Below are 72089 nucleotides of genomic sequence, written 5' to 3'. Positions count from 1 at the left end.
TAATAGATGGTTCAAGTTCTTAAAGCCTGTGAATCCCTTTGATGGTTGGTGAGTCACTTAATTTCAATTAACGTGAGAGAGAGAAATGGGAATTTAGAATGTGACCACAGTTAGGAATCAGCCCACATAAATAATGACATTGTTTTGCTCAACGTATTTTTTACCCTGTGTGTCTGAGTCTTGGCCATTACAATCATAGACACAAACAAGTTTTTTACTTTTCAGCATTAGATTATCAGTTAAATGACCTTAAACACGTAGTTGGGTGGTGTTCTAGCTCATGCAACATCAGCAAAATTTTGACTATGCTACTTGGCTGCCAAGAGAAAGGCAATGGAGAGGGTAAGAAAAAAGTTGCAATCTTTGAATGGTAATTAAACCCTCCAGGGTGTCCTCAATGACCCTGTCTTTCATTCCACCATTTTTATTTTCTAAAAAAAAAATGACATCGCACACACACATGCAACACACACACACACACACAATGTCTCAATGCACTTCCAATTTCACATACAGAATTACATATTCATGTTTTACAGTATCATGTTTCCTACACCTGGTGTGCTTCTCTCTATATAGTCTACCTCTCAGAACCTTATTCAAGTTTCAGCTCAAAAGTTAGATCTTAGTAAGACCTCTGATCTCCCCAGCTGCAGATGAAATTACTTCAGATTCTCTTCTCCCCTGCTCTAGGGTGCTGGAGCAGATGGGATGCTGCCCCAGATAATACATCTTATGGTTCAGACCAAAAGTACAGACATTGCCAATTATCCAGGACCATACTGACTTCCATTTAGAGTATGTGTTCACTAGACAGTGACAGAACAGCTTTGATTAGAAGCACCACACCAAATTAATCCACATACTGACTGATTCAGCCCCAGGTCATCAAGAATCTACAGTGTTTCACTATCTCTGACTGGGCTTTCACAAATTCAAAGCCACAATTTTAAGCCCAGAAGCAACCTTAGCGTGGGACCCAACACTCTCACACAAATGGCAGTCTCTGTCTGCTTCCAAGCTTTGCCACCCTCTACCAGCTCCGGGGTAGGTGCTAAGCATGTTCATTCTTGTTCTTTAGTCTCTCATGTATCTGCCATTGCTTTTGTAAGTTTCTGGTAGGGAGGACTTGTACTACTGATTCCAAAGTTTTCTTAATTTTGAATCCCATGGCTACAGCCACATCATCTGATAAAGCAGGGCCATAAATTTCACTAGTCTGGGTAGTACCAGCACTCATCTTCTCATGACTTCAAAGAACCTCAATCTTTTAAGAACCTGGTCACCAGAAGATGTTGGGTAAAACTAATTTTAGTTTAGTTTCCAGTTATGGAATGAATAAGTCATGGGGATGAAAGATACAGCATAAGGAATATGGTCAGTAGTGTTGTAATAGTGTTGAATGGTGACAGATGGTAGCTACACTTGTGGTGAACACAGCATGACATATAGACTCATGTTGTACTACCTGAAACTAATGTATCATTGTGTATCTACTATACTTTGATTTGAAAAACACTAATTTTAGTTAACCAGTTCTCAAAAGGGTTGTCAAACAGCATTGTCATATGAAACTCACATAGCATTGCAAAAGTTTGTCTTTCTACTATTCTACACATTCACATTCTACTATTAATTGTGACAACTCTCTAGTTCTTCAGGCTTATTCCAATAACCATCAGAGATTGGGCTTGATTGACCCTTCTGTTTCCACATTCTGTATGTCATGGAGAAAACAGACTCTTAGCTTATATCTAGGACAATAAGTTCAATCCAGGTTCTAGAGAGTAGCTCTCAGTATAACTTTATACGTAGCCATGCTATCTGCACCAAGTCTCAAATCAATGGCACAGTCAGAAAAATGCATTTTATTGCTTCCCAAGTAACTTTTTAATTATCCAAACTCTCAATTTTTATTATAGAGGGTATACAAGGGCCACTGCCACAGCATCCCCATCTCTCTCCCACGATATCCCGGCAGGTGTCTTTATCCTCCCTATCACTTGTGGAATACCCCATGTCATTTACTATATTTGGTGATTAATTCATATTCTAGTCTGTCTTTCATGACAAAGTACTGGTGGAGGTGAACTTATCCAGAAACTTCCTAAAGCTAGAACTGCAAGAAAATTTGGTAAGTTCTTTGCTTCTGACCTTAATGCATCTTGGCTTCACATCTCTTGAAGAGCTGCCTTTACTTCAGTTTTTTCTCATTGATAAATCAGAATGACGTGTTGATGCCAGTTCTGTCTCTTTCTGTTCTCCTTCTGGCTCACAAGGGATCTTGGCTCAGTATTGTTCTCCCATGACAGTTCAAGTCCGATTCCCACTACTTTGGGTGTATTAGACCACGTGACTCCCTCGTATTGTTGGGCATGTAAATTTTTTCCCCAAACTAGAATAACAGCTCTCTACTTTCTTCTTGTTGTTGTTTATTTGGCTATTTTTACACTAGTATTTGTTTAGGGAGTATTTGAATTTCTTCCAGAGATCTTTCTAGCTGAACTTTTGCAGTTCTAACAGCCCAGCCAGTTCTGGGCTGAATAGGACACCATTTATATATAAGATACACCAGTATCTTGTGTACCACTAAGAAACGAAAACCCATGATATGGCATTCAGGTATGAGTTCAGAGATATTAAAATATGAAAATGTTTAGAATCAATGGTACATAATGCATGCACTGATACTTTTGTGTGTGTGTGATTTCAGTATTTTTTTTTTTAAGATTTTATTTATTTATCAGAGAGAGAGAGAGGGAGAGAGCGAGCACAGGCAGACAGAGAGGCAGGCAGAGGGAGAAGCAGGCTCCCCGCCGAGCAAGGAGCCCGATGTGGGACTCGATCCCGGGACGCTGGGATCAGGACCTGAGCCGAAGGCAGCTGCTTAACGCAGGGAGCCACCCCGGCACCCTTCAGCGGTTAGGAATGAGAGGACTATATATGCGGCTCAGAATCCCTATAAACCCCGTCGTCGTCCTTTGCCCCTTTGCACACGCCACTGCCCCAGAGGCTCCCACTCCTATCAGCTTCTTGGACCAAGCGTACATTTTGTTTCTGTTGTTGCTGCTATTAATTCTTTTTTATAGTCAGATTTGTAGAGTTGCAATGTATATTTAGTAAAATTCACTCTTCCTAGTGTATAGTTTGATAAATTTGGATGAAAGCACACTGTTCCTTATGCACTTTGGTACCCGCCCCTCCTCCACCTCCAGGAACCGCTGATCTGCTTTCTGTCCCTATAGTTTTACCTGGTCCAAATTTCAGCTAAATGGTATCACACAGTCTAGAGTCTTTTGTGTTTGGTTTCTTTGACCCAACATAATGCACATGAGATTTATGCATGTTGGCCTCCATTCCTTCCTATATGTGTGTTTTCAAATACAACTCTTTCCGTGCTCTCTTAACCTCAGCTGCACTTCATGGATCTGCGAAAATTGTGTTCTTCTTTTCTGTTCCCCATGCCTGCTCCCAAGTCACACAGCCTGAGCACATTCCATTGTGGCGACCGCCATTCACCCTCCACGCTGAACTCTTTGGTTTAATTATATTTTAAGGCGTCCAAAGCAGGAAAAGTGCTACCTTTTGAGAACCGGAGAAGTGAAGAGCAGCTTTTAAGGAAATTTTTTCTGCCCTTCTTCTAAGAACATTCATGATGTAATCTTGGCTCCAACATGGCCTCCGGAGTGTGATTTAGGAGGATCTGAACAAAGCTTGCACGTGAAAGTATTTTTTCCCATTATGTTTCTTCTCTACCTTTCTCTCTCTCTCTCCCACCTCCTTCCTTCCTTCCTTCCTTTCTCCCTCCCCCTCTCTCTCTCTCTCTTTCCCTTCCTTCTTCCTTCTCTCCTTTCTTTCTCCTCTCTCCCTCCCTTTCTTCCTTTCCCTTCCTTCCTCTTTCTTTCATTCTTACTTTATCTCCCTCAGTTTCTCTCTCTCTCTCTCTGTCTCTCTCTCCGGGTAGTAAGTGTCTCCCTACCTGGAACAAACCAAATAGGAAGCAGCTGTTCTCCCATTTGACAGCCTCAGAATTTGAAAACATTGTTTTCTGGATCAATTGCTGGCAATAAGCAAACACACTTAACAGAGTGTATTAAGCAGTGATAATGTTCCAAAGAAAAACAAATCAAGAGAGAGGATGGGAGACACCTGGGAAAGGCAGTCATCCAGCACCTCACGAGCCAAGTCCTGCAGGTATCTGAGGAAAGCAGATTCTAGAGGATTGATGAGCAAGGATTAAAACCCTGACTTAGGGACATGCTGCTGTATTTAAAAAGTAAAATTTGGGGGGGAAGTTTCTGACAATAGTAATTATAAATCCTGAATATCCTTTGGATTAAAAATAACAACGTAACACAATAGAAATATTGAAGGCCACAGAAAGCCCTGCACTTTATCTTCACTGAAGAGGCTATAATTCTCAAGGACAATGACCTGGTCAGGTTCCTTTGACAGAAGCTCTGACCACTAATTACCAGCTCTGATTCCAGCCTCTCAGGCTCCCTGGGGAGACTGCTGACCCCACTTTATTTTTAGTTGAACCAAGGTTATAATGGACACATGCACACAGACACATGCACACACTGTACTTTGTGAATGACCTGCAAACCCTCCAATCAAAAAGTCAACTGGAAAGAATGTCTGTGGGTGTTCTATTGCAAAATAGAATAAAACACTTTCAGGATTTATGGCAACTTTTGAAAAAAGACAGCCTATGATGTACTTCCTACTTTTCCTCTTATTTCTTGCTGTCTTTTCTCTGAAGTCTTTTCTACTCTGCCAGCTTGCTTCCATCATTGTGGAATATTCTGAATGGAAGATCTTCAACTGGACCTTGTAGTTTCACTAATGAGTTATTTTATATGGGAGTATGTTAAGTAACTCGGTGGGTCCTTGGTGGGTCTCCTGTAAGGTGCTACCACACTTGAAGTGCCTTTGAAATAAAGCAACACTGGCCTTCCTGAAAAACTCCATCTTGAACAAAATCGTGCACTAAAAATAACAGGCTTTATGAAAGAGAGAAAGGTAGTGGTAAAGCACTCAATGCCTGTGCAGTTCTGTAGCTAGAGCACTTACCAAAGCAATGCTCTGAACCTGGGGAAGGTATCGTGACCTTTCTTGGCTGCAGATATTTAAAAAGCATAAAACCAGGATATGAACAGGCCAGCAACCCTCAGATTGGCCCACAGGTATAGGAATGGAGACCAGGGGGTGGCAGTGACCACTGCTAGGGTGGTTGCAGGAGTGCTAGGGTGGTTGCAGGAGGCGGTGCTGTATTTTGCTAAATGCACTATAACCTGAGTGCCAAGAAGGGTTATAGAAGACTGACAAAGCAGACTGCGAACATACAGCTAAGATGTCAGGTAGACCAAAAATGCAAATCATTAGTCTTTGCCTTGGCTTTGTGTGTGTGTGTGTGTGTGTGTGTTAGATTGAAAAAAATAGAAATTGATCATGTCATAATTCTGGAGGCTAGAGGTCTGATATTTAGGTCTCCATAGAGCCATGTTTTCTTGACAACATGTAGGGGAATGTTTTCTTCCTAGCTTCTTGTGAATGTTTCCTTAATGTTTCTTCTAGCTCCTTGTGGTTTGCTGGGAATCTGGTGTTCCCAGGTATGCGGCTGCACCTGCCAACCAACCTCTGTCTCTGCTATCTCATGGCCTTCTCCGCGTCTCTGTCTTCACATGGTGCTTTCTTACAGTGCTTACCAGTCATACTGGATTGGGGCCCAAATTACTTTTATGACCCCACTTTACCTTAACTAATTACATCTGTCCCTATTGTCAAAGCAGTTCACATTCTGAAGTCCTGGGAGATAGGATTTTTGCATATTTTTTTTTGAGTGACAGAATTCAATCTATAACCCACCATTGACTCTTCTTCTTTTCTCTCTCTCTCTCTTTTTTTCTTAAGAAGTGAGTATATTCCAGTAACTTTCATGGTATAGAATAATGCATCTAAGAAATATCACTCTTATTAAATCATTTATTTAAACCTCTATTACTAGCCCCTGAGTTCATTTGATAAGTGCTTTTAGAAATGATTAAAACTTGAGTTGCCACAACAACAAAAAGACATACCTCAAATCCCAGAAACCTGAGGACCCTGGAAATAAACCCTACACCAATCTGTTAAGAGCTCCAAAAATTAAGAAAATGAAAAATTAAGAAAAGTGAGGAAAAAATTCTCAGGAGCATATGGAATAATGGAAATGTTGCTGCAGGAACACGAAGGGGTTAACCTCACCCCCCTTCTTTGACCCCAGCAGCTGATTCTGTCTTCAGAATAAGTTATCCTTACCTAATATACTGTTCTTTCAACTCTTGGCTTCCTTCTGTCATCAAAGTGGCAGGAATGACCAAAAGTGCAAAAAGAGGGAAGAGAATCTTGAGGTGATGGCAGGAAATAACGGCACTAGACGGACTACTGAGCATATGGTTCATAAAATAGAAACTGAGTGTAAAGTAAAAACAAAGTGTGTCATATTCTACTATCCCAAACTCAGAATCAAGAGAATTGGCTGTAAACCCATTTACGTCTTTAGAGGACCTCAAGTAACTTGTTTGGTTATTACGCCAGTCAATCATTCTGCATGTAACTGTATTTGTGTCTGTTTTCCTCTAGCTTATGGCAGCTTTCCAACAATGGGATATACATATATATATATATGGGATCCCTGGAAACTGGAAGCGGACATCAAGTGGTTTTCGGCAAGGCTTATGATCTCAACATGGGGTAAAGTTTCAGGAGATATATAAAACTTCTAATGAAGAAATGAAATAGGAAATAATAAAATTTCCTTTCTCAAAGGAAAAATCCTCATTGTAGTAGTTCCAGGTAACATTTTTTAAAATCTTGGAAATTCATCCACAATTGAGAGGTCACAAAGTAGGCTCTGTCAGTGTAGCTCTCTGCTTGTGGACAGGTAGAAGGATATGAGTATTCCTGTACCTATCGGGTTTCCCATTTGCTTTGTTTTTGCCTTTAAATTTTGATGATGATTCTTTTCAAACACTTCAGTGTCTTGTCAGCTTAAAAGAGGAGAAGGAATTATGAAAAAAAGAACCCATAAGAGTTTGGAGAGATAGAGACGTTAGAGTCTATGTTCGATTCTCTCTGATCCAGGCTTTAGCTTCCACCCTGATAATTCTGTATATGTGGGTCTGTTCTCTTCTATGTTTCTTAAGGTTGCTTTTCTCTTAAGACTAATTAATACACTGACTTAACACTTCTTTTTTTGTCCTGAGATAAGTGTAGGAGGGCTGATTTAATGTCTGTTTCCTTTTCAATTGGTATAAGCAGTGGAAAAAGCCTGATATAACATTTGTTTACAGAGCACATTATAAAATACTCTCCTGTTTAATCATTCAACAACTCCAAGGGTTAGATGTTTTTATCATCTCTATTTGCTGTTCCAGAAACAATTATCAATTTATTCATTCCAGAACAGACAACTGCATAGGATGAAAATTATGTTGCACATTTTTGGAAATCTCCTACAATACTGCATTTCAAGACCAGCCCAATGTGTAGGTGGTAATATAACCAACATGGAACGTGTGAGCTTTTTAGATTTTTCCTGTGTATACTGTGACTTGAAGATGGAACAGAAGGAGTTCACAACCTCCTCATCATTAGCTTTTCCCTATTTTCCTAGATGTCACTATACAAAGTTAATCCAGGTCAATGCTCCTTTTAATATTTATTTGGGGGTGCCTTGGTGGCTCAGTTGGTTAAGCGACTGCCTTCGGCTTAGGTCATGATCCTGGAGTTCCAAGATTGAGTCCCGCATCAGGCTCGCTGATTCGAAAATCTTGAATACAAATGTGTGAGTATGTTAACAATAGATCCATTATTTTTTGAGGTTGTCTATTTTCAAATAATATGAATTCAGTAATTTTCATGTCAGTGAATATCTACATTATCATTCTCACTGAATATTATTCCATTGTATGTGTTACATTATTTATCCATCATCTCCTTTTTTTTTTAAAGATTTTATTTATTTATTTTTTTGATAGAGAGAGAGATCACAAGTAGGCAGAGAGGCAGGTAAAGAGAGAGGGGAAGCAGGCTCCCCGCTGAGCAGAGAGCCCTAATCAGGACTTGATCCCAGGATCCCGAGATCATGACCTGATCGGAAGGCAGAGGCTTAACCCAATGAGCCACTCAGGCACTCCCATCATGTCCTTTTTAAAAATAGAAGATATTGCGCATCAGAGCTGGGCATGTGTAAGCTATATGGGAAGGAGAGAAAGGATAAGTATATTTTAAAGAAGAAGATGAAGGAGGAACATCACAGAATTTGAACCTATGATTCGTTTGCATATGAAAGACCTATTGATGTTGTCTTTGAACACGTTGAAGTTGAAGGCAACAGAATCTCTGTGTTGTGGTCAGTGCCAGCACCATGGGGATAGTGCCTGAAGCCATAATTTGCCAAATATCTATGGTTTCCTTCCACGTTCATCCATGTTTAAGAAGATCCAAAGGGTCATATTCAGCTATGACTAGAAAAAAAATGGGATGTTGTAGAAATGACAACATTTTGGTGCTTTCTCAAATACTTGGCAACTAAGAAGTTCTACTCGGGTCTCTGTTACTTATCTTCTGCACAGAGCTTGACACCATGCCGCCACAGTCTCACTGATGATCAGTTATGGTAATCCCTTGCTCCCTCCATCCCTGCACTCCAAATTCTCACCATCTGAACTCAGCAGCTAAAAAGAGTAGAAGAAATTTTTGGATAAGTTCTTTGCTACTCCAAGAATTTCTATTTGGTCTCCAAACTGACTCAGGTAAGCTTCCTCCCTTGCAATTCAAACCCGTTAGCAGACCATTTGCTATCTGATCTGAACACCAGTATATTTGCTGGCAATGTATACTCTAACCCACTCCCAAATGCATGTTCATCTGGGCGGAGGAAGTTGGGAGCACAACAGTAGATCTGAAGAAGCTTAGATCTCTTGTGTTAGTGTGATTTGGTGATGATTATAAATTAGCGAAATGATGTACCTGAAAGCTGAGAAATGACTTGGCAAATGGAATAAGGAAGGAACGGTATTGAGCAGAGTCACATTGACATCGTGTTCAGCTCACAAAAGTCCTACTTACTCTTTCATGAAATGAATTCAGAATTTCATGCTTTCCTTGCTCCCTCCCCTCCCCTCTCCTGTGTCTTCTGCTTGTTTGTCCGTTTATTTATTGGATAATCTACGTAACAATTCTTATTATTGTCTCTGCATAGCACTTCATTATCTGTAACACTTGAGTCAACCAGAGGCGAAAATGAAAGCAAGGCAGCTAATGAAACCAGAATTCACTTCATAAACAGGGAAACATCTGGAAGACTTTGGGTATTATTTTGCTTCTTCAGCTGGGGGTTTGTTTGCCCTCTGCTTCTGATCTGCTCCTAGATTTTCACATATGAGACAAAAAATACTTTGACTAAAGCAATGTTTCCCAACCTTGCTGTATTATGAGTATCGCCTGGGGACAACTTGCTAAATGCACAGATCCAGACATCGCTGAATCAGAATCTCTAGGGAACTGGCTGGGAAATGTGTGTTTTTAACACGGATCCAGATGATTCTCATGACCAGACAAGTTCAGGGCTCACTGGACTAAGATGTGGACTTTCGTGACATGATCTGAAAACAAGCCTATCCGTGAGTCAACAGCACAGAGCCCACAGCATGTGTAAGGCATGAACAGTTCAATAAATTTGCATCAGTACCTGAGACCTTCAGTGACATCCTAAACTTTGACACCATTATTCACAAGCTTTAGTATCCACTGGTGATATCCACTGCCTTATTTCCTGCTCCATTCCACAAGATTCTCAATCAGTAGGTCTGGGGGAGGACAAAGAACAATTTGAGAAGCACTAATAAATCAACACCATTTATCATCTCTACTTGAAGGCCAGCCTTCAGCAAAATGCTAAAATAAACACAATTGTTCCCAATTATCTCTCTCTCCCTCCCTCCCTCTCTCTTGTCCTCTCCAAGGCCAGAGGTGCCCTCACGAGAGCTTGGATGCTCAGGTCCCATCAGAATCTACTCTGCTGTTCCAATCTTTCTCCCCATTTCGCAGTACAAATCTATGATCCTCTTCCTATCTATACACCCTGGTCTCCCTAAATTCCTCTAATCCATCCAGGTATCTCCCTTGAGCTTCAGATAATTTCATCTGCAAAGCATCCAGGGATTTGCCATCTGGATATCCCAGGAGTACATGGAAATTTGGATATTAAACCGAAAGCTCTCGTGCTGTGACTTAGCCATTCACATGCCTAAGCAGAGCCTGGACATTTTCCTTGATTTTTCATTCCCCCCGTTTCCCCCAACATCACATCCAGAAGCAAGCCTGGTCACTTCTTTACCAAGTACCCCCATTTCCCCGAGTCTACGGTCATCGTCTATTCATATTCTTACACAGTTCCTGGATTTCTTCTTCCCACAAAACTACAACTAGCAAATCTTGCTCCTGCCTCTGGCTTTCCCAGGCCAGGAAATGGCATTATCATCCATGCCAGAGTCTCGGGACAAAAAAACCTGGAGTCTATCTTCTCTCTATCCTAACCTGCATCTGATCCACAAGCAAATTCTCCGAAAGCCATCTTCAAAATATATCCCAGATCTGAGCATTTCTTCCTCTCTCTATTATACCACACAGGTCCTTGCCACATCATATTTTGCCTCAAATACTGGAAAGGCTTCCTTGTTTTTGCTCTTGCCACCATCTGGGGAGTGGTCTCCAAAAAATAACCAGAGTGATCATTCTGAAATGTATCGTGTCACTCCCCTGCAGTGGCTTTCCACTCACTTGGAATAAAATCGCATCTCCTTCTACGGTCTCCTAGACCTTACCTTATCTGATGGTGCCTGCCCCTCCATCCTCATTTCTTACCCACGACCCCTCCCCATTACCTGTCCCCCAGCCACACACTCTGGTCCTTCGTAGTGAGGACATTTACATTCCTTCTCCATGCGATCACTGTGCACTGGCTCCTCCTCTTCAGGTCTCTCCTCGCAGCCTTCTCAAAGAGCCCTGCCATCTAAACAGGCTCATCATAAATCCCACTTAGCCCGGGATATCCTCATCTATGCTTTTGTCCTGGCATCCCTGTTTGACTGAGCATTTGTCCTAGGTTTTTAATTTTTTTTTTTTAACCAAGTATTAGTAGTAGTGGAAACAAAAACTTATCTAAGATATGTGTGATTAGCTTCCATTTTGTTCTGCCAGCTTCTACCATGCCTGGTCTGTCTGGTAACCTTGGAGGCCCGTGCACAGTGAAGAGTGTTCTCACAATAATTCATAATCAAATCTGAAAGGCTCCCAGAGATCGATCTTTTCATGACTCTTTCCAGAAGCAACCTACCCACACTTCCACGTCAAGCATAAATGCAGGGGGTCCCTGATTTTAAGAAGTGTGCTCAGACATCTAACTTCCCAATTATTGGGCATTGGTGGGAGAAGTCACAAAGCAGCTGCCCATGCCTGCACTTGGTCAGCTGTGCAGCGGCTTCTGTCCCAGGCTGCAGGATGCACAAGGCTACCAGGCCATTAGTTAGCAGAATAAGAAGGTGGGAAGTTTTCTGCTAAGTGTGCAGGACTTGGGCGAGCAATAGCAGGCAAGCAGTCCTACTGCAGAAGGGGTAGAGGAAGATTGCATGTTCTTCTTCTTCTTCTTCTTCTTCTTTTTATTTTTAAAATTTTAATTAGTGGTGGGGAGAGGCAAAAGGAGAGGGAGAAACAGACTCCCCACTGATCAGGGAGCCGGACATGGGGTTTGATCCCAGGAACCAGAGATCATAACCTGAGCCGAAGACAGACGCTTAACCATTTGAGCCACCCAGGTGCCCAGAGATCACATTTTCTTGTTAGAGCCGTGTCATTTATTGTATGAGTTCAATCTTCACGTGTGTGTACACTGTAATGTTTGGCAATATATTTTTATTTTTCAGCAAATCCTTTCAGCAGCAATAAGCTCAAAAGCAAATCCATAAAACTGAAAACGAGTGTTTCATGAAAAAAATCCAACCCCACATTTCCATCTCTCAAAAGAAGTTGAGGAATGTGCAAACTTACACAAAATGGCAACATTTGCCATCCACCACAGGGTCAAAAGTGATACCAATGACCATTTGGAGAAGACTTCAAATATCTAGAATTTTTTAAAAAGACTGAAATGGTGAATTACGTGCACACCCAGCCTTTCAAGGACATTTCTGCCCCATAGGTTTCTTAGTGGAAACGGGATTTGAAGGTGGGTGGTGTGATGTCTGCACACCCCCAAAGATGTCCACGTCCTAAACCCTGGAACCCGTGAATCTGTTACCCTACCTGGCAAATGGGACTTTGCCAATGTGATTAAGGTTATAGACCCTGAGATGGGGAGAAAGCCTTGGATTATCTGGTGGACTCAGTGTCATCACAAGGGTCCCTGTAAGAGGGAAACAGAAAAAGATTTGATGATAGGAGTGGGGGTAAGAGTCAGAGAGATTTGCAAGTACTCTGAGAAAGAAGGAAGGGCCCCAAGCCAAGGAGTACAGATGACCTCTTGAAGCTGGAAAAGGCAAAGAAATCCATTTTCCCCTCCAGCCTCCAGAAGGAATATAACAGTAACAACTCTAACCTTAGCCCACTGACCTACAAAACTGTAAGATAATACATTTATGTCACTTTAAGCCATGAAGCTTATGTGCTTTCTTATGCAGCAATAGGAAACTGATTTGCACTCCAACCAAAATTTGTATTTATGTTATCACTGCAAAAAAATATTTTTATCCCTCATGTGGGACTTTTAAAGTGGATTTTGGTAGTATTCCCAAAAGTAAGAGGCGTTTCACCTGAGAAAGAATGAACTTTTGAAATGCTTTACATTGTTTCCATGAGTTGGATGAAAAAAATCAAATCATTACTGGAATTAATGCAGCTGATTTTCTATTTGGAGTAGCACTATTTATCTGTTTGCTGAGTTCTTCTGCTAATGGAGACAACTATGCAGTCAGATTAAAATACACATTTCCATAACAATGATAACAACAAGAAAACAATAAAATTGAAAATGTCCTTCATTTAACATGAAAGAGATTTCTTTCCTCCGTTAAAAACATGATCTTCACACTGAAAAAATAAAATAAAATAAAAAAATATATATGATCATCCATGGACATGAAATATTTGAAGATTTCCACAATTTCAAATTAATTCACCATAATATGCAAGTTTGATGGAGACAACAGCACTTGTAGAGATAAAGTAAGACTATTTACATGATCTCCAAGTCTATTTGAAAACAATCTCTAGCAAAATACTAGTGACACATTAATAGAGATATAATATATCTAAGATTAAAGTAAATAAATATATTTCTAAGAATAGTTTTTTTGTTTAAGTTCAGACAATGAATATGAAAAGACTTTAATTTTGACTTACTCTCTATGGATATGTGTCATTTTAATTTTTCAAGACAGTATTTGTCTTTAAAAGTTGTTAGAAAAATAAATATTTCCAAAATTATATCATTACTGTCAGCACTGAATTTCACTCTCAGACTGCCTCAGTTGGCACAATTAATTACAACAGTCATCATGGTCTGACCTGCAATCGTCCCCAGCTTGGCCAGTCATTGGGTGTCCCAGTGCCCTACTTCACTCTCTTTTTAGCACAGATAACACACTCAGAATTACTACATTTATTTATTAGTGTAAGTTTTCTGTTACCTGTCTTCCCCTGCCAGAATCAGAAGGTGGGCTCCGTGAAAGCAAAGCTTTATGGAGGAGTAGAACCTCCAATAAAAGGCTTTCTCTTTACCACATAGCAAGTACGCAAACATGTAGAATAAAGGAATTAATCTTTGCTGATCTCTCTGCCTCTGATTTTTCATTCTTAATCCATTCTCCACCTTGTAGAGTCCCAAGAGGGCTTCTTCTAAAGTGTGTCCCTGATTGCCAGGGCCAGAACAAAGGTGAGGCACCCTAGTATTTAGGATAGCACCTTAACGAGGACACTCAGAACCAGGGGCTGCTGACACTCCGTGGCCCGAGAACGAGGGCGTCCCTATCTTCTGCTAAGCCAAGTCATGGCCCTGCTATTTGCATTTCTACTCTGCTTAAAACCTTTCTGCAAAATCCTTATGTCCCTCCGTATAAAATCCCAGCTCTTTAGTATACATGGAGGTACATAATCTGAGCTTACTTACCTCAGCTGCCTCACCTCTCACCACCTGACATCTTTATATTTCAATTGTTTTCTTATAGAAAGCATTAAGTTGAATCTTGCTTTTTTAACCAATCTGATAACCTGTCCTTTTTTTTTTTTTTTAGAAAAATAGCTTTATTGAAATATAGTTCACACACCATATAATCATTTCAAGTATAAAAATCAATGAGTTTTAATATATTTACAGAGTTTTGCACACATCATCACAGCCCAATTTGGGGACATTTTTATTACCTCCTCCAGATCTTGTAACCCATTAAAAGTCGCTGCCCATCTTCCATCCCACCCCAGCCTTGTGCACCACTGATCAACATTCTGTCTTTGTATCTGCATGTTCTGGACGTTTCACATAAATAGAATCTTACAAGATGTGCTCATTTGTGACTGCCTTCTTTCGCTTAGCACTGTGTTTTCAAGGTTCAGCTATGTCATTACCTGTATCAGGACTTCATTCTTTTTTATTGCTAGATAATATGCCACTGTACAAATATATCCTAGCTTGTTTATCCATTCAACAGTTGATGGGCTTCTGGATTATTCCCACTTTGAATAGTGTGGCTATGAGCATTTGTGTACAAGTATTTATGTGGACATATGTTTTCATTAAGAGTGGAATTGATGGGTCACATGGTAACTCTATATTTAATATTTTGAGGAACTTGCAAGCTGTTTTTCAAAATGACTATGCCATTTTACATTCCCACCAGCAATGTGTGAGGGGTCCAGTTTTTCCATACGCATGCCAACATTTGTTATGGTGAATTGTTTTGATTAAAGCCACCTAATAAGCCAAGAGGGGATGTATATTTTATTGTATTATGTATATAAGTATATTACATATATATATCATACATTATGTATGTGTATAGATACATATATGTATATTATAAAGAGAATGTATATGTATATTAGGGCTAATATTGGATGGCTCTAATCCAACATTATGTTTTCCTATTGTTTATATGTGTCCCATCTGTTCTTTTTTTTTTGCTCCAAGTTCTTTTCTTGCCTTATTATACTTGAATTGAGTATTATTTTTTTATACCTCTATTTTATCCACTATTGCCTTATAAGGTGTATCCCTTATTTTATTTTTGTAGTGGTTGCTCTAAGGTTTACAGTTTATATCTTTAATGTATCAGTGTCTACCTTCAAAAATATTATAGCACTTCAAGTATAGTATGGGAGCCCCACAGCATATATTTTCATTTCAAACCTTCCACTGTGTGTGCAATTTTGGTTGCACATCTTATTACTACACATGTTCTGGATACCACAGTGCACTGGTACTATATTTGCTTTAGATAATCAGTTAACTTATATGGGGATTAAAAATAAGAAAAAAATACCTTTGATAATTGCCCTCATTTTCAAATAATTTCCAGTGCTTTCCTTTTCTTTGCTTGAATACACATTTCTACGTGGTTTATGTGGTCTCCTCCATGGACCCCTTGGAAGTCAGTGTCCCTAGATCCCAATTATTTGGGCTTCAGTAATGGGAGGCAGAGAGTAGCAGCCACTGTTGGCAGCCTGCCCTCATCCCCTCCCCTCATTTCAGTACAAGCCAGTACTTCTTTGCCTGAAAAAGCCCTCAACCAAATACTAATACTGAAGAATATTTATTTTTAGTCAGGGTTCTCCAGAGAAACAGAACCAAGAGGGTGTGTGTGGACACATGCATGCATGGTGTGGGAGCAGATTTTAAGAAACTGGCTCAGGTCTTTCTGGGACTGACAAGTCTGAAAGCTGGAGAGCAGTCAAGGTTGGAAATCCAGGGAAGAGTTGATGTTGCAGCTTGAGTCCAAAAGCAGTCTGCTGGCAGTCTTTTTCTCTGAAGCCCTTCAACTGATTGGATGAGGCCCACCCACATTATGGAAGATAATTTGCTTTACTCAGTCTACTGATTTAAATGTTATTCATATCTAGGGCACCTGGGTGGCTCAGTCGGTTAAGTGTCTACCTTCAGCTCAGATCATGATACCAGGACCCTAGGATCGAGTCCTGCGTTGGGTTCCTGCCCCATAGGGAGTCTGCTTCTCCCTCTGCCACTCCTCCTACTCCTTCTCTCAATCTCTCTCTCTCTCAAATTAAGAAATAAAATATTTTTTAAAAATGAAATAAATTAAATATTATTCATATCTAAAAAAAAGTAAAATACCTTCACAGCAACATTTAGACTGGTATTTGACACACATCTGGGCACTCTAGCCTAGCTAACTGGACACATAAGATGACCCATCTCAGCATTGATGTTTAAGTTCCTCACTCCCTGCCTCCCAGGGTGAAAACTCTGACAGCTGTATTTTACTCTGTCCTGGAGATCCTCCTAGACACTAGGCTCCTGTTGCCCACAGGAATAATTTACTTGGTAAGGCAGTACAGTATTTGTAGATTTCTTTCTCTTTGTGGTCTTACCTACCTATGTTTCTCCTGGGGTCTCTTGGAGTTTATTTTCAAAATACACTCCTAGCAATTGAACTGTTTCTCAGTTTACTTCTGAGAAATTTCAGACTAAAATATGGATTATAGACTCGCCTCTATACCATATGCAATAAGGGATTTCCCCTAAAAAACCATAAGAAATTTTCATGTGCTGGACAACCAAAAGATATTTTTCTACTACGACGCCAGTGCAATATGGACATTTATCTCCATTGAACCTCCCTTTCTGAACCCATTCCAATATTTTTTGGGTAGACCACTAATAGGAATAAAGTATATTTAAAGTTAGAGAAGTATTTTTTCAAAATCTGGATCATAATGGTAAATCTTGGAAACAAAATTATTATTACGGATGCAATAATTTCTCACTTATCGTTCAGGGAATTTTTAAGTTTTGAGAAGAAAGTAGACAATTTCATGGAAAGCTTAAAAGTGCAATAAAGAAAGTTGTGCCAAGCAGCTAAAGTCAAGAGTGTAGTATATATGTCATATATATATATTTTATTAGACAAAGCATATCGTATCATTGTGTCAGGTGAGTGCTTTGGTAGTGCTCACAAGTGGTTGTTTTTTGTTGTTGTTGTTGTTTTTTCACGGAATTTATAAGGAAATTGCCCACTCTTTACCTCTCAAATATTTAATGAAGTTGATTTATTTGAAATGTAAAATGTTTGCAAAAACATCTCTTACATGTTTAATGAAGAGTATCCTCCTTTTGATATATTTTCTGTGAAAGTGTTTCATTTTCTTCTAATCTGCTTCTATCTCTTCGAGAACATTTTTTGAGGTCACAGAGTTCACTAACACATTTTAAAGTAAAATCTGGAAAATTTTAAATTGAAGTAAGATAATTAATTATATAATGAGGGCCATACATGAGACATGCGGGTGGCTCAGTGTTTGGCTCAGGCCACTGTCCCAGGGTCCTAGGATGAGTCCCACATCGGGCTCCCTATTTAGCTGGGAGCCTGCTTCTCATTCTGCCTGCAGGTTCCCCTGCTTATGGTCTCTCTTCTCTCTCTGACAAATAAATAAATAAAATCTTAAAAAAAAATAAAGAGGGCCATATATGCTATGAATTTTACATTTAAGAGGTGTGTTAAACAATATGAAGGATGCTGGGCTGAACGTACAATTCATAGTTCTAAAAAAAACACTGAAATGTCCCATATTTTAAGAAGCGTTATTAATGACAAAAGCGACACTGATTATTTGTCATAGGATTTTCAGGATAATCTAACAAAGAGAAAGTTTGAAAGCAGGAATCAGCATCAGAGCACATTTCAGATCATATGTCCTGACTTTTTATTCAAATTATGGATCCCACTGTCCCACTCCCACTGCTCTCCCTAACAGCCTTCTCACTGAAAACAAACAAACAAACAAACAAACAAACTCTCACTCTTGAATTATGGTTAACGATCAACTAGCCAAGGTTTATTGACAGAACCTTCAGTCTGAATATCAGTAATCGCTACATACTTACCCTGCTTACCCTGATGCATCCTTTATTTTTGAAATAAAAGCTTTCAATATGCCAATAATCTTCTCTCTTCAATTGCAGAGCCATGATTTATCATTCTAAAACCCTCATATACACAAACGTCAATATTCATCTTCAAACCCTTCTCTTTTGAATGAAACACATGGATAGGTTCTCCATCAGTAATTCAGATTGTTAAGAATGACTCTGAAAAGCAAGTAAAACCATTAACATTACAAACCAACTCTTCCTCGCATAGAAATCTTCCCAAGCTTTGCGCTTACCTCTTCTTCTCTGAGTTTGGGAAATAAATGGGTTTTCAGCACATGGCTCTCTGACTTTTCAGTAATAGCCAGTAAGCAATCTCCTTAAAGAAACCAACAATATCTTTTAATATAACATATTATATATAATAATATAACTTCAAGGGCAACTTCTGGCCAGATGAAGGGATTTGTGTGCTTGTATGTTAAACCCATTCATTGTAACTAGTGGGATTTTCCATCTGTATGATGTCATCATACAATAAATATTAACATTTGGAAAATGATTGTGATTTGATGAGGCTATAACCAGCAGCTGTTAAGACCAAAGGTATTGTGATTAGGCAGAGGGGACCCACATAACTAAACAAGGAACTCAACTATATTCCTTTGTGCCCACTTCATTATGTCTCTCCTTCTCTTCTGCAAAATGGAAGAATAATGACCTTTCCTTCTGAGCGCCGTGGGAGCATTAAGTGCGATGTTATATTCTGGGTGCTTAGTTCAGCACCTGGCACCCAGGACTTTTTCAGTAAGGCCCAGATGGTACACAGTGACCATGTTACCCTCGTGATTTTTGTAAGTAATTCTTCTCCATACTTTCTTCATTGTTATTGTCAGATCTTATTATGGTTGCTCTATGTTTTAGAACTCCAAGACCATCCAAACCCCAAGTACTAATAATTTTTTTTAGATTTTATTTATTTATTGACAGAGATCACAAGTAGGCACAGAGGCAGGCAGAGAGAGAGGTAGAAGCAGGCTCCCCACCGAGCAGAGAGCCCGATGTGGGGCTCAATCCCAGGACCCTGGGATCATGACCTGAGCAGAAGGCAGCGGCTTTAACCCACTGAGCCACCCAGGCGCCCCCCAAGTACTACTCTTAATGATATGATCACTTCATTGAGAAAAAAACATTTTAAAATTCTCCACATCCCTGGTTTCTAAGATGAGTGTGTGGACTCAGAGGGTAGCAAAGATGTTCCACTTGAATGAACAGAGAAATATTAGAGTTTCTATATCAATTTTCTTTCTTCTGTGTTCTACTTTTGTATTAGTGTAGTCGGATGTGTATAGAATTTACAAATACATATACATATTATCAGGGAGGTGTACTGTTCTGGGTGTACAGCCACAGGCTTTGGAAGTCATTGTTCTAGAACAGAAAAAAGCAAACTATATCCCATGGGTCAAATCTGGCCCACAGCTTATTTTTATAAATAAAGTTTTTTTGGAACATAGCCATGCCCATTTGTTTCCATGCTTTCAATGGCCTGCTTCTGTGCTACAAGAGTTGAGAAGTTGAAACAGTGGCTACATGATCCGCAAAGCCAAAAATATTTCCTGACACTTTAGAGAAAATATTTGCCAACCACTGCTCTAGAAAATATTTTTTTAGGTGGAAGAATATAACACACAATGCTACCTGGTTTTTAAGTCCTTCCCATCCCAATACTATCAGATCCACTAGACAACTCCAGGAGGTGTGTGATGTCTCCCAGTCCTACTCTCCAGGGACTGGTCCACACACCATCAGCAGTATAGTATCTGGGAGCTTTGTTCAAAACATAGATAATTGGGTCCCACATCTGATCTCACCAACTCTGCCTTTGAACAAGACCCACGGGAGATACATGAGGATGTTAAAATTTGAGAAACAGCAGGCTCACCTCTATAGCTCTTAGATCAAATCCTAGCAGACTCCCTAGAAGCTAAGGCTATTAGTTTAGCTTTCTCATCATACATATATTTGCTTCTGCAGCTCACCGATGGGCTGATTTGCCATATATAGAGAACCAGGGGAGCTGGCACGATCTGGCTCTCCTCCAGTTAATATTTATATATGGAAAGGTTAAGTCAATTGTGTATAAGCTTTGGGGCCTCTCTCGTTTATTAAAAGGAGAAAAGAAAAGTATCTTGTTCTTAAAGGTTAAACTATGGTAATGCGTTCGTGATGGAGAAATGTATGCATATCGAGAAAGGACTACCCATCTCCAGATTTTGTTGTCCGCAATGTTTTAGCTTTAAAAAAAATAAAATGATGACAGTTCATTAAGGTTAAAAACAAATCTCTCCACCTCTCCACATCACACAGAAGAAATGAGGGAAGGATTCGATGCAGGAGCATTCTCAAGGACAGAATGTGCTCCCAAAGCAAACAGGCGGGCATGCCGGGCCAGGCAGCTGGACCCAGGAGCCCCCAAAGTCCATTGCATCAGGCCCGCTCTGCTTTCCGGGTCGGAGCCGGCCAACCTTTTCCTTCCCTGAGGCTCTGTCATAGGGTTTTCAGCTTTCCTAATGAAGTATTAATGAGGCGGGTGTAATTTATTGAATAGGGCGAGGTAAACTTGCTGTGCCTGGAGCTGAGTTATGTTTCCTGAAGGGAGAAGAAAAGTTATGAAATAAATCACTCCTTCTTTAATTAGCAGCTTTGACGAGCCTGCTAGAAGAAAGGACAGAGCAAAACGTGGAAGTCAGCCGGCCATCAGTCAGCAACCCAGACACGGGTCTCCCTCGCCGCTCACTGGGAGATTTATGCCCTGTGGGGTGAGGGTCTCAGGGCAGTGGAGCTGGTTGCTTGGAGCACGACAGTGAAATGCTCTCCTCGGGCCACAACTCGGGATACCCCTCGGGCCGGATCCTTCGCCTTCTCGCGCCAGCGCTACGCTCAACACCAAAAAAAAAAAAAAAAAAAAAAAAAAAAAAAAAAAAAAAAAAAAAAAAAAAAAGCCAGAGAACGCGCGAGAGGAGGGAAACCAAGGAGCATGTCTTCCAAAGTTTCCAGTGGACCTTCCTGCCCACGTTTCGGTCCCGGTGTGTTTCCTTCCATATAGCATTTTGAGTTTCTCAGCGCAGAGTGCCGAGCCTCTGGTTTTAACAGCCCCTGCCACTTGTCCTATCTGTGTCTACGCCGCCGCACGCTGAAAACACGTGTCATTTCCCGACAGGTCAGCAGGCCCGGGGCTTGCCGGAACGCACACGGCATGCACGAGAGAATGGGAGAACGGCTCTCGGAGGAAGGGGATCATAAATGATGTTAGAGAAGAAGAAAGAAGAAGAATCTTTGAGAGTTCGTGAAAAACAACACCACCACCCACACGGAATTGATTGTGGAGGGATTTTAAGTTCTTGCCATACTCGCCAGAGTACCTTTACCTAATTTCCTCTATTTCGCAATACAGATCCCGCTCCCAAGCTTGGAAGAACCTTGGCCCATTGCCTCCCTCATTGCCCGCCCTAAAACTGCACAAGTAAACTGGGCGTGGCCTTCACCTTGATGGTTCTCCGCGGAACCCGTTATACTTTGCCACGTGAACGCCCACTCACACCTTGAGACTCCGAGTTTCAAGTCGAACCTGGCCTTCCCAGGGGGTAGAATCCACCCTCCGTGGCCAAAACTGGTTTCCTGTCTTGAAGAGAATGACTTAAGTTTTGTGGACATCCCTCACCGAAACATTTTGATGAGCAAACACAGAAGCGAATCAGAAACATATGGATTACGTTTTCTTGAAAATATCTGTGATTTTACCAAAAATAGATTTGTCCCCAAGCATTTCGTTCTCCAGAACTTTCTGTCCGACTCCAGACCTTACCACGATGCCTGGCTGGGTCAGAGGGCCGCTTGGCATTTTCAGGCTGCTGCCCGTGCAGATTTTATTAGAATCTGTAGCTTCTTCCCTTTGTCTTGTTTGAAGATTTTGTGAGGGTTCAGCCCAGAGGAGCCCACTCTTAGCTTCTCAGGTATGTCTTTCCCCCAAATGGCCCCCTGCTCCCGTCTCCACCCCCGACCCTGCTGCCCCACTTGCTGGAAACTCAGAGGCAACAAAGATTTCTTGCATTCTCTTCGGAAAGGCTCATTCCCTGAACACAGGCCTTGAAGATCAAAATTACCTCTACCTCATCCCAATTTAGAGAGAAGATAAGGAAAAGGATCTGAGAAACTTTCTCCTGCTACAAAGCTATCAGGAAGAAGTTTGTGTAGTTCATGTTTTCTCTTTACTTCGATCCTATGCACCTTCGTCGGCCAATAAGATTCTGCGTTCGTGAAAGTCAAACCGCGATATTCCAGTCTCTTTTCCATGCCTCAGTGTGGAAGAAAGAGACTGCTTTCCCAGAGGCCAGTGTTTCCTGGATTCCTGCTGCTTGGCCCACCTGCTGCTGAGGACAGGCCTTTCCACCGTGGGCGTGGCCTCTCGGAGCAGGAGGCGGGGGCTCACTGAGGAAGAACAGACCACCAATAAATTGCATGGTCATTACCCTTTATGCATACTTGTTCTAATAGGTGTCGCAGATTCCTGCCTCCTAATAAGGAAGGGAAGTAGAAAAACACATAAATTCTCTCAAGGGAGTCAGACAGCCCGAAGCCACTTTCGACAGCTGCGAAGGTTACCATGAGCACAAAAGCAAAACAGGGCTTAAAAAAGTGATACATTGCCAGGGATTCTGGCGCGATTTCCTTGGATGCAGACTATGCTTTGCACTGTTTCAGTTGAAGAGTTGCACTCCTGCCTGACACATGTGATGGAATTTGGAGCTTAAATAAACAATGGCATTAAAGTGATCTAAAAGGGATTTTATTGGACGCGTCCCAACGTTTGCCTTTATACCGTAGATTTGTTTGTTTGTTTGCTTAGTTGTTTACTTTAACATTTCTTTTTCCTTTCTTTTGAATCTCAGCAATTTACATTTTGGCACAAGATGGAGGCTTTTTTGGTTCCATGCCCAGTATCATTAAATCTAATTTTTGAACATTGGAAAGGTCATTTAGGTAATGGTTCTTTCCCCCTCCTTCCCTTCTTTCTTTTCTACGGTGTACTTTCTCTGGGATGATCTGGAGATTTGGTAGAGATGTGTCGCATTTCTTTACAACTGGCCACAGAGGAGAAATTCAAATGCCTACTTCAGAGGCCATTAGTCTACCCCCTGGAGGGTTTATGGGCTTAGGAAGAAAATCCATGAGAATATATAGGGTCATAGTTCAAAGTGCACCCAAAAGTCCAGGGCGGCAGATACGAATTTCTGGTGTATTTTGATTTGGTCTACATTTGTTTCTTAGTTTTATTCATTCAGACTGAGGCTTTCCATGAGCTGTCCTTAGTTTTTCACAAAGGACATTTTCCAAACTTAATTTCACAACAGCTCTTCTGCTTTATCTAGTCTTTTTCACACTGACCTTATGAAGTTACCTTTGAGAAGAACATTTTAAGCAATTTGTTTCTTCTAGTTTTGCACAAACCTGATGCTTGGGATACTGTGTTCCTGGAGGGGTCCTGATTGCATGAGATGCAGAACCCCACAGGATTCAGTGTTTTCATGGCAACCAGAAAGGGCTTTCCTCTATTACCTCCCAGAATTTTTTAGTAAGCTTGCATTGAAAGGAATTACAAACAAATGTCCCGTTCTAATGGCCTATTTCCATTTTTCAACCAGCCACTTAGTCCAGGAAAATAGGAAAATGGGAAGTCGGTTCTGCATTTGATTTTCTAATATACATCCAGACGTCTTTCTTTATTTCACCATGTTGTATTACAGACAGAAGGACCATGGCATTTTTCAGCATTCACCTTTAGCTAAGGACATGTGGGCAACCATGGAAGAAAAATAATTCCCTAAGGCCAGCGATCTTCAAAATGTTCCAGGAAACTCCGGGACATCATAACAATGCGACAGATGTAGAAATCTTCAATTCCAGGGGCACCTGGGTGGCTCAGTGGGTTAAACCTCTGTCTTCGGCTCAGATCATAATCTCAGGGTCCTGGGATTGAGCCCCCGCAACGGGCTCTCTGCTCGGCAGGGAGCCTGCTTCCTCCTCTCTCTCTCTCTCTGCCTGCCTCCCTGCCAACTTGTGATCTCTGTCTGTCAAATAAATAAATAAAATCTTAAAAAAAAAAAAAAAAAAGAAAAGAAATCTTCAAATCCAAATAAATAGCTTTTGGAAAACTCTTTGACAATATCCATTAAAATAAAAAATATAAACTAACATAACACTCTATGTCAACCGCACTTCAATTAAAAAATAAAAAAAGGATGGCCTAGGAGGAAAGAAAAAAAGTGCATGAACTATTATCAAATTAAAAGGAATAAAGGCAACGTTTCCAAACATAAATAAATAAGTAAATATGATAAAATCGAAATCCAAACACATGTAGTATTTGACCTAGCTTCTAAGCTTTGGAGGAAACTGTCCTTAAGAAATAAGTGCTGCAGGGGCACCTGAGTGGCTCAGTTGGTTGAGCGTCTGCCTTGGGCCCAGGTCATGATCTCAGTCTTGAGATCCGGCCCCACAGGGGGCTTCCTGCTCAGCAGGGAGTCTGCTTCTCCTCTGCCCTTCCCCCACGGCTCATGTTCTCTCTCTCTCTTTCTCTCTCAAATTAATAAATAAAAATCTTAAAAGAAGTAAGTGCCACAGTACATTAGCATATACATCTATGTCTGTTCATCTATCTATCTACACATACATATTTGAGTATTGTTCACAGAATCAAGATGCTAGAAATGATCTGAGTGGCCAGCGCCCTGAAACAGTGGCACGCCTTTGCAGGATATCCTCTCTGAATGATTAGGGGAGATTCTTATTAAATAAATGTCACAGCTGTTAAAGGACTCTAGTCATCGTCCACAATCCCAGATGAAAAGTTCTTTCTTTATCATACATTCGTGTTGTTTTCATTTATACTGATAAAATTTTGCTTTGACGTATTCTGCAGAAATGAGTTATGCGTCCGATTTAATTAGATAGGGAAAAACAAAAAACAAAAAAAGTAGGGCCAGAGAGCGGCGACTCAAAGAGAAAGAAATGTCGTTGGGGAGGGGACATGGGCGTCTTATCTACATTTGTAATATCTTATTCCTGAAGGTGGATGGTTAGTAAGAGAGGAATCATTATGTTATTTTTTTTATACTGTCTTGTATGTCTGAAACATTTCAAAAATGTTTAAGGAGTATTGAGCTATTTCAGACCCAGACTGGTAGGTCATTCCATAGTATCATTGTCACGGTGGGGAACACTGGGTGAGGGGGACACAGAACGATATCCCCCAAAATATCACACCTCACCTACTGGGCTTTTCTGCTGCCCTCTGTACAACGTACTCCATAGCCTCATGACATTCCAGAGGAACAGAACATTTATTTCTAAACACATGGCGGTAGGTTTATCATTGTAGTGTATTGAGTTAATACGGTGTGAATCGATTGAAGATGGATTTGGCTATGATTATTGTACAGTGTGGGCCATGCTTCAATTTGCTCAAGTAACTATCATTACGAAGCCAGTCACTACAGAAACTAAAATGAACATCCTCTCACAGAAGAGACTGCCGTCGCTACTGGTAGGTCCATTAGATGTGGTGTCCCTGTCCTTCAACCATAGTGACACAGTCACCTTAACTCACAGGCTTCATAGGTAGAAAAGATGTCAGAATTATCTAGATAATCCTGTCCTTATGCTTGGATAATAAGGGAGCGGATCCAGAGATTCTGAATGCTCTCCCTCCAGCTCCGACCTTCTGTGTCTGTCCACCCTGTCGCACCTCACACCATAAATTGTCAGGCCACTCGTAGCTCACTGGAATTAATCCTTAAATATCAACTTGTTGAGTTATATTTAATTCCCCAAAGTTTCTTTGTGGGAGGACATGAAATGCAACTGAGTATTTCTTTTCTCCAATATATGAAGAGCTGGGCTGGAGAAATACAGTAAGTATTTCTAGTCAAGGAAGTTGCCCAATGGTGGTGAACCAAAGTCACTCGCTGCCAGAATGAGCCATCTATAGCTTTATTATAGAATGTCTGGAACGTGTGGCTCATTTTTTTCTTAAAGACTCAGAATACTGCTCAGAAAGTCATTTCAAATACAGTTTATTGTAATGGCCAAATAAACTCAGTGTTGTTAAATATGCCTGCTATGTCATTTTGATCTTTATTTATGCATAACTATTTAATTTTAATTAACACAGATGTATTGTATTATAAAATCCTCTAACTTCCTATGGCAGAGGGGAGGGGAAATGATACTGATGACGTGCATTAAAGCCATCAACAGGAGGCAGGTTGATATATGACAAGATATATGAAATGACAAGGAAGTGTTTGTTCTACCTTATTTTTTCCTACCTGAAAATCTAAGAAAGCTATAAGCCTGCTCACTCTCTAACTATGTCCCTAGTTGTTTCTTCTTGAGAAAACAATGTTGATGTTCTCAGTCAAGACAGAAGATTGCCTTAGGAAGTAATTACTAGTTTCTTTAATGTCACCTTTATTGAGATGTAAATGCACTTATATATTCTATAAGAGATTAATATATTTATTAATTAATGATAATATCAGTACATTTATATACAAAAGAGATGGATACATAGAAGTCATAAAATTCAATACAATTTTAAAGTATACAATACAAGCGTGTTTGATTATGTTTACTGAATTCTGCAACCATAACCAATAGCTCCTTGTGGAACATCTTTATTATGCAAAAGAGACAACATACCCTTTAGTGGTCACTCCATAATCCACTAATCTACTTTTTGTCTTTATGGATTTCCATATTCTGGATATTCCATACAGGCGTCATCATACAACATGTGACCTTTTGTATCTGGCTCATTTCACTTAGCATAACATTTTTAGGATTCAATTATACCATAGTATGTATCAGTACTTCATTTCTTTTCACGGCTGAATAATATTCTATTATATGGATTGCCACATTTCATTTATCCCATTCCTTAGTTCATGGACATTTGGATTATTTCCACTTTTGGCTATTGTGAACAATGCTGCTATGAAAGGTCACTTATAAGTTTTTGTGTAAAATATGCTCTTGGAAATATACCAAGGAGTGGAATTGGTGGGTCATAAGGTAATTCTACATTTAACATTTTGAGAAACTTCCAGTTTTCCTAAGTAGCTGCACCATTTTACAACCCCACTAGCAATGTATGAGGGTTCCAATTTCTCTACATCATCATCAACATGTGTAAATACTTATCTTTTTATTTAGCCATCCTCATGAGTGTAAAGTTATATCTTGTTATATATAGTTTTGACTTGTGCTTCCCTAATGGCTGGGGTACTGAACACCTTTTCATGCACTTACTATGTACACTCTTTCAAGAAATGTCTATTCAAATTTTTCACTTATTTTTAAATTGGGTTCCTTTTTATTGTTGGGTTGTATGAACTTACCTATTGTACATTCAAGTACCTTATCAGATATATGATTTGCGAATATTTCTTCCCATCTTATGGACTGTAGTTTCACTTTATTGATGTAGCATTAAAAGTTTTTTGTCTTGACTAAATCCATTTTATCAATTTTTTCATCTCTTGTCCTTCTGAGTCTTGTATAAGTAATTATTGTCTAATGTAATGACTACTTATTCCTATTTTTTCCTAAGAGTTTAAAAATTTTAGCTTTTATATTTAGGTTTCAGTACATTTGAGGTAACTTTTTTTTTTGGTGTGAGGTAGGGGTACATCAACATTCTTTTGGATGTGGATATCCAATTTTCCCAGCACCAATTATTGGAAGGATCATTCCTTTCCCATTGAATTGTCTTGATATCCTTGTAGACAATCAAATGACCATAAATATGAGGATTTATTTCTGGATTCTCAATTTTATTCAATTGAATTATATCTCTATTCCTATAAGAGTACAACATTATCTTGATTGCTATGGTTTTGAAGTAAGTTTTAAAGTCAGGAATTTTGAGTCCTCTGACTTTGTTATTGTTGTTGTTGTTGTTGTTGTTTTTTCCCCAACGTTGTTTGAGCTGTTCTGGGTCCCTTTCCAGTTCTGTGTAATGAAGAATTTGCCTGGCCTTTGTTCCCAGTTTCTGGGAGGTAATCTCTGAACCCTTGGAATTTCCCAAGTGAAAGAAGTGTCTTTGTTATTCATGTTGGGTCCCTTGGACCACACCTGATAGTTTATGCTAATGATGTGACTCATGGTGGTCCCCTACATAGTTTATGCAAAGAAGATGAGTCAAAATGGGGGTTGGTCATTCCAGAGAAACCAACCATATGATTACAGTGTTGGAGATTCAAGCCACATTTCAGCTAACTTCTGGGAAGAGGAGGGGAGTTAGAGATTGAATTTAACTACATAGCTAATGATTCAATCAATTATGCCTGTGTAATGAAACCTCAGCAAAAACTCTGGATATTGAAGCTTGATGAGCTTCCCTGGTTGACAGTACTCGTTGAATATGATCACATTTTGGTGCTAGGAGAGTGCTACATCTCTGAGGACAGAGGGGCCTTTTGTATTTGAAACCCTCCCAGATTTTATCTGATGTGTTTCTCCTTTGGTTGGCTTTAATTTGTAACTTGTTGCTACAATAAAATTATGGTCCTAAGTATAACACTTTACTGAGTTCTGTGAATCATTCTGGAAAATTATTAAACCTGAAGATGGTCATGGAAACCCCTAAATCTGTAGCCAGCTGGCCAGGGATGAGGATGGTCCTGGGGATCCCTGGACATTTGGCTGGTGCCTGAAATGAGGATAGTCTTTTGGTGGACTGCACCTTTAACTTAATTTGGTTAACTACAGGAAATTTGCATATGAATTTTAGGATCAGCTTGTCAAATCTGCAAAAAAAAAAAAAAAGGCAGCTGGAATTTTGATAGGGAGCTCATCGAATCTGTAGATCAATGTAGAAAGCATTGCCATATTAACAGTATTAAGTCTTTGGTTCATGAACATACAAGGTTTTGCATTTATTTAGGGTTTATTCTTTCAATAATATTTAGTGATTTTCGGTGCATGAATCTCTACCTTCCTTGGTTAAATTCGTTCCTAGGTGTTTTACTCTTTTTTGATGCTATTGTGAATGAAAGTGTTTTCTTAATTTCATTTTGGGATTGTACATTGTTGGTGTATATAATATAACTGATTTTTGTATATTAACCTTGTCTACTGCAACCTTGTCAAAGTCATTCATTAGTTCTGGTAGCTTTTCAGGAGATTTCTTGGGATTTTCTGTATACAAGAATATGCCATCTCACAACACAGTTTTTACTTCTTTCATTTCAGTCTGGACATCTTTTTATTTCTATTTCTAGTCATTGCCTAACAACTCTGGATAGAATTTCCAGTACAATCCTGAATGGAAAGGCAAGAGTAGAAGTCTGTCTTTTTCCTGATCTTAGGGAGAAAGCATTGATCATGGTTTTGTTCACAGATAGCCTTTACTAGCTTGCAAAAGTCCCTTCTCTTCCTAGTTTGTGGAGTGTTTATATTAAGAAAGCGTAATTATTGTTTTGTGGAAAACCAAGAGAAGATGAGTGAAACATTCTATAAATCGACACATATGAGACACTCTTCCATTTAGTTTGTCCCTTATTCTCCATTCAAGCTGTGACTCTTAAGGTTAGAACCCCTACATCAGAAACAGGAACGAGCTGGGCTGTCCTTACCTTTGTACAAAGAACATGAGGAGATATTTCCTTCCATTGACCGGCATTCAGAGCATGTGATCAAGAAAGTATCCAGTTAAATTGCTCCTGACTGCAGACTTCATAAGCAGCAAGGGAGCCCTGAATCAGGAATAGCTATTTTAGGGAAGTACCTTTCTATTTCAAAGGAAACTCCTGCTTCTAACTAGAAAATAAATTGTTTCTTACTGGGGTATTTTTTCCAACTGTTCTTTGCCCAATATGGGAGATATGTAAACAAAAAAAGGCCAGGGGACTGAAAATAAGGGTTCCTTTATTCCCAGTGGATGCTTGGTCAATTCTCCATGCTCTCCATGAAATCTCATAAGCATGACCTTTCATAGTCCTCTGACCCCAAGTACACACAGACAGAATTTAAACATAAGATTCAGAGAGAGGAACTGGGCGAGAGACAGCAATGATGGGCATATTCACTTTAAAAAGGCAACTCTGACCGGCCATGGTTTTGTTGTTTGTGTCATCTTAGGCATGCTATGAAAACTCCATTTGTGCATCTAGACTGGTCAGGTAGAGGGGCCAACTGGTGAGGCTCAGCAATACAGAGTGCTGAGATCAAATAATGATGGCTGGTCAGGACAGGGACAGGAGGAGAAGTGCTGTCCTGACTCGGTGCTTCCTCCAAAGTAATTAGGAACAAACCTCCCCACAACAGGACAACGTGACTATTGTAGAGGAGACAACAGAGGGAGACATGCTTCCTGTCCAGGGAAGAGATAGGAGGGAGAGAGGAATTCCCTTTAAAAATTGCTGTAGGAAAAGAAGATACCATCTATATATATAATGGAATATTACACAGCCATCAGAAAGGATGACTATTCAACTTTTGTATCAGCATGGACAGGACTGGAGGAGATTATGCTAAGTGAGATAAGTCAAGCAGAGAGAGTCAATTATCATATGGTTTCACTTACCTGTGGAACATAAGGAATAACATGGAGGACATTAGGAGAAGGAAAGGAAAAGTGAAATGGGGTAAATAGGAGGGGGAGAAGAAGCATGAAAGACTGTGGACTCTGAGAAACAAACTGAGGGTTTTGGAGGGGAGGAGGTGAGGGGATGGGTGAGCCTGGTGGTGGTATTAAGGAGGGCACATATTGCATGGAGCACTGGGGGTGGTGCATAAACAATGAATCTTAGAACCCTGAAAAATAAAATAAAAATTAAAAAAAAATAAAAGAAATGGACGATGTGGAAAATAACTAATTGTGAAAATCTCAATTGATAAATGATTTTCTTTAGAAGCAATCCCTTCTTTCAAATGTAATAAAAATCAGCAATTGTAAAATTTTAAAAAAAATTAAAAATTGCTGTAGACCCAGAGAAGAGGCAAGAATAAAAGTAAGTAACAAAAAGGGCTGAGAATTGACCTTGAAGTTTAACTGGAGTTCCACAGTTGCCGATAGTCTTGGATAAAATGCAGGAAACACATATTTGCTTTTCCTGTACTCAGAGACTATAGAGATGACTGCCTTCATTCTGATACCATGTCGTGTTGTGAATGTCGCTGCTGAGTCCTTCCAAACCGAGACTGACATGGTTTTGAGACCTCAAGAAACATCAATTCACACAGAGCTAGTAGTATCTTTGGGGTGGCAGGCATAAAAGGAAAACCAAGTTCTTATTTTTGCTTTTTCTTTTTCACCTGACCACTCTACTTTCCCCTTGCTGCAGAAGATGGAAAAGATTGGAAAGTTCAGGTTGAAATAGAAACCAAGTAGCGCCTCCCCGCTGGTGCCAAGATGGGCCACAACTCTGGGAGACAGGCCATTGTATGAGCAGGTGCTATTATGAGCCCTCAGGAGGCACCTCCCAGCTGGTATGCCATGGAGGGAGGTCAGAATGGGTGATGGGAAAAATAAAAATATCAGGTTGTTGGCACGGGACCCATGCGTGGAGGTTCTGTGAGGCATATGCTCTCGAAAGACCGCCAGACGGGGGTCAAAATCCCAGCCTGGCCCATGCAGTCTAGAAGGCCAGCAGCAATGTTTTATTTCACCCTGGTATTTCCTCATCTGTTAGGAAAAAAAAAAAAAAGAAAAGAAAGAGAGAAAGAAAGAAAAGAAAAAAGAAGGGATAACAGACCCCCAAGTCACAAGATTAGTGGAGGACTAACTGAAACAATGGAAATAATGAATTTGCAATAGGAGGTATGAGAGTGTCACGTGTTTGTATATATTCTATGGCAGGAGGAATAGAAATTCTAGAATTCTAGGATTCTAGAGCAGATTGGAGTTCATTTCTTCAGGGTCCGGCTTTCCATTCTAAGTGGGAATTAAATGTGAATCGGGGAAAAGACTACCTTCAGGCTGGAGAGAAGTGGCACAGACGGAGGGGCCATGGGAAGGGGGAGAAAAGCAAGAGAAAAGGGAGACCGCGCTTTTTGCTTCACCGACAGCAAGAGCCTGGCTCGAGCACTCTGTAGCCCGTCGGGCCTGGCTGAGGGCTCACCCCATGCCATCAACTCCAATGTAAACCTCCCGCAGGTGGGTGCAGGACCCAGGGCGGTTCTGACTGTCCTCAGAACATTTGATGTGCTCCCTCTGATGCAAAAGACTATGAGTTCATGTGCTCGCTTAACATGGAACTTCTCATGCTCTTTTCAGCGTTTGTGGAAGAGTCATTGAATCGGCTTCAGTGACAAAACTAAAAAGACAGAGACTAGGGGCCCTGTGTCCACGGTCCCCCATCTCAGTCTGGTCTGAAACTCCCAACCTTCAGCTAGAAGGAGCTCTCGATTTACAATTACAGCAGGATGGATTACCTGAAATCTCAACCTTCGGGCCAACTGTGATTAACTTGACCAAAGACATCTGGGAGAGCCATCGATGGCCTGAAATTATGACCTTAGTGTTCCGGCCTGAAACTAGACACCATTGCAGCCACCTTCCTGTAAGACTCCTTCTCACGGGCTTTTGTTTGCTATTCCAAAAGGCTTTTTTTTTTTTTTCCTTTCCCTTAGAACAGTTCAGTAAAAAATACCTCCATAAGGACAGTCCACAAAGAAACAACGATGACTTCCTGGCTTTGCCCAGGTTATCTTTTAGAAAACAAATTCCGTCTTGCTCGAAGCATGGGAGAAAAGCAGCTAAAGCCTAGATGATCAGCAAGTGCTGAATAAGTAGGTTTATCAGAGGTAGGACTGCATATAAAATTTTGGTGCTTGAAAACAATCATACGCTCACAATTAGCTAGGCTTTTCTGCTGGATACTGTAAAAGCACAACGTGCTGTCAGGATTGATTTTCCGTTGCTGTTATCAACAGTGAATAAAGGTTGAAGTGAAATGTGAAACAGACTTACAGGTGCTAACACAAGTAATTTATCAGTGGGAGGCAGGCTCCCTTTTGTTCTCTAAAAAGCCTTGGAAACTTCGGTGCCTTCTTTTGTGCTGAGGAGTTGAAGATCCAGCAGCAGCCACAGAAGTTGGACTTGGAAAGAAACTAAAAAAAAAAAAAAAAAAAAAAAAAAAAAAAAGGAAAGGGAAAAAAAAGAAGAGAAGAGAAATGAAAAGAAAAAGAAAAGAAAAGGGTAGGCCCTCCTACCCAAAAGTACCTTTCAGGAAACCAGGCTTAAAAACTAAAGTTTTAGAGACCCGCTAAATGTTTTCCTTCTGTCCTTTCCTCTCTCTCTCAGCCATTATATTGTTCTTTAATCTGAGTCTTTGGGGCCTACAGGGGTTTGAATGATCTTTCGGGTTGGGAGGTGTCTCAGTAAAACCCCATGACAGAAAGGGCAAGAGGCCTACAGAACACAAGCCCCTAGAAGTATCTTCGGGTAGAGCTCACATGCTCAGAAGAAAAAGCAAAAAATTGATCAAATTCTCTTTCTATTTGGGGCACCTTGAGAGCACAGCAAACGGGTGAGACAGAAGTATGTAAGGCTATCAAATTAAAACAACATTTGAAAAAGGATAGGGATAGTGAAGCAGGTGAAAGATAAAGTCATCCATGCTCATGAACTTTTAAAAAATTGTGGAGTCTTCACATTTTAAAAGCTCAAACTCATCCTTCAGAATAAAATGAACATAAGTTAGGAGAGCATATTGATCTCTAAAGCATAAAGGGGAATATTGAATGGCTTTGTAAATACTCAAGATTTTACTACAGTGTTAATGCTTTCAAAGAATTGGAAATCTTGTCTTTTTTTTTTTAAAGATTTTATTTATTTATTTGTCAGAGAGAGAGAGAGAGAGCAAGAGCGAGCATAGGCGGAGTGGCAGGCAGAGTCAGAGGGAGAAGCAGGCTCCCTGTGGAGCAAGGAGCCCGATGTGGGACTCGATCCCAGGACGCTGGGATCAGGACCTGAGCCGAAGGCAGCTGCTTAACCAACTGAGCCACCCAGGCATCCCAGAAATCTTCTCTTTTAATGAGAAAAGACACTTGGACATAGCTGGTGACAAATATCTCACTCCTTGGAGGGAGTTCTCACAGAGGGAAGGACGGAGGGAGAAAGTCGTGAAGAGATGAAGCATCCGTTCAAATACCTTTGAAACACAATCATCAATTTAGTATTCCCCTTAATTTTGCCTCTGATAATTTAGTTCTTAACATACCTTTCCCAGTACTTAAACTTCCTTTCCAAAAACCAAGTCTATTTTTAATGCAAAAAATCTATTTTTTAAATAAAGATTTGTTTTTCTATGGGATTATGAAGATTTTTGTGTAAATAATTCAAATTAGCTTAAACTCTTAGAGGGGTCAATAATTTATAAGGAATGACCCAAAGGAAAATCACCCCTGACATACAGAAACCGACAAGGGTAAATGCATTCCCAGAGAAAATTAAGTATGCTGAATATAGTTTTAAAATCCTAACTTTGGATTCACAGATTGTTGGTACGTTAAAAAAAAAAAAGCATGTTTGAGCATCGTTTTCTGAGCTTTGTTTTGGGAGCCACTTGTTGTGATTTCTCTAGTTTTCATCCTTCTGTAAAAGACCCCAGGATTTACAGTGACTTGGTATAAGCCCCTTCCTTCCCTAGTGTGGGGTCTTTGTGGCCTGGCAGGAGGAAGAAGTACAACAGACCCCTTCATGTAAAGCAAGCCACTTGTTTCTGCAACAGCTTATGGCTATTCTCTCACTCTTTATACGATGTTTAAAAATGTATTTAGATTTTTAGATTTTAAATTTTAGATGATTCCCAACTAAAAATGTGTGATGCAATTTGTATTCTGGTAAAAGAGCACAGGACGGGGGTTCGGATTTAGTTTAAAATCCATTTCACCAAGCAAGTCACCACCGTCATAGGAATTTGCCTGTGTACAACCTGGGGAATCACACAGATTACTTCACAGGATTAAAAATGGTTCCAGAAGGCACCTCATAAAATTTAAAGTCTCATCCAAACAGAAGTTGTTATCAAAGCTGTTTGTATGGGGTGTGTGGGTGGGGGTGGGGTGGGGGGTAGACTTTCAGAGGTCAATTCTCAAAATGAGCAAAACTCAGAGCTCAAACTCCAGATTCATCTTTTTAACAGAACTTGGGTAACTCTAGCTCTCTTGGAGGCCAACAGTGGTCCCTACACATATGGGCCCTCTCTCCCCTAACGTGGTCAACACAGAGATCCTCAGCAGATGTGCAGTTGGTTTTGTTTTTTTTTTTTTTTTGGAGCCGAGCACCTTTTTTATTAATAGGTGTAATAAATAAATAAATAAGTACATAAACAGAAGCCTGGGCTCCTCCTCCCTCTTCTGACCACCAGGCACTGGCCACAGCCTATTTACATTTGGGGGCTTTGGGAGCTGGCCCCAATACTGTCACCTCTCCTCCTCACTACCTGGCCTAGGGAACCCTGCAAATGGGCCTCTGGTCACCTCCCTCCACAGGGACATGCTTATCTGTACCTATGGAAGGGCTGGCCCAGATGGGCTGGGGAAATCCTGGCAGCCCAGTGCTGCATCCCTTCCCTCCTTTCCTGGGTGGAGGTCTGGATGAGGTCACTGGGACAGTTAATGGGGAATAATTAATACTGAGCACAGGGATGTATGGCCCCCAGCTCTTCAGGTTCATGTAATCTTTTCTTCTGGGCAGCTTCCTCTAGTCCCTTCACCTCATTTCTGATTCTTTTTTTTTTTTTTTTAATTTTTTTATTTATTTGACAGAGAGAGAGAGAGAGAGAGATCAAGATCACAAGTAGGCAGAGAGGCAAGCAGAGAGAGGGGGGAAGCAGGCTCCCCACTGAGCAGGGAGCCCTATGTGGGGCTCAATCCCAGGACCCTGAGATCATGACTCAAGCCGAAGGCAGAGGTTTAACCCACTGAGCCACCCAGTACCCTCTCATTCCTGATTCTTCCACAAATATGGCGGGCCTCACAGTCAACCGGCTCTTGTGTACACACATGTGCATACACACAAGGGGTAATATCGCCATGCTCTTGGTTCAACCCTGAAATACTGACATAATGGTAGACACAGAATAGTCACTTCCCTGAGCCCTACTGAAGTTTGCCCTGACTCACAACCCCTGTGGCCCAGACCATCCCAAGTTTTGGCAAGCACGTTTTGTTTGGCCTCCTTTTCTGATGATCAGTACTTGTTGGTTAAAATTTTTTAATATCAAAGGACCTTTGTCTTTGACTGGTGGCCTTCACCATTTCCAGTCCTGCAGTTGGCAGTGCCTGCCCCTGTCCTTGGACTTTATTCCTTATTCCTTATTGGAAGTGCCATCCTCTGTCTGCGGTCTCTGTTGCAGGTTCCTTCAGCCACTCTCTGTTAGACCTTATCTCTGGATTCCACTGATGAATCCAGTTGCAGAGGCATTTTGCAGAGTAGCCACAGGTGGAGTATGCAAAGGTAACAAGATCCTGTGAAAGCTGAAGACTGAACCTCTCAAGGTTATAAACATTATGTCACTCCAGATAGTGTGTCTCCTTCCCAGTCTTCAGTCACACCCAAAAGCTTTCCTTTGATTACTTTGGCTTAAACAGAGGTATAGTTTATAAGGAAGAGCCCTAAAGAAAAGGCACTTTTGAATTATAAACCCTGCTGTGGGTTCCCCTGAAGCTCACATAACAAAAGGGGTCATATACTGATGCATTTCAAGTTCAAATCAATATTTTAGAATGTATTTATCTAGATACAGTTGATAGCTTCCTATGTACTAAAAGAAAAACTATATTTTTATCAGACATTCTTTAAGTCAGTGAAACATTCCTTCCCACTTCTTCTGGGTCTAGCATGATACCAGTCCTACTTGGATGCCACCAGGGGAATGTGGGAGGGGAGAGTATGGAAAGTGGGAAGCGACCTTGTTTGTGGCCATGACCCCTCTCTCCTTTCTTCTAATTCCTCCTGAAGAGGTTGGGAGGCAAGGAAGGAGAAGGGAGACTGATGTGTTTCCCTTGTGGGTAAGACAGGTGGCCCCTGACTTGTGTTCTTGCCCATGCCACCAACAGATGGACAAATCTTTTCCATGAGTAAAGACAGAAACTAAGGATGGATTATAATGAGGACACGGTAAAGCTGAAGAGCTTCTTACAGATTAACCTTCTTTGCTCCTATCATATAATAAAATATCTGTCAAGATAGGAAATCATTTGTATACAGATCTTCCTCAACTTACAATGAGGTTATGTCCCAATAAACTCACCATAAGTTGAGAATATCACATATTGTAAGTAGAAAATTAATTTAATACACTACATCTAACCCACTGAATATCGTAGCTTAGCCCAGCCTACCTTCAATGTGCTCAGAGCACTTACATTAGCCTCCCATGGGGCAAAATCATCTAACACAAAGCCTGTTTGATAATAATGTGTTGACTATCTCATGTTATTTATTGGGTACTGTACTGAAAGTGAAAAAACAGAAAGGCTGTATGGGAACAGAATGAACAGAATGGTTTTGAGTAATCAGTTGTTTCCCCTTGTGATCACTGGCTGACTGGGCACTGGGGCTGTCACTGCCCAGCCCCATGAGAGAGGATAGAACCAAATATCACTAACTCAGAAAAGATCAAAATTCAAAGTACAGTTTCTTACTGAAGATGGATAGCTTTTGCACCATCATAAAGTCCAAAAATTGTTAAGTGGAAATATCCTCAGTCAGGGACCATCTGTAGTTGGAACTACCATGAAGAGATATTAAATGTGCCTAGGAAGCTAATGAGCCATTACATTTAAACACGATAAGGTCTAACTAATGATAATTTAACCAAGCTTGCTGCTGATGGAGTGCAGGAACCCCAAGTGGCCTTTTACCACTCTGAGGCTCACAGAGGTCTGTGGGTAGCAGAGCTTAATACACATTGCTATTGAATTAAATAACTAGAGATTAATATAAAATGAAGGCATTTTAAATTAGTGGGAATCAATGGGTTGTTTTTAGAAAATAACACTGCCCATTCATTTGAAGGAAATGATTACTTTCATGTCTTGTACTATATTAAAAATAATTTTCAGACAAAAGAAAGGGCTAAATGTAAAAACCAAAATTATGAATTTATTAAAAGAAAGTAAAGGAGACTCCTGAAAATCTTGATGTGGAGACATTTTACCAAGGAAGATACAAAACCCAGAACCAGAGGGAAAATAAAATCAGATTTAATGACATTAAAAGGAAAATTTCCTGCCCAATGAAAGACATTACCAACAATATTAAAACACAAAAACAAAAAACCAAATACAGTTTAGCAGAAAATAGCTGCAAAATATATAACCATTAAAGGAAAGGCAACCAGACCACCAGAGAGAAAAAGACTCTAGAAGTATAAGTAGCTGATCCACAGGAGGCAATACAAATGACCAACGAGCACTAGAAAAGATATTCGATTTTACTGGTATTTGGGAAAATGCAGATTACAAGAAGAATGGGATCCTGTAGGGCTGGTATCATGCTAGACCCAGGAGAAGTAGGAAGGAGTGTTTCACTAACTGAAAAGAATGTCTGATAAAAATATGATTATTCTAACCCATCAGCAGGCCCCAGTGGCCCACCTTCAGCTGGACTCAGTCTCAGCACCGCCCAGCACTTGCCCCGCCACCACTCTGGTCTACCTCAGAATCACTGCCATCACTTCAAACCCTGACTCCCTGCCCCTTCTCTCGTCTGCCACAATCTAGTCTCAGCCCGCAGCCAGGGTGGGCCTTCGAGGACAGGTGATGTCAGTCCTTCCTTTAAAATTTTTAGATGGCTCCCATTTCACTCAGAATAAGTCAAGATCTCCACAGTGGCCTAGGAACCCGTATATAACCCCCAACCATGATCCATCTGACCTCATCTTCTGCATCACGCCCTCCCCCTATCCCCACCCAGCTGCTGACTGGTCATTGACCACCCAACCTCTCCCTTTCTCCCTCCCTCCCCAGGAGCACCATTTTTCCTTTCTGCTTGGGTCACTCCCTTCACTTTCCTAAGTCTTTATCTAAGAGTCACTTTCTCAGTGAGACTGTCCCAGGACCCCTGCTCCCCTTCTAAAATGACAGACTGCCTTCTCCTGATCTCCCCTATCCTGCTCTATTTGTTCCATAGGAGCTCACACACTATATGTTTTGCTTATTTATTATGTTTATTCTCCATGCACTAGAATTATAGCTCCACATGAACAGAGGTTTCTTGCTTGTTGTATTCTCTGGTGTAATCCAGAGGACATGGATGGATGGATGGGTGGATGGTTGGATAGATGGATGGATGGATGGATGGATGGATGGATGGATGGATGAATAAACTGGCCAATAGCAAAGATCATGATTGTTACATGTTGAACATGAACATGGATTAGTTCTAAAAAGAATTGAGCAAAATGGAGACTTCATATTTTCTTAAGTACATGTCACAAGATATAAGAAGAGCTAATTTGAGGAACATTTTGCCCTTTCAGGTTGCGTTCAGTTTAAGGACAAATGTATTCAATTGAAAGACAGCACTCTTCAAAAGTAAAGACAACATCCAACTCTCTGACCCTCTCCTGAACTTTGGCATTTGTTTTTTCAGGCAATCCCCTGCCTCTCTAGACTTTGGTATTTTGAATTACACTTCAGTAATTCATAACTGGTTTTAATTACTGTGGAGGTTATTTAAAGACAGAAAATAAATTGCAAAAAAATTTTAAATAAGCATTAAGTACATTTAACAGTGGATTCAAAGACTATCCGACTCAAGTCATGCATTTTCCAGTTATTTTCAGTCTCAGAGCAGGGCTGAATCTGTCCTGAAAACTGCAAAGATTATTAGCACCAATTGGGAATACTCAGGTCGGCTCTCAGTTGACTAATCTCAGAGCTGCTGATCCAGGAAAACTTTCTTCCCATAATTACAAGAGATTACAACCATGGAAAAATGAAAAGCTGGATAAATGGAGAAGCAGATTCTGTCAAGAGACAGAAACCAACTAATAGGGGAAAAAAAGCTATATTGTCTCATCCACAAATGCAATTCAGTCCTGCTATTTCTGTGAATATCCAAAAATGAAATAGTAATTGCTCACATTTTGAATTTGAATGCAATTACCATTTTGATTTCCGGCACCCCTGATCTGTTTAACATTTGTGTCCGTGACTGCATACTTTCTTGTTCAGGTTGGGGTGCATATTTTAACATTGTATATTTATTTGGTTTAAAAGAAGTACATGCTCATTGTAGGGAATTTGTATTTATAATGTACACAGAAAAAAATGATATCACCTATAATCCCACTATATTGTTAATATTTTCTTTTCTTCCTTTTTTTTTTTTTTTCTGTGTATAACCCACCACCTCTGCAGAAATTGCAAGTCTTGCTACAGTGGTTGATGCCATTCTTGTAGAAGTTCCTCTGGACGAAGGCTCAGAAGTAAAGGAAGTTCCCTTCCTGGTAGGGTTGCTGAGGGCACGTAACCTCTGTCTGGCCTTCCCGTAACGTCACGTCACGCTTTCTGTTGACAACCTGTCTGTGAGATACATCTGGGTTTTTGTCAAGGTATGTCCATATGAGGTGTTTGGGTCAGGACGGGGCTAACAGCACCCTTGGTGTTGGGTTCAATCCAACCATCAAGCAATCTAAACACAGCCTTGTTTGCTCCAAACATATCATTGGATCTTTGCAGTAGGAATATCAGAAAGGTTGTTGCCACATCACATCCCTGACAGTCTGACCATGCAGCAAGTGATCATATCACTGGAAATAAAGATGGATGCTTTTCCCATTTGCCTGGCAAATATCACTGACTCCTAGTGTTTAGCACAGTATAGCGGCAACCAATCTCTTGTTCTCCACGTTTACTTACCTGAAATGATTCAAAGCTGATTGTTGAAAGGGAGTTATGGTAAATTGTTTTCTTTATTAAAAAACAGCATTAAATACCATATTATAATTAGCAATTTTTCTTTTTTTATTATGTTATGTCAGTCACCATACATTACATCATTAGTTTTTAATGTCGTATTCCAAGATTCATTATTTACATATAACATCCAGTGCTACCTGCAATAGCAATTTTTAAAAGCATCAAAAGACAGGCCTTGGGGCGCCTGGGTGGCTCAGTGGGTTAAGCCTCTGCCTTCGGCTCAGGTCATGATCCCAGGGTCCTGGGATCAAGCCCCACATCGGCTCTCTGCTCAGCGGGGAGCCTGCTTCCCCCCTCTCTCTGCCTGCCTCTCTGTGTACTTGTGATCTCTCTCTCTCTGTCAAATGTGAATAAATTAAAAAAAAAAGAAATCTAAAAAAAAAAAAAAAGGCAGGCCTTGAGTGAATATCATTGTCAGTACCATTGATTTATTATCAAATGGCACATAGACACTGCTTATTCATGATGGTATAAATATTTACTGTATGATCATGTACTCCCAACAGAAAAATATTTTGAACATAAGCAAATTATACTTACAAAAATCATTGAAAACTTGAATGTGTTTGAAATATGTATAAAATTTTTAAAATTTTAAAATTTTTTTTTAAAATTTTAAAAATTTAACATAAATAGATGCACACATATATATCCATATCCATTTACATCAATGTATAAAAATATACATGGGTACATTTTTGTACATGCATATGAATGTACAGGTGCCAGTATTTCCATCTGCATCTTAGGGCACATTTATATATGCCCATTTTGAAAATTGAAAAAATATATTTAAAACTAATGAATATATTTTCTACCTTTAAATAGGTTACTACTGAATGTGGGCATTATTGACACAAATAGAAGAGAATATTTCTAGGGGCGCCTGGGTGGCTCAGTTGGTTGAGCATCTGCCTTGCATTCAGGTCATGATCTCGGGAACCTAGGATGGAGTCCCAAGTCGGGCTCCCTGCTCAGCAGAGAATCAGCTTCTCTCTCTCTCACTGCAGCTCCCCCTTCTTGTTCTCTCTCTCTTTCTTGCAAATAAATAAATAAATAAATAAATCTATCTTTATTTTAAAAAAGAAGGAATAATTCTACAGAGAACATTAAATCATTCATGCAAACAGCAACCATACCCATGAATAAATATACAAATAAAGAATGTATACAGTTTGTGTACAATGGTTGATGTCATGGCTACATGTTCTATAGAAGAAAAAGACAGTGAGGGAAAAAGCTTGTTTTCTTGTCCAGGGAAATCATGGTGCTTCAAGAAATACACAAAAGAAGTAGGGGAGGTTCAGGACAAAGCATGGCTGGGATGGAGTTCCCGGCATGAAGGAGTGTGAGAGAAGACTTGGTCATGATGTGGAAAACTACACAAATATGTAATGCAAACACCAGATGGATTTCACAGCTCCCAGAAGAGACAGGAATTTTGCAGGACACTGACATCCCATCATCTTTCTAGATTATTTTTTAAAAAATCAAGTTTCAATCTATATTTGCTCTTTATAGACTTCCTTCAAGAAATACTGATGTAGACCAATTCTTTCAGTGGGAATAAATACACATTTGCTCTCCAACAAAGTTAAAAGGATTTCCATCAGTGACTTCCTTCCTTTGAGAGAAGGAATCATCTTGGGAATTGAAGAGCACAGATGTCATGGTATGACATCAATAACCTTGAAGGAAACTTGAATTTGTACAATAGCAATAGACAACATCAGGAGTTTTTGAAGTATTTTGAAATAGTTGGGAACAAGCTTGGGATCCCAAGTCATATTTTTCTACTCTAAATGAATAATATAAATCTTTGTTCTCAGGGCAATTTGTCCCCCATCTTTGGTCTCCATTGAAGATATTGCTCATATTATCCTAAGATGTTCTTGAAAATTATTCCTGGCTCTCCAGAGAAAGAGGGAGGAAGGGCACAGTTCCACTGACACACATGAACTTCATCAAACTTCTAAGAGTTTTTTTTTTTGAAATGTTTTTGTTTTCAGCACCTGGGGCACATTGACTTTCCCTTTACAGACATTTAAGTTTTTATCTGCTTGGTGGCTGCTGTCTCTGTGCCACTTCCCTTTTTGGGTCATAAACAGTGAATTTTCCACTAGGAAAACCATTTGGATCTCTGAGGTTTTGAACTCTCATCTGTGCTATCTGCTCCAATGTCTTTGGGTTTTCAGGAGCTCATTTTACCCTGACCTTGACTTTTGTCTTCTGCAGCTCTGTATCCACATGAACTGTAAGATTCCTCAGAAAGCTTCTTCTTGTGCTAATAGATAACTCATTGTATGCCTTCTGTATTCATCTCTTCTGTATCACTTCATAAATAGAGGTGCAAATGGTAGAAACTACTGAAGAAAGCAGATTTTTGACCCAGCAGAGAAAAGAATGAGTTATATTATACACTTGTTCATTTTACTCTATAGAACATGCCCTCCTATATTGGACTGCTCTGATCCATCTCCCATGCAAAGAAAACATCCTTCAAGGAAATCTTAGGATGGCTTTCAGCCCTCAGTCCTGTTCAGATACAGGAATACCGAGAGAGAAAGATGAGTAATCAGTTTCCAATATGGCATGATCTAGGGATTTATAGATGTCTTCTTTATTTATCACAGTCCTTAGAAATTTAGATTTGTCCCTTTGAATTAAAGTTATGATGATAACATACTGCAAATCTAAAATTGGGACCTAGGGTAGGACACCCAGGGACAGAATGTATAATACTCAAAAAACAAAAATGAAATGATCAAAGAAAAAAAATGCTCCTATTTGTATGAACAAACTTCTGGAAGTGGTATCTCAAAATAGTTATGTCATTCTTACCTTGCTGTGAATTAGTTCTTATTGTAAAATTACTTTCTTGCTCTCAACTAGTTGCAGTTAGAGAAAGGACTTTTTTTTTTTTTTTAAATGAAGAGCAGATAATCATGAAATATGGAGCTTTGTCAAACAGCAGGCTTGACCTGGACATCTGGGTAGACAATGGTCAGGGGGTCAGGAGGAAGGATTTGCCAAAAAGGGTGAACTCTGCCTTCATTCCTGTAGACCATATTCTCCAGGAAGCAGGAAAATCAATCACTGTCCTGTTGAGGTCCCAAGGGAAGTGCTCAGAGTAAAGTCCTGATTTTTTATCCAGGAAAATGCCTCCACGGCAAAGTCTTGGCCAAAAACATGGATCTCTGAGGAGTCTTGGTGCTTTTATAGACTTCCTGGATGGAAGTGGCTGCTTGTTGTGGACAAAAGCTAAAAACAAACAACATAAAAACAAATCAAAGATGCCCCTTAATCACTCAGCTAGACAACTAGCCAACACCTTTGCAAACCAATGCTGGTTTAATTAACTTCTTAAAAGTACCTTTTTTTTTTTTTTGATTATTTAATAAAGTTGAAAACACAATGCCAATTAACAAGGCATTTTTTTTTTCTTCAATTGTGTCATTTTTTTGTTTTGCTTAAGGGAGCAAAAGTCTTTTATTCTCTTGCCAAAAAGAAAGTCAGAGGAGGGCTAAGAAGGAATGCTATATTTTGGAATCTTCTTTGGATAAGTTGAAATAGAAGAGCTGGCAAAATGATATTGGAATAATGGCAGATAGTCCTGCTGGCCCCATATTGGACTCTATCTTGAAAAGACTGTTTATTAGATTATACAGAGCTCTTAAAAATTCAAAGAACTCCGACACTGACAAAACATTTTTCCATCATCTGGTTAGAATTCCTGAACCAGTTAGCTCAGATCTGCTATTTCCTCCCCATGTGTTCTGCACATCATGGGAGGAGAGGGTCATTATTTCACAGAAGTCAGGAATAAGATGCAATTATGGAGTCTGTGTGCAGGATGGATGATATTGCCCCTCAGGCCAGCACAGAAAGCTGCCTGTCTGCATTCAGGGGCTGCTGATTGAATTTGGCCCGGAATATCCTATAAGGGCCTTGTCGGCCAGCTCTCCTTCTCTGTTTATTTAGAAAGAAACCACTGTGTGATGTGGTTATTCTAACAAGGTCTGCAAAGCAAGTGCTGCCTTTGACGTGATGAATCTGCAGTGTGCAGTGTGTGTGCTCAAATAAGAGCACACACACACAGAGTCAGAGGCCCAGAGGCCCTCCTGCCTGGTACATGAGGATAAGCCTCAGATGGGGACCTGCAGCTCTAAAAGTCAAGCAGATAGATAGGGAGTTGGCCAGGGGATTTGCTATCCTAGTCTTAACCCATAATATTTTGAGGGACAGTTTATGTTCAGAAATCCAGTGTGTTGGAATGCTGGAATAACAGCAATTTTTGGTAATTTGCCTGGGTTTGCATTTGTGCTTTCTTTGCCCTAATCTGTTTAATTGAGACCTGAACTCTGGCAGGCTGCCAGCATTCACAGAGCATGTGGGCACCAGATTGATTTACCTCTATTTCTGCCGGCTGAAAAATGACATTCTTTTCACTCTGTCGGCCCCTCACCCTGGGGGAAAGTCTTATATTGAACCAACTTGCCTGAAAATAAATTTAAACTTGCCAAAAGTAAAGATAGGGATTGAACTTACCAATTTTCACACTTACCCTCATTCTATAAAGCCAGAGATGTGTTAACACAAGGAAGTCAAGGGAGGTGGATGGGGGATGGGCGGGGTGGGAATGGGCATTAAGGAGAGCACCTGTTGGGATGAGCACGGGGTGTTTATGTAAGCGACGAATCACTAAGTTCTACTCCTGAAGCCAACACTATACCATATGTTAACTAACTAGAATTTAAATAAAAACTTGAAAAACAAGCAAATAACGGGAAGTCAGTAGTGAGCAAAAATTTGTTCTTACTAACCAAGAGAGGTTTCACGTTGAAAAAATATTCAGACACATACTAGCATATGCTCTGAGCAGCTCTCACTTTCAGGCAGGGATGGGAACTCCACACAAAGCCCTTAAACCTTACTTCACTCTAGAAAAGGAGACATGTGCTCGGCAGGTACCCACATGAGACAGCATGAAAGATCTGCTTTAGAGATGCAAGCAGGGTACTCAAAGAGAGAATCTGCTTTGTTCTGGGAGACATGGAAAGAAGGTGTGGGGACGAGGCCTCCTTTGACCAGAAAGTCTCTCCCATGTACATTTACACTGACACGATTGGCACAAATGGAAGAGGACTTTTACTTCCCAGTGAATCCGAACATATTTGTATGTATGTTACATATGTGTTTGTGTGTGTACGTGTACATATACATAGAAAGGGAAGCTGTTAGGATTTGTAAATATTAACTTTAATATTGTTCAGACACTGATGAATTTATGAGACAAAAGAGTTGACAATCTATGGAGATATGTACATCCGCATTATCTCAACTATTTTTCTGAACAGTAAGTTTATTTGTATTATATTTTTGTACCATATATATAGGTCATATATATATATATATATATATCACATACCATTATTGATTAAGTATATATTTTAATTGAAAGAATAGATGATTTTTCAGTGTGATAAGAGGAGCTGTTAGCTTTCTGGTGACTCCTGTATTTTTTCACTCAGCAGCTGATTACAGAGGTGATCAGCTCTACTTTTGAATAATAAGGCTGGAAACAGGGCGCTCTGTCTCGCTGACAACACCTACACCTGTGATTTATATGCGGTGTTGGCACTGCAAGAATGGTGTGGCAGGACAGAGTGCAGCCTGACTTCCCTGGTTCAAATCCTGGCCCTTCCTGGTCCATTGTGACTGATCCTGAAGTTACTTTAAGCATTAATTTCCTCCTCTGTAAAATAAGGATGATGACCTTGTCTATGTTGTGGGGTTGTTACACATCTGCAGTATATATATGAAAAACATATATATAATTTATATATAATATATATTTAATTTAATATTAATTTATATATAATATATAAAATATATAATTTTATATAATATATAAAAAACACTTAGCACCTTCCTTGATACAAAGTGAGCATCTATCATCATAGACAGAGTGTAACAAATGCACACAGCCCCCACGTAAACAACAGAAATGTTTTCCTGAGAGTTATTTTACTGCGTTTCATGAATCTGAAAGTGTAATGAAATTATGAGAATATCACAGAGAAAGCGATAGACCAACATTTCCTTTCTATTCCCAGTATTGATTTTATTTCCTGCTCTGCCGTGAATCTAGTTATTCATTGAAGTGTTGGAGGATTTGTAAAAGCCAGTGGGGAGGGCCAGTCCTACTTGCTGTAGTTCATTAAGACAAATGTAGCATCAACGGGAATAGTATTTTGAGGATTTCATGATCCATAATGCTTGTGACCGATGAATCACAGCAGATGGGTTCCCCATAAGTTATATATTAAATGGACATTCATGTAAATTCAATGAAAGCCAGTCGTTAATGGTTTCTTTTGGTTCATAAGCCTTTCCCACCAGAACAGGGCCTCCTTGAAGATGGTTGTATTTATCACAGCACATTCTACACCACATGGCACCTTGTTTGGCTTATGTAGGACTTTGACATTTTGACAGTGGAACAACATTTTTAAAGTAATGGAATAAAAATTGTCAACACAGAATTCCATACCTCACAAAAATATTTTTTAAGTGAAGAAAATAAAGATTTTTTTCATATACTAATAATTCATCAGCAGCATTTTCAGGCAAAAGGAAATGATGCCAGTTGGAAGTATAGATTACACAAAGGAAGGAAGAGCACCAGAAATTATAATTATGTGGATAAGTACACAATACAGTATTATTCATTATTATTCAAATCTCATTAAAATATTGTTGACTGTTTAAACAAAAACAACTGCAAAGTCATATAAGATTTATAGCATAGGTAGAAGTAAAATATATGAAAACCACAGCACAATTACTGGGAGGGGAGAAGTAAAAGTCTATTATGATAAAGTTCTTAAATATACATGACATAATATAGCATCACTACAAGGTAGACGGTGATGACTTAGAAATGCATATTATAAACCTGAAAGCAACTCTTTAAATAGCAAAATAATAACTAATAAGCCAACAAAAAGATGAACTGAAATAAAGAATACTCAACGCAAAAAGAAGGCAAAAAATGAGGAAAGGGAGAACAAAGAATAGAAAAATTAGAAATCAAATTGCAAAATGGTAGATATAAACTTAACCCACAGTAATAACAACATGGAATGTAAATGTCTAATTAAAAGAGCGAAGATTGTCAAATTTGGTAAAAAGGCAAGACCCAAGATATATGTTGCTTTCAACATATAGTATTATAAACAACCCTATACTTGTATCTTATCTATGTGAATACAAAGATACATTGGGTAAAAGAAAATGGATGGGATAAAAGATACATCATGATAACACTAACCAAAACTACATGTAGAAATAGATAAACTCACAATTATAATTGGAGATGTCAATATCTATCTTTCACTAATTGATAAGAGTAGATAAATAGCAGTAATAATATGAAAAACTTGAAAAACACTCTCAACTAACTTACCCTATTTGTTTATAGATCACTCCACTCAACAATAGTAGAAAATACATTTTTTAAAGTATTTAGGAAATAATAACCAATTATAAGCGATAATAACAATTAGACCATATTGTGAGCTGTAAACAAAATATCAGTATAGACAAAGGCATGCGAGTCATACAAAATAGTCTTTGACCACAACTTAATTAAATTAAAAATAAATAACAAAAAATATCTGGGGGAAAGGAGGATAGAAAGAGAAACATAACTTCACATTCTGTTGAAATTTGAAAAGTGGTAAGTCATAATCCATGAAAGAAATAATTGATAAGCTAAACTTCATTAAAATTAAAAAGTTCTACTTTGCAAGAAAGCACTGTCAAGAGAATAAAAAGGTTAATCCACAGACTAGAAGAAAACAGCTGCAAAAGATAAATCTGATAAAGAACTACTATTCAAAATACACAAAGAACTCTTAAAACCCAACAATAAGTAAATGAACAACCCATTTAAACATGTGCCGAAACCTTAAAGGACACCTCATCAGGGAAGATGCACATATGGCAGGGAAGTATATGAAAACATGTTCCACATCATATGTCATCAGAGAAATATGAAATCACCATGAGATAGCACTACAACACCTATTAGGATGGCCAAAACCCAAAACACTGACACCAAATGCTGGTGAATATGAGGAGCCAGAGGAACTCTCACCCACTGTCGTTGGGAATGCAAAAATGCTACAGCCATTTTGGAAGACAGTTACTTAGAAATCTAAACGTGTTCTTATCATATGATCTAGCAATCACGTTCTTTGGTATTTACTTGAAAGACTCCAAAATTCATGTCCTACACATGAATGTCTCCAGTAGGTTTATTCATGATACCCAAAACTCAGAAGCAACTAAGAGTTTTATAGTAGGTGAATGGAAAAATAAACTGACAATGGGATATTATTCATTATTAAAAAGAAATAAACAATCAAGCCATGAAATGACATGGAAGAGCCTTAAACGCATATTATTACTGAGTGGAAGAAGCCAAACCAAAAAGGCTTCATACTCTAGGGCTCCAACTACATGCCATTCTGGAGAAGGTAAAACTATGAAGATAGTAAAAAACTCAGAAGTGACCAGGGACAGACAAAAGGAAGAGAGGAAGAGGCATAACACAGAAGACTTTTAGGGCCATTGGACTATTCTATATGATACTATCATGGTGGATACATGTCATTACGCATTTGTCTGAAGACACAGAATGTACAACACCGAGTGAATCCTAATGTAAATCATGGAATTTGGGTGATGATGTGTCAATGTAGGTTCATCAGTGTATTTCTCTGGGAAGTCAATAATGTGGGAGACTATGCATGTGTTGGATGAAGCAGGGAACAAATGGAAAGTTTCTATACCTTCTTCTCCATTTTCTTGTGAATTGCCCTAAAGGAAAAAATAAGTCTCTTGCAGGGCAGAAACTTTTTATCTTGATGAAGTTCTAATAGAACATATGCAATGGAATATTATTCAACCATCACAAAGGAAGACTATCTACCATTTGCATCGACATGGATGGAACTGGAGGGGATTATGCTAAGTGAAATACGTCAATCAGAGAAACACAATTATTACAACGTTTCACTCATATGTGGAACATAAGGAATAGCACAGAGGACAATAAGGGTAGGGGGGTAAAACAGAATGGGAAAAAAATCAGAGAAGGAGACAAACCACATGGGACTTTTGACTCCAGGAAACAAACTGAGGGTTGCGGAAAGGGAGGTCAGTGGGGGGATGGGGTAACTGGATGATGGGCATTAAAGAGGGCACAAGATATGATGAGCACTGGGTGTTATATGCAACTAATGAATCATCGAACATTATATAAAAAAACCAGTGATGTACTATATGTTGGCTAGTTGAATTTAAATAGAAAAAAATTTTAAATAGGTCTTAAAAAAGTAATAAGGAGTTATCAGAAAAACTTTAAACAAGCAAATTTGAAAATTTAAATGAAAAGAAGAAATTCCTAGAAAAATAAACTATTTAAATAACTGAATCAATATACATATATATATATATTTTTTTTTAAGATTTTATTTTTTTGTGAGAGATAGAGTGAGAGAGAGCATGAGAGGGGAGAAGGTCAGAGGGAGAAGCAGACTCCCCAAGGAGCTTGGAGCCTGATGTGGGATTTGATTCCGGGACTCCGGGATCATGTCCTGAGCCAAAAGCAGTCGCCCAACCAACTGAGCCACCCAGGCACCCCAGAATCAATATATTTTTTAAAGATTTTATTTATTTGAGAGAGAGAGAGTATGTAAGTGGAGGGGAAAGGGCAGGAGAGGGAGAATCAGGCACCCTGCTGAGCAGTGACCCAGACACAGGGCTCAATCCCAGGATCCTGAGATCATGACCTGAGCTGAAGGCAGATTGAGCCACCCAGGAACCTCATGAATCAATATTTTTAAATCTTCCTTCAAAAACCTCTAGGATTAAATACTTTCATAGTAAAATTAGCAAAGTATTTAAGGAACAAATAATTCTAATAATGCATAAATTATTCCCTTAGAAAGAGAAAGCTTTTCCCAGTTCATTTTATGGCCACTGTATAATCGTAATACCAACCAGGCAAAGCCAGCACAAGCAATCCTCATACAGGTCAATTATAATAAAACTATTTATAAAAGGTATTATGGCCAAATTAACTTAGAAATGCAATGTTGGCTTAACATTCAAACACAAATCAAAGTAAAGGAAAAACTATAGTAATAAAGTAGATCAATGGTTTTACTGGAGCTTAGTAAGTTCAAGTCCCTTTGACTACAAAGGGACATAAACAGTTTGGGGCAAGGGAAAAATTATGAAACATATTTGTTATGCTGTTTGTACACATTTACCAAAAATTGCTGAAATGTATACTTTATTTTCATTTATTTTTTATTTTTTTAAAGAAGGAGGTAGAGAGAGGCAGAGGGAGATGGAAAGAGAGAGAGTAGAATTCTAGTTAGGTTCCATGTCCAAGACAGAGCTGATGTTGGAATCTTTGACAGAGAGGTAAAAGGAGCACAAATAGGTGAGAGGCAGACACAGAAAGAGGGAGAAGCAAGCTTTCTGCTGAGCAGGGAGCCCAACATGGGGCTTGATCCCAGGACTCTGGGATCATGACCTGAGCTGAAGGCAAGTGCTTAACGGACTGAGCCACCCAGGTGTTCCCCTCCTTTTGTAAAAGATTTTATTTATTTATTTATTTATCTATTTATTTATTTATTTGTCAGAGAGAGAGCACAAGCAGACAGAGGCAGAGAGAGAAGTAGGCTCCCTGCTGAGCAAGGAGCCCGATGTGGGACTTGATCCCAGGACCCTGGGATCATGACCTGAGCCGAAGGTAGCAGGTAACCAACTGAGCCACCCAGGCACTCCTGAACAGTATACTTCAAAGTATATAATTATGTATATAAATTATGCCTTATTTAAAATGACAAATCAAAAGGATAAATCCTTCTAAAAATTAAAAGAAAAAATCACACAGTCATCTAGATAGAGCTGTAATCAAATCAAAGTGATAAAGGTTAGCATCCATTTATGAGAAAATCTCAAACTACAAAAGAAGCAGATTTCTTGAGCTCATAAAATACATTTTCAAAACAATTGGAAAAAACTGTACCTAATTGTGAAAGACTGGAGCAAGATAAAAAACCAAGGACAAGATTATCACAAATATTGGAATATTAAAGAGTAAAGCAAGGCAAAAAAGAAAGAAAGAAAGAAAGAAAAAGGAGAAAAGAGCTAAAATCTTTAAAGAGGGTGAAGGAAGAAATAAATAAAACTTTCATTACTTGTATGTGATATGATTGCATTTAAAAGTCCAACAGAATCTACAAATCAACTCAGAAACAGTAAGACTCTATGGAGAGAATCATGAAACTTTAAAAAAAATTTTTTTAAATTTATTATTATTATTTTTTATAAACATATAATGTATTTTTATCCCCAGGGGTACAGATCTGTGAATCGCCAGGTTTACACACTTCACAGCACTCACCATAGCACATACCCTCCCCAATGTCCATAACCCCAACCCCCTCTCCCGACCCTCCTCCCCCCAGCAACCCTCAGTTTGTTTTGTGAGACTGAGTCACTTATGATTTGTCTCCCTCCCAATTCCATCTTGTTTCATTTATTCATCTCCAACCCCCCTAATCCCCCATGTTGCATCTCCACTTCCTCATATCAGGGAGATCATATGATAGTTGTCTTTCTCTGACTGACTTATTTTGCTCAGCATAACACCCTCTAGTTCCATCCAAGTCGTCGCAAATGGCAAGATTTCATTTCTTTTGATGAGTGCATAGTATTCCATTGTGTATATATAGCACATCTTCTTTATCCATTCATCTGTTGATGGACATCTAGGATCTTTCCATAGTTTAGCTATTGTAGACATTGCTGCTGTAAACATTCGGGTGCACATGCCCCTTCGGATCACTATGTTGGTATCTTTAGGGTAAATACCCAGTAGTGCAGTTGCTGAGTCAGTGTAGCTCTATTTTCAACATTTTGAGGAACCTCCATGCTGTTTTCCAGAGTGATTGCACCAGCTGGCATTCCCACCAACAGTGTAGGAGGGTTCCCCTTTCTCTGCATCCTCGCCAGCATCTGTCATTTCCTGACTTGTTGATTTGAGCCATTCTGAAGGTGTGAGGTGATATCTCATTGTGGTTTTGATTTGTATTTCCCTGATGCCGAGTGATATGGAGCACTTTTTCATGTGTCTGTTGGCCATCTTCTTTGCAGAAATGTCTGTTCATGTCCTCTGCCCATATCTTGATTGGATTATTTGTTCTTTGGATGTTGAGTTTGCTAAGTTCTTTATAGATTTTGGACACTAGCCCTTTATTTGATATGTCGTTTGCAAATATCTTCTCCCATTCTGTCAGTTGTCTTTTGGTTTTGTTAGCTGTTTCCTTTGCTGTGCAAAAGCTTTTGATCTTGATAAAATCCCAATAGTTCATTTTTGCCCTTGCTTCCTTTGCCTTTGGCTATGTTTCTAGGAAGATGTTGCTGCGGCTGAGGTCGAAGAGGTTGCTGCCTGTGTTCTCCTCAAGGATTTTGATGGATTCCTTTCTCACATTGAGGTCCTTCATCCATTTTGAGTCTATTTTCGTGTGTGGTGTAAGGAAATGGTACAATTTCATTTTTCTGCATGTGGCTGTCCAATTTTCCCAACACCATTTATTGAAGAGGCTGTCTTTTTTCCATTGGACATTCTTCCCTGCTTTGTCAAAAATTAGTTGATCATAGAGTTGAGGGCCTATTTCTAGGCTCTTTATTCTGTTCCATTGATCTATGTGTCTGTTTTTGTGCCAGAACCATGCTGTCTTGATGATGACAATTTGTAATAGAGCTTGAAGTCCGGAATTGTGATGCCACCAACGTTGGCTTTCTTTTTCAATATTCCTTTGGCTATTCAAGGTCTTTTCTGGTTCCATATAAATTTTAGGATTATTTGTTCCATTTCTTTGAAAAAGATGGATGGTACTTTGATAGGAATTGCATTAAATGTATAGATTGCTTCAGGTAGCATAGACATATTCACAATATTTATTCTTCCAATCCAGGAGCATGGAAAATTTTTTCCATTTCTTTGTGTCTTCCTTAATTTCTTTCATGAATACTTTTTAGTTTTCTGAGTATAGATTCTTAGGCTCTTTGGTTAGGTTTATTCCTAGGTATCTTATGGTTTTGGGTGCAATTGTAAATGGGATTGACTCCTTAATTTCTCTTTCTTCTGTCTTGTTGTTGGTGTAGAGAAATGCAACTGATTTCTGTGCATTGATTTTATATCCTGACACTTTACTGAATTCCTGTACAAGTTCTAGCAGTTTCGGAGTGGAGTCTTTTGGGTTTTCCACCAATAGTATCATATCATCTGTGAAGAATGATAGTTTGACTTTGCCAATTTGGATGCCTTTAATTTCCTTTTGTTGTCTGATTGCTGAGGCTAGGACTTCTAGTACTATGTTGAATGGCAGTGGTGATAATGGACAACCATGTCATGTTCCTGACCTTAGCAGAAAAGCTTTCAGTTTTTCTCCATTGAGAATGATATTTACGGTGAGTTTTTCATAGATGGCTTTGATAATATTGAGGTATGGGCCCTCTATCCCTACACTTTGAAGAGTTCTGATCAGGAAGGGATGCTGTACTTTGTCAAATGCTTTTTCAGCATCTATTGAGAGTATCATATGGTTCTTGTTCTTTCTTTTATTGATGTGTCATATCACATTGATTGATTTGCAGATGTTGAACCAACCTTGCAGCCTTGGAATAAATCCCACTTGGTCTTGGTGAATTATCCTTTTAATGTACTGTTGAGTCCTATTGGCTAGTATTTTGATGAAAATTTTCACATCTGTGTTCATCAAGGATATTGGTCTATAATTCTCTCTTTTGATGAGATCCTTGTATGGTTTTGGGATCAAGGTGATGCTGGCCTCATAAAATGAGTTTGGAAGTTTTCATTCCATTTCTTTTTTTTAGAACAGTTTCATGAGAAAAGGAATTAGTTCTTCTTTAAATGTTTGGTAGAATGCCCCCGGGAAGCCGTCTGGCCCTGGGCTTTTGTTTGTTTGGAAATTTTTGATGACTGTTTCAATCTCCTTACTGGTTATGGGTCTGTTCAGGTTTTCTATTTCTTCCTGGTTCAGTTGTGGTAGTTTATATGTCTCTAGGAATGCACCCATTTCTTCCAGATTGTCAAATTGTTGGCATAGAGTTGCTCATGGTATGTTCTTATAATTGTTTGTATTTTTTTGGTGTTGGTTGTGATCTCTCCTCTTTCATTCATGATTTTATTCATTTGGGTCCTTTCTCTTTTCTTTTTGATAAGTCTGGCTAAGGGTTTACCAATCTTACTAATTCTTTCAAAGAACCAGCTCCTAGTTTCGTTGATTTGTTCTATTGTTTTTTTTGGTTTCTATTTCATTGATTTCTTCTCTGATCTTTATTATTTCTCTTATCCTACTGGGTTTAGGCTTTCTTTGTTGTTCTTTCTCCAGCTCCTTTAGTTGTAGAGTTAGGTTGTGTATTTGAGACCTTTCTTGTTTCTTGAGAAAGGGTTGTACTGTTCTATAGTTTCCTCTCAGGACTGCCTTTGCTGTGTCCCACAGATTTTGATCCATTTTGTTTTCATTATCATTTGTTTCCATGAATTTTTTAAATTTTTCTTCAATTTCCTGGTTGACCCATTCATTCTTTAGAAGGATGCTGTTTAGTCTCCATGTATTTGGGCTTTTTCCAAACTTCCTCTTGTGATTGTGTTCTAGCTTCGGAGCATTGTGGTCTGAAAATATGCAGGGAATAATCCCAATCTTTTGATACCAGTTGAGACCTGATTTATGACCCAGGATGTGATCTATTCTGGACAATGTTCCATGTGCACTAGAGAAGAATGTGTATTCTGTTGCTTTGGGATGAAATATTCCGAATATATCTGTGATGTCCATCTGGTCCAGTGTGTCATTTAAGGCCTTTATTTCCTTGTTGATCTTTTGCTTGGATGATCTGTCCATTTCAGTGAGGGGAGTGTTAAAGTCCCCTACTATTATTGTGTTATTGTTGATGTGTTTTTTTGATTTTGTTATTAATTGGTTTATATAGTTGGCTGCTCCCATGTTAGAGCCATAGATATTTAAAATTGTTAGATATTTTTGTTGGGCAGACCCTTTGAGTATGATATAGGGTCCTTCCTCATCTCTTATTATAGTCTTTGATTTAAAATCTAATTGATCTGAAAAAAGGTTTGCCACCCCAGCTTTCTTCTGATGTCCATTAGCATGGTAAATTGTTTTCTGCCCCCTCACTTTAAATCTGGACGTGTCTTGGGTCTAAAATGAGTTTCTTGTAGGCAACATATTTATTGGTTTTGGTTTTTTTATCCATTGTGATTCCCTGTGTCTTTTGATTGGGGCATTTAGCCCATTAACATTCAGGGTAACTATTGAGAGATATGAATTTAGTGCCATTGTATTACCTGTAAGGTGACTGTTACTGCATATTATCTCTGTTCCTTTCTGATCTACTACTTTTAGGCTCTCTCTTTGCTTAGAGGACCCCTTTCAATATTTCCTGTAGAGCTGATTTGGTGTTTGCAAATTCTTTCAGTTTTTGTTTGTCCTGGAAGCTTTTTATCTCTCCTTCTATTTTCAATGATAGCCTAACTGGATATAGTATTCTAGGCTGCCTGTTTTTTTCGTTTAGTGCTCTGAATATATCATGCCAGTTCTTTCTGGCCTGCCAGGTCTCTGTGGGTAAGTCTGCTGCCAATCTAATATTTTAACATTGTATGTTACAGACTTCTTTTCCCGGGCTGCTTTCAGGATTTTCTCTTTGTCACTAAGACTTGTAAATTTTACTATTAGGTGACAGGTTGTGGACCTATTCTTGTTGATTTTGAGGGGGGTGGTTCTCTGCACCTCCTGGATTTTGATGCTTGTTACCTTTGCCATATTAGGTAAATTGTCTCCAATAATTCTCTCCAATATACCTTCTGCTCCCCTCTCTCTTTCTTCTTCTTGAATCCCAATTATTCTAATGTTGTTTTGTCTTATGGTGTCACTTATCTCTCTAATTCTCCCCTCGTGGTCCAGTAGCTGTTTGTCCCTCTTTTGCTCAGCTGCTTTATTCTCTGTCATTTGGTTTTCTATATCATTAATTCTTTCTTCTGCCTCATTTATCCTAGCAGTAAGAGCCTACATTTTTTATTGCACCTCATTAATAGCTTTTTTATTTCAACTTGGTTAGATTTTAGTTCTTTTATTTCTCGAAAAAGGGCTTTTATATCTCCAGAGAGGGTTTCTCTAATATCTTCCATGCCTTTCTCGAGCTCGGCTAGAACCTCGATAATTGTCATTCTGAATTCTAGATCTGACATATTACCAGTGTCTGTATTGATTAGGTCTCTAGCCTTCGGTACTGCCTCTTGTTGTTTTTTGTTTGTTTGTTTGTTCTGTTTTGTTTTGTGTCTGTGTGTGTGGTGAGTTTTTATGCCTTGTTATTTTTTCCAGATAAGTGTATATGAAGGAGCAAATAAAATACTAAAAGGGTGGCAAAGACCCCAGGAAAATGTGCTTTAACCAAATCAGAAGAGACCCCAAATTGTGGGGGGTGGATGGGGATAAAAAGAAGTTCATTAAAAAAAAAAGAAAACAAATAAAGAAAAAATATTAAAAAGAAAAAAATATATATATTAGATAAACTAGTTTAAAAACATTAAAAAAGAAAAGGGTAAAAGTTTTTAAAAAATTAGCAGAAGAAATAAAAATAAAATTAAAAAAAATTAAATTAACTACAAGACTAAAGAATCATGGGGAGGAAGCCATGGGTTCCGTGCTTTGCTTTCTCCTCCTCTGGAACTCTGCTGTTCTCCTTGGTAGGTGTACTTGGTCTTGGCTGGATTTCTTGTTGATATTCTGCAGGAGGTGCCTGTTGTAGTGATTCTCTGCCTGAGGCAGAATTGCACCGCCCTTACCAGTGGCAGGGCTAAATAATCTGCTCAGGTTCACTTTCGGGAGCTTTTGTCCCCTGAATGCTTTCCGTAGAGTTCCGGAGAACAGGAATGAAAATTGTGGCCTCCCAGTCTTGGCTCCGAGGAGCCGAGAGCTGGGGCCCCCACTCCTCTATGCACCCTCAGAGAAAAGAACACAATCACTCCTTTCTCCATGGCCTCTGCCCGCACTCTAAGGTCACCCAGCCTGCGACAGGTTCAAGGTCACCCCGAGCTGAGAGCTCACTCCTCGGCTCTGTCTCTGTAGCCGGCTTCCCCGGTCTAATACCTGTGAGTTCTGCTACACTCAGACACTCCCTATTCTTCTGTGACCCTGTGAGACTTGGGGCCATGCTAACCCCGGGTGGGCTTCACCCCAGTTTAGCCTCTGGAGCGATGTCCTTCAGTGGAGCAGACTTTTAAATGTCTTGAATTAGTGCTCTGTTGCTCTGCTGCTTGCCGGGAGCTGGCCCCTCCCCCCGCGGTCTATCTTCCCGTGGCTTTGGATTCACTTCTCCGCCACCGGTCCCACCTTCCAGAAAGTGGTTGACTTTCTGTTTCTAGAATTGCTGTTCTTCTCTTCCATCTCCCGTTGGATTTATAGGTGTTTGCAATGGTTTGATAAGCTATCTAGCTGGTATAGTCTCAGCCTGCTACTTCTCTGCCATCTTGACTCCTCCATGAAACTTTTTTTTAAAAAGATTTTATTTATTTATTTGACAGACAGAGATCATAAGTAGGCAGAGAAGCAGGTATCGAGAGTGTTGGGGAAGCAGGCTCTCTGCTGAGCAGAGAGCCTGATGCGGGGTTTGATCTCAGGACCATGAAATCATGACCTGAGGTGAAGGGAGAGGCTTAATCCACTGAGCTACCCAGGTGCCCCAATCATGAACCTTTTTTGAAAGAAGCCATAAATGAATGAAAATAACCCCAAAAATATATTATGTTCATAGATTAGAAGATCTAATGCAAGAAAAGATAGCAGACCACCCAAACTGACCTATAGATCAATAAAATTTTCATCTTTCTTTTCTTTTTGGGGGGTTACATAACAAATTAATTGCAAAATACACATAAAAGGACAAGTGGACAAGAATATCCAAAACACTGTTGAATAAATTTTAAAAACATTAAGAACTGAGAGGGAGGTGGATATTTGCCTAACCAGATTCCAAAAGTTACTATGAAATGATTGGAATTCAGACAGTGGGGTATCACTGGAGGAAAAAAAAGTGCATGTATAAAAATTTGATGTATGACAGAGTCAGCATTACAGTTCAGTGAGGGAATGGATGAGCTTTTCAATAGATAATGTCCTACAACTGGTTCAATTAATGTGGAAAAAATTAACCTGGACTCTGCCTCAAAACATACCCAGAACTCAGTGCCAGGTATTTTAAAGCCAGCTTTGAAAGGCAAAACTATGGTAACTTGAGAAGACAACACAAGGAAAAGAAATCATTTCTCTAATGAAATACAAATTTCACAAGCCATACAGAAATAAATGATAGATTATTAAATAGATTATATTTTTAAATATCTATCAATCAAAAAGTAATTGTAAGAAAATGATAAAAATAAAGTCAAAGCTGAAAGAAAATGTACCTTACACAAACTACTGACAATGACCTGATATCCAGAATATATAATGTATAAATTTACATGAATCATTAACAGGTAAAACCAGAAAAATGGGAAAAGACATAAACAGGCATTTCATAGATGAGGAAATATAAATAGTCCATAGGTAAGTAGGAAGTGTCTGATCTCATTGCTAAGGAAAACAAACATCAAAGTCTAATGAAATATCATTTCTCACATCCCAGATTGGCAAACATTTAAAAAGTCAGACTTTTTAAAAAGACAAGTGTTGAGGACACAAAGCAACGGGAATTCGAATATAGTGCAGGTGGAAGTATAATTTGGTTGAACTACTTTGAAAATAGTTCAAATAGGATTTTCACATAAGGTATGTGCATGTGGATATACGCATGCCCTATGGTTCTATATATACATATTTATGTATATTCCATTTGTATATATATGGAATTGGAACATTGAGTCATTCCGATGGAATTCCAATTGGAATGCTGAGTCATACACACACCTACGACCCAGCATTCTAATTAGCACTTATACCAATTTCTTGTATATATGCATCCAGAATCATACCAAGAATGTTCACAATAGCTTTATCCAAATAGCAAAAACTAGAAACAATACAAATGCCCATCAACAATAGATTGAATAAATTGAGATATATTCATACAATAGACTATCATACAATGATAAAAGTTAATGAACTTCAGCCACACACACCAATATGGATGAATCTGACAAACATAAGAATAAGAGGAGGGGATATAAAAAAAAAAGAGGAGGGGATATATTGCCAGAGAATTCATTCCCATGACTTTATTTATATTGAATCCAAAAAAGACAAAACTAAACAATTAATTTTCTTACTATAGAGACAGAATTTAGGAGTGGTTGTCTCCTGGAGGTGGAAGAGGGAATGCAATCAAGAAGAGGCATGTTACTCAGGAATTGACAAATGTTACCTATAAAGGGCCAGAGAGTAAAACTGTTTGGCATGGTGAGCCATATGGTCTCTGTTGCAATTACTCAAAACTACTGTTGTAGCAAGAAGACAGCACAGACAAAATGTAAACAAATGGTTATGACTCTGTTCCAATAAAACTTTATTTACAAAAACATGTGACAGGCTTATTTGACCTATAGCCCCAATCCAAAGTATTAGTAATGAATGTATGGGTGTTCAATAATTACTACTCTTTATACATGCCATATTGCACAGTAAAAACTCTTGAAAATAAGTTAGATGTATGTTTTTTAAAATTTTCTAAGGCTACCATGTTGGTTCTTAGGCAGACCTTGAGAGGTACTTTCATCCTTGCTAAAAAGTACAGAAGATGAGAATCAGGGGTTCCTGGGTGGCTCAGTCGGTTAAGCGTCCAACTCTTGGTTCAGCTCAGGTCATGATCTCAGGATCCTGGGATTCAGCCCTGCCTCAGGCTCTGTGCTCAGCAGGGAATGTGCTTCCCTCCCTCTCCTTTGGCCCCTCCCCTTGAAAAATAAATAAATAAATCTTAAAAAAAAAAAAAGTACAGAAGGTGGGAATCAAACCCAAACTACACCCAATGCCTGGCACATAGGACACTTGAATGTTTGGCATTATTATTACATGTTATTTCCACCCATCCTAAAACTTGGTGCCATTCTTCCATGGAATTCATTCAGCTTCACACTGTGCTTCACCCCTGTAGACAGGAAGGGTCTTCCCTCTGTGAAGACCAGGTCATCACCAGCTCTCTAGGGATGCTGAAAATGGTATGTGAGACGAGACTATTTGGGCTCAGTTCATGGCTGCACTACATAGTAACCATGGCCCCTTGGACAAATGATTTAAGTTCTCTGGGTCTTAGTTTCTTCATCTGTAAAATAAAATAGGGACCAAAATAGTGTTTATCTCGAGGTTGTAATGGGAATTAAATAAGTTAATACTTGTTTGCTTATACATAAAATGCTTAGATGGACAATGTAATACTTAATGTAAATATAAAACATAAAATGCTCTGAACAGTGCTTGGTGCATAGGAAGCTATCTAAAAATTTTATGTGTAAAATTTGATTAAGTTTACTCTATTAATACCAAAATTTTTAATATTGTAGAGATGGTCTCCCTTAGAAATGGAGAATTATGTGACACAATTCCTTCTAGTCTATTTTGCCATTGGACCTTAAAAATCCAAAGTAGCCTAGAATGATTAATGTGAGGTTTATTTTCATGTGTTTTCCTTCTCTCTCTCTGCCCCCTTCCTTTCTTATTTTTCTATTAATTTCCACTACAAGTATGATAAAAATTACCCACATCTGTTATTTATCTTTTCATCCAGGGGCAAGGCAAATGTGTATAGTTCCCTCAAGATAACAGGAACCATATGGAGCCCATGGAATTATATGTATTATCAGTTTACAAATTCAAGCTTTTCTGAAGATTGTGCACAAGCAGCTCAGGGTTCTTTGGTGCAAGAGTTTGCACTGGAGTGTTTATATTCAGCAAACATATTGGTGTAAAGCACGCTTGCAGCTGGTGCCTATTTGAAAGGAAGGGGCTTAAAAGTAGTTTCCAGTGCTTCTCAAACTTTGCTGTGCATTAGAATTGCTTTGGGGGCTTTTAAGAATCCCTGTTCTCACACTCGCATCCCATATTAACTAAATTAGAATCTGTTGGGTAGAACTAATGGCATTAATACTTTCTTTGTTTTCTTTTATTTTTTAAATTTTCAAGGTGTTTCCAGTGGGTAGATAGGTATAAGAACCAGCAAGAGCTTGGAGTGAGCAGGGTGAGGACTTACTTGGCCACCATAACGGAAGTGCTAGAAGACCAAAATGTGCCTTCACTTGGAGCCATTATTTTGCCATTACATGATGCACATGTTTGGATAAAAATTTCTTTGTATTCAAATCACAACTAACACCCCGTCTCAAGAATATCTTTCTCAACAACAGCAAGCACTGATTGGACTAATCTTTCTATGTTAAAAAAAGAAAGAAGGAGAAAGAGAGAAGAAATTCAATCCATTTGCTCAATTTTCAAGTCAATTGCTATTCATTCAACAAGTTACATCCTGAGCTTAACACAAGCTCTGTGTCTCTTTTGCTTAATCACATACAGTTGGCCTTCAAACAGAGATCAGAAGGTGACATACAAGGTACGTTCCAGGCACCAGCTGGCTCCAATTCAGTGTCTTGGAAAGAGCTGTGCTGAACAGTGGGTCACTTTTCAGAGGATGGCCCACTGGACACCGCTCAGAAGACAATTTGCTTTGATCTCAAAGGGCATTTTTACTCTCATGAAAATTTCTGGGTCCCACAGCCCCTACAATAGTCTCACTGTCTAGAGAATCTTTGCCCGAGTTGTCTTGTTGCAGAGAAACAATGAGGCACTTGAGTTTATTAGGAAGAGCTGTGATGACATCAAGAATCAGATCCCTCATCTAGGTTTTTTTTTTTTTTAATAGAATTAGTATTTCAAACAATAGCTCCCTTTGATATGTAAAGTTGACTTGCTGCATAGAACCGGCTCCTGACTGGTCCAGGTAAATGATTTTAGTGATTACAGATTACCTGTAAAATGAGGGACTATGCTTTGAAATAATATAATCTCTGAAGCTATTTCTAATTAATTTTGGACTTCTAGAATTTGCTTCATGTAGCATTACTGAAGTTAGACAAAGTTTCAAGTACCAATTTCACGACTTATCTTGAACAACTTACTTATTGTTTTTGGGCCTCAATTCCCATACTTCTAAAAAAGAGCTTATCATTTTACTTGCTCCCTAGGTTTGGAGTCAAGTGGTTAAAAACCATGGGTCCTAGACTCAGGTTGTATCATCTGAACTCCAACCTCCACAGACTCAGCCATGTCATTTTGAATAAGTGATGTAATAATTTCATGCTTCATCTCCTTCGTTTTCTTATTTTTCCTCTGCTTAGAAATTCTAGGAATCTGCCTACTGGAATAGTAATTAATTATAAATAATGTAATTAAGTAGGGCCCCATCTTCTGCCCCCAAGGGGGTTATCAGGGGACTTTTTGAGGGAGATCACACTTGCCCTCCATAGGGTCAATGTAAAATATTAAATTTTTACCTTGCATATTATAACTAAATAATCCATTTCTAGGGGGAAGAAAAGTAAGAAAATAATTTGGGGATCTAAGTGAAGTGTGTGGGATGCACACACGTAGCTATCCCTCATCTTTAGATCCCCTTAGAACTGCCAGGGCAATGCAAAAATAGAGAAAAACATTTATGCAAGAAATGATTGAAGAATGTCACATAGAATAGAAAGCTGGAGGATTTTCTGTAAGATACAGTAGAAGTGGGACAGGTTGAAGGAAAGGTCCACTAACCCGCAGTTGTCTACAGGAGAAGATGCATTCTATACAGCAGAAAGCTCCTCAATCTCTAAGTGCCAGTGCTAAGGCCAGCCTGGGACACATCGCTTGAAGGGAGAGTTTCTTCTTGTCAGGCACTGAATGCCACGTGGAGTAAGGACTCCGTGAACGCACTTCTCCCATTTGCCCTGATGTCTAAAAGCAGCGGCAGGCAATAACCAGGAGCTCCAAGAGGCACTTGTTGCCAAGACGAGTTGGAGTCTCAGCCTCAGCTGTGGAATCAGGAACAAACAGGGAAAAGAAACTCTGTATGTGCCTGGCTCCAATTCCTTCCCATTTTCTGAAACTCTAGCAAAACAAAACCAGAGAAAAGTTCATCTTTCCCTTTGCCTATTTACCTAAGCCACTTATCGCCTAAGAAAATCTTCCTTAGTCATCCAAAAAGATTAAATATAAATTTCCACTGCCAGAATGAAGAAATGGAAACAAATTACCAGATTTTTTTAAAGCCACAAAAATTAAAAATGTCTTCTAAGGTTCTATGGAGTCAGAAGCAATGACTTATCAAGAAACAATTATTATGTGAAATATTTCAGGAAATGAGCTTTAGAAAGTCTGTAATTCATATTCTTGATAGGATTTAGGAAACCATTAAATGTAGAATAAACAATCAGCAATGGAAAAATTCAGCTTGAAATAAAGAGTAGACCACATGAGGTAAGTGTGTGTGTATGTATGTGTATATATATATATATATATATATATATACACATATATATAATATAAATAAATATATTTACATATATATGTAATAAATCTTCAAAAACTAAAAATAAAGTGGTCTCTGGGGAGAATAAGCACTGGTATTGTCATTTTTAAGAAGATTTTATTTATTTATTTTAGAGAAAGAGAGAGATCAGAGGAGGGGCAGAGGGAGAGGGAGAGAATCTCAAGCAGACTCACCACTGAGTGGAGCCCCATGCAGGGCTTGACTGCACAACCCTTAGATCATGAACTGAGCTTGAAATTGGGAATCAGACAGCTTAACCCACTGAACCACCCAGGTACCCTGGTCATTTTTTAAACAAAAAAAGACTTATATAGCTTTCGACTTGTAAAACTATGCAAATAAAAAGAAAAAAAAATAAATTTAACAGTCCTCCCAAAAACTGGAAAGAAAGAGAAATATGGGCCCAGCAGGAAAGAAAGTTATAGATTATTACTAGAGGGAAAGAAAATAATCAAAGATATGATAAAAGAAAAAATATTCAACTGAAGACGAATTTGTAGTAGTAGAGCAGATGAGCCAACAGAATGCAAGCCAAACAGACAAAAAGGGACAGACACCTAGACAAAGCCTAGGGAAATATTTACATTTCAGAGAGAATATAGGTTGGCAAAACTCTTTCTGACAATAATCAAACATGGCTTTTGTTTCTTTCTTTCTCCGTCTTCAGTGCCAACAATATCATAATGGCCAACATTCATGGCTTGCTGAGATCCAGGCAGTGTGCCTAGGGTCTCCATGTGTCTTTTCTCTTGAGGACAGTAGAAGATAGAAATAGAAATCTGAGTATCAGACATGTTACACAACTTGCCCAGAAAATCAAAATCAAGAGCTGAACTCACTGTCCTTCTAGATGTTCAGTCTCCTCATCAAAGCACTTCACAGGCATAAGAAAATAAGGCGGCGGTCTTCAACCTCAGCTGCGTGTTCGATTCAAATAAGCTGGAAAGCTTTTTAAAATTCTGATGCCCAAACTTCACTCATAAAGAGTCTAATTTAATCAGTTTGAGGGTGGGGCCTGGCTACTAGATTTTATCTAATAATATCAGACTCTAATGTGAAGGCAGATTTGAGAACTATTCGTTCAGAGCAAAATTTAGGGAGTTTTGAGGATAAACAATTGTGTTTTAAGAATACCCTGTAATAGGTGAGGTGATGGAGACTTTAAAGGCAAAATTTAAGGGGAAACTGGAAAATTCAATAATCAGGAGAAACATTTTTAGTGTGAAATAATAATGGTAATAATAATAATAATAATAAATGTTAATCCATGATGCATAAATATCACAAAAGTGAGGCAGGATAATGGAGGGATTCAATGCTTCACTTGTGTCACTCGCCTCACCCTAATCGTGACCCTGACAGATCCTGTCTTTATTTAAAAGTTTGACATTTTGTGCATCATAGATTTTTGCATTCATATTCAGTTTAAAAGTATTGCATAAAAATATTACGTTCTTGAGGCACCTGTGTGTCTCAGTCAGTTGAGTGGCTGACTCTAGGTTTTGCACAGGTCATAACCTCATGGTTGTGAGATTGAGCCCTGTGTCAGGCTCCATGCTCAGCCTAGAGTCTCTTCAGATTTTCTCTCTCTCCCCTTCTCCCTCCAGCTCACCCACTCTCTCTCTCAAATAAATAAATAAGATACTTTAAAAATGTATTATGTTCTTAATTACTGAGTTTCTCTGTTCTCTTGTGTCAGAGTAATAGAAAAGAGTATATCTATTCTATTTTCCTGAGTGTCCTAAAGTTGTGTGCCTAACCAAACAAACATTCGTAAGCGAGAGCAACTGAAAGTCATTCCCAGGAATGAAAGCTCTCGGAAAGAATTTCAGGCACATGCACTTCAAAAATTGCTCAAAGAAATGCTGCAACATATTTAAGTGTGAGGAAAAAATAGTATTTCCTTCAAACACTAATGAAAAATGAAATTTAAAAATCTACAAATTAGTCTAGGTAATTATAACTGATGTAGATATGAAGCATAATACAAATATAAACATTCTTCTTGGAACAGAAGATTATTAAAGGAATGTTAAAAAAAACTAATAATCTGTATCCAAAATCCTAAGTAATACCAGTAAAAATTAGGAATAGGAAATTTAGGGGGGAAAGAAAAGCATACCAAATTGATTATCTTGCAGAGAGGATTATGAGGATATTGTATTTTGGTCTTTATGATTTTTAAATAAATATTTTATGTATTTATTTGGCAGACAGAGATCACAAGTAGGCAGAGAGGCAGGCAGAGAGAGAGAGGAGGAAACAGGCTCCCGGCTGAGCAGAGAGCCCGATGCGGGGCTTGATCCCAGGACCCCGGGATCATGACCTGAGCCGAAGGCGGAGGCTTTAACCCACGGAGCCACCCAGGCGTCCCTATCTTTATGATTTTTTTAAGGTGAAATTCACAGAACATAAAATTAACCACTTTAAGGTAAACAAGTTAGTGGCATTTAGTACATTCACAATCTTGTGCAACCACCACCTCCACCAGGTTCCAAAACACACTCAGACCCCAAAAGGAAACTCCATAGCCAATAAGCAGTTGCTCCTCATTCCCCTACAGCCAGGCGCTGGAAACTACCAACCTGCATTCTCTCAATGGATTTAGCTATGCTGGGTATTTCACATTGAGTGGAATCATACCATACTGTCTGAGTTTGGCTTCTTGCATGTAATTTTTATCCAGGTTCTAACATGTATCGGGACATCATTCTTATTTATGACAATATCCCATTGAATGTATATACCACGTTTTGTTCATGCATCTGTGCATTGCTGGACATTTGGGCTGTTTCCATATTTTGGCTATTGTGAATAGTATATGGGATTTGTTTGAGTATCTGTTTTCAAACTCTTAGAAGACATAGGGGTAGATCTGTATGTTCTTGGATTGAGGAATGGATTCTTAGATGTGATACCAAAAGCACAAGCAACAAAAGACAAAAGTGGATAACCTTAACCTAATTAAAATTTAAAACTTTTGTGCTGCAAATGATAGCATCAAGAAATTCAAAAGATAGCTTACAGAATGGAGAAAATATTTGCAAATCTGGGTACCAGGGACTTATGTCTAGAGTATATAAAGAACTCATAATTCAACAACAAAAGACAACCCAATTTTAAAAACAGGCAAAGGACTTGAACACATATTTCTTCAAAAAAGATGTACAAAGGGTCAAAGACCACATGAAAAGATTCTCAGCATAATTAGTTATTAAAGAAAGGCAAATTAAAACCACAGTGAGGTACCACTTCACAACCACTAGATAGCTAGAATTAAAAAAAAAAAAAAAAAAGACATGGAAATAACAAGTGTTGGCAAGTTGTGGAGAAACCGGAATATTTATACATTTCTGGTAGGAATGTGAAATGATTCCACTACTGTGGAAAACTGCCATACACTGCTGGGTGTATTCCAAATGCTCTTCATATTTTTAATCATGAAAATATTATAGTATATTATTTTTAGGTAAAAACTAACAGCTAAGAGAAAAAAACACATGGGATTTTTAAAAAGGAAATTTAGCAAAGCTTAAAACAGGAAAAAAACAAAGAGTGAAGTGGCATGAGAGTTATCTCTTAGAAAAAGACTAGATTAAATACAGCCATTAAAAACAACTAAACAAAAATAACAGAGTGGCTCAATCAATACACTTCAGCTATATGTATGTTTCTTTATTCTTCTAAAAGATACATCAAAAACAAATTGGCTTATAAATTAACAATAAAAGTATATCCGGGGCACCTGGGTGGCTCAGTGGGTTAAAGCCTCTGCCTTTGGCTCAGGTCAAGATCCCAGGGTCCTGGGATTGAGCCCCATGTTGGGCTCTCTGCTTGGTGGGGAGACTGCTTCCCCCCTCTCTCTCTGCCTGTCTCTCTGCCTACCTGTGATCTCTGTCAAATAAATAAATAAAATATTAAAAAAAAAAAAAGAATGGGCAAAAATGTTTTGGACAGAGATACTTAATTTTGTTTTCTTAAGCCACAGATGACTTGCTGAACTACCAAGAGGTCTCAGCTACTGAATAGGCAGTTTGGGGGAACTTTAAAGTAAAAAGAACTGGATATAGCTTCTCAATGCTGTATCTTCTTAATGCCCTAAAACCTAAAACCTTGGTTAACCAAAAAACCGACAATTACTCCATGGAGTACTACAAACATCACTCAAGTCAAGGTTAATGCAGCTAAAGCAGAATCAGAGAAGGTGAAAAGAATGGTCTTGGATACTCGGTTGAGAAAACAGCCTTACAAGCGATAATGAAAGGATCTTGCTTCTTACATGATTTGGGCTCATTCATTCATTCATCCAGTGAATGTCATCTCAATGCAGGTCACTGTGCTAAGCTCCAGAAATTCAGTAGTGAAGAGATACTGAATTCGAAGAAGATCTGGCCTTCTAGTTAAAGGAAATACTCAATAAACAAGGAAAGAAGAGGATACATAAACAATTTTGGGTAATAATAAGTGCTACTAAGAAACGAAATCAGAGTAATGGGTTGGAAAGTTCCTGAGTGGGGCCCACTTAGTGTTGGTGGTGAGGAAAGTCCTTATTGAAGAACCGAGTTTTAAGCTGAGGTCTGTCTGAACAGAGGCAGACTTAATATGATGGTATAAGAAATATGTTAGGAGGGGCACCTCAGTGGCTCAGTCTGTTAAGCATCTGTGTTCAGCTCAGGTCATGATCCCAGAGTGGTGGGATCCAGCCCCATGTCAAACCCTGCTCAGCAGGGAGCCTGTTTCTCCCTCTCCCGCTTTCACCTCCCCCGCTGTGCTCTTTCACTTTCTGTCAAATAAAAAATAGTCTTTTTTTTTTTTTTTTTTAAAGAGAGAGATTAAGAGGATTGAGAAAAGTCATTCAAGTCAGGGGGAACAGAAGGTGCAAAGGTCCTGAGCCAGGAAGAACCTCCGGAAGTGGAGAAACTGCTAGTGTTCTCTCCCACACTCAGCCTTTCAGACCAACAAAAATCCAAATGCCCTTCTCCTCCCATATGAAGAATGAACTTAGCCTTTCTCCAACGGAGATATCCAAATGCCCCATCCATTTACTGCATGCAACTCAACATCCATGATCTCTGGGTGATATACAATTCTCTCCAACAGATCCTGTCTTAGTTCTTTATTCTATAAACTAAATGCCAAAATATTTGCCACCCCCCTTCCAACTCAGCACACGGTCATAAAAATGCAATGGTGGGGGGAGAGGTAGGACAACTACTATATAAACTCAGAAAGAGAAAACATGGGAAACACACAGTCACACAGGTCCACAGCAATGATGGAATCCTGCTGGGTGGACATTGGAAAGGCAGATCAGATTCCTCATCCTGATAGTGATTTGACTGCAATTCTGCCCCTGGAAGGAATGCTCTTGTCAGTTTCTCTCCATCCCAGCCAAAGTTCTACTTTGTCTGTTTTCCTCTGTGGCTACATCTGACCCTGCATAAATTGAGATTCCTCTCTCCCAAAGAATTGTAACATTTTTAGCAGCTTCCTAGGGCTACAAGTTTGGAGACCCCTGGTTGTTTCATGGCTTCAACAGGATTCATCGGTTTTTTGGAAATATAGTTTCAATTTATCTGCTGTCATGCAAAGTTCTTTCATAGTCATTATTATAAATGTGATTTCTCGGCCAGACCTCTTCTCTCAATCTACCTTAAGCCTTTCTGAAAAGACTTAGCTTAGCTGGCAGTAATACCCTTGACATAATTTTCAGTGCAAGTCTTGCATTCTTACTGAGCTTCTGTCACAGGAAGGTCTTTTAGCCTTATTTCCTGCTGTTTGGAGTCCAAAAGCAAGTGGTTTCTCCAACCCGGTGAGATCTTTAACTGCTAATTGCAAATAGGCAAATTCTTTGCTCAGCTCTTTCTTGTAATCTTTACATAAACAGCAAATGTAATGGGAGGTAACACACCGTAACAGTCTTTCTAAAACATTCTTGTTTTCAATAGGCTCAGAAGGCTGTGGTCTTCTGTTATCACAGGCAGCAATTTTACCCTAAGTTTTGTTACTGTCCAAGAGTGATCTCCATCTTTCCCGGCTGCTTCATTTATTTCTTCTCCAACTCTCTTTTGACCAAGCCAACACCATCTATTTCAGGTTGTATCATCACATTTCTGCTCACCACACTGGTTTTTATATTAATTATGGCATGTTAAGTTGCCACAGGAAGAGGCTGGGAGAAGATGTTCTACACCAGAATTTGCAGTGGACATGATACGACATGGTCAAATTCCAGAAAGAACTGAGAGGAAGAACCGATAGAACAGGCTGATGCCCTGGTTATTGAGGAACAAGGAAAATAGGTAAAGAACCTTCTGGCTTGGGGTCTGCATAACCAGAACGGGGTTCTCATTTGCTGCAACAGAAACATCTGACATTTGACCTGAGTGAGATATGAAAGATAAAAAGGACCCAACCAAAAAATATTTATGAAAAGAGTATCTGAAGACAGAAGGAATGGAGGACGGAAGGACAGGAGGAAGGGGAGAAAACAGTAAGTGCACAGACCTCAAGAATAAAAGAGCTTGGCTTATTCCTAGAATAGAAAGGAGGTCAACATGGCTAGTTGAAGAATTAGCGTTTTTGTTTTTTAGCCACTGAGGAAAAAAAAAGTATTTGCTATCATTAAAATTATAAAAATTAATTGATGTATGTGTATGACAAAACAGTTGTGAAAATATCTGTTTTAAAACTGGCTGAAATTGTGTTTATAATATAAAAACCACGTGTCTGTGAACTAACTGATTTTAAGTTATTTTCTGAGGAGTCGGACAGTTCTGAATCATTTGGGTTCCATTTTATCATGGCCTCAAGTAAGATAAGCATATAAATTGTTGTATATGTTTTTTTAAAGGATGAAAATTATTAAATTCACATCCGCATGTTCAAGAAACAATGTTCACTAGGTAATTAGATTGTTCAAGTAATTAAAAATGGATCATGTGGAAATTTGATATTTGAATCTAAAACCCAACAAAAGGTTAATCTATATTTTACCTCTTAATGTTTCACACTGTTGGCCAGAATTTAGCTGAGTGGAAATCCTTAATTGCTGAAACTGTAGGGCAAAATCCTACAGAACAATGTGGAGTGCTAAAAACTATTTCACTGGGCCTCAGGCCATTGAACAGCTCAGAGGCAGATAGGAGGGGGGTCTCAGAGGCCAAAGCTGGGTGCTGGGGTGTAGGATCTTGTGGGCATGAATCACAGCCACCAAATCTTGGGTGTCACATCTGCAGTG

Source organism: Mustela putorius, unplaced genomic scaffold (assembly GCF_011764305.1).
Source record: "Mustela putorius furo isolate JIRA1106 unplaced genomic scaffold, ASM1176430v1.1 tig00000876_pilon_pilon_pilon, whole genome shotgun sequence".
In the NCBI taxonomy this organism is placed as follows: domain Eukaryota; kingdom Metazoa; phylum Chordata; class Mammalia; order Carnivora; family Mustelidae; genus Mustela; species Mustela putorius.
Note: the sequence above shows the minus strand (reverse complement) of the source record.